The following is a 72089-nucleotide window of genomic DNA, read 5'->3' as shown; positions in this document are numbered from 1 at the left end:
CTTTCCTGAGAGACCCAGGTAGAGCATGCCAATTACAGAAGTGAAGGTTATTGGCAAACCATTGGAATGCAAACGGACCTCTTGTTAGTAAATTTGGAGAAAGAATTACCCTGGCTGAATGGGCTTTCAAGCCCATAGGAACACAATGACAATGACCTATAGCTTTCTGATACTAAACTAATATTCAAACACTGTACATGGACAGTTCTATGGCTCCAACTGCATATGTAGCTGAGAATGGCCTGTTTGGACATCAATGGGCAGAGAAGCAATTAGGCCTACCAAAGCTGGACCCCCAGTGTAGGGGAATGTCAGGGGATGCTGGGAAAGGGAGTAGTTGGTGAGGGGGAACACATTTATAGAGGAACTGGTGGGGGAAGGGATAGGAGTCTTATGACTGGAAAACTGGGAAAGTGAATAATATTTGAAATTAAACAAAAATATCCAATTTTTATAACAGGAAAAAATAATAGTTTAACAAGCTGAAGAGCCAAAGTGACGAATCTCAATCCCACATGAGAGGGAGAAGAAATAAACCCCAGGAGAGAAGAATGAGGGACCTGGGTGAGAAAGGAGACAGTAAGGGAAAGAGGAGAACATGGTCAGGTATGGATGGGGAGTAGGACTGAAGCCTTGAGTGCCAGCAGAATGAATGGAAAAAGGCAACTTCAGGAACTAAAAGGTTGGGGGTGGGTGGTATCTCTAGAATATTCCAGAGACCTGAGACGTAACAGACTATCAGGACTCAGTGAAATGTCCAGGAGTGGTGAGAGGGAACTTGTAGAGACTAACTCCATGAGGAAGAGAGAGCATCAAGTGAGGGATAAGATTGCCATCCACAAATCAAAACTCTGACCCATATTTCTTCCTCTCTGAAAGAACTTCAGGGACAAAACCAGAGAAGAGCATGAATAAAAGAAATTCCAGTGACCGGCCATATCTGAGAAGCAGATTAAGTAGAGGCCCCTAAGGCCTGACACTATTACTCATGCTTTGCAATATTCCTACAACATACCTGTCATGACTGCCTTCTGAAAGACCCAACAAGCAGCTGAAAGAGTCACATGCAGACAATTGCACTCAGCCATTGAACAGAAGCTGCTAAGCCCTGTGGTCAAACTAGGGAAAAACTGGACGAAGCTGAGTAGGGGAGCAGCCCTGTAGAAGGACCAGCAGTGTTAACTAACCTGGACCTCAGTGATTTTTCAGACACTGAGACACCAATGCGGCATCATGCACCAGCTAATATGAAGCCCCTAAAACTGGGGTGCTGGTTCTGGACACAACAAGAGAACATGCACTTAACTGTCAAGAGACTTGAGACCCCAGGGAGTGGAGAGGTCTGGTAGAATGGGGGTGGAGTGGAAGATAGCTTCATGTGAAAGGAAGAATAGGAAGAACACTTCCGGAAGGGAAAGCAGAGCTTGTAGAAGACCTCATGCAGGGAAGTGCGTCATGCAATTGTAAACAAAAAATGTAAAAGACCTGAACTTTTATATAGAGTGAAAGTTGTTGAAAAATATTTACAAGTGATTCTGAGTGGACTACATAAATATGTTTATTTACAAATCCATGGTAAATACTAGAAAAATGGCAACAAATAGTAATAGGGCAGAAAAGGAAATAAAGTTAAAGTTGGTACAGGTTTCAATATTGATGTTGTTAATTTCAACATGCTGAAGGTTAGTGGATGAATAATTTGATGAATGACTCATATATACTAACAAAATTTCTTTTTTTTTATGGTTCTTTTTTTTTTCGGAGCTGGGGACCGAACCCAGGACCATGCGCTTCCTAGGCAAGCGCTCTACCACTGAGCTAAATCCCCAACCCCCAAAATTTCTTGACTCTATAGTGAAATTCACGAAGGGAGAAAACTATATTATTTAATATTTCTTTTTAAGTACATTTATTTAATTAAATAAAATTCAATAAGGAACTGAAGATAACCCTTTTCATCTCTGACATATCCAACCTCTAAACGGGGGTATAGTGGATGAAACTTCATATAGCATTTGCCTCCTCCAGGTATTATTAATTTAAAATAATAACATAGCAGTGTATCATATTTGTGGGCCTTTCTTATTAATGCCCATTATCTCCTCAGAAGGATATCCATTAAAAGCAATCTAACACAACTTTGTTTCCTTTAAATATTAAAAATCTTGAATATTGTGCTTGCTTATCATTTTAACAGCATAAAACACCATATGTAATTACTTCGTTTTTACATATCAATATCAATCACTTTACTTTTCTGATTTTGATACATACCAAGCATAACAAAGAGCAGACTTTATGCTCTTCAGCAATCCTTACATTTCTCCCATAGTCCACTACATGTGGGCCATATTACAATCAATTAATTTAATATTCTTTGTAAATGACAATGGCATGCAAATGTAGATTTTGATATTTCATACAATAAAAAAATCAAAGATCCAATGAATAAATAGTTACAGAATTTACTTTTATAGGAAGACAGTAGGTAAATAATACCTTATAATATCGACCCTAATTAACATTGAGTCAGTGCTGGAATATGTGTAATAATGTTTGTAATAAGAATAAGTACTTTTCTGTATCTTTTAAATAGCAATTGGATACAGTCAATAAAGAAGTGTCAGATAAATGTAGAAATAATTAAAAAACTTTTTAAAATTATTCTGAAATTTATTTCTAGAATATCCGAGTTCAACTCTCAGGCTCCATATAACTAGCTAATATAGTGCTAAACACTTGTATTCCATGTGCATACACAATACTAATCTCCATAGGAAATAAATGTGTTAAAATCACAAAAGCTATATTTATTTAAGAGTAAGATTTTTGACGTTTAAGATTACACCTTTTTTCCCATTTTTATTAAATTGGGTATTTACTATATACATTTCAAATTTTATTCCTTTTCTGTGGTTCCAGGCCATCAGCCTTATCCTCTCCCCCTCCCCTTCTATAATGTGGTTGTACTCTCCACATCCATTCCCTTCTTTAAATCACCCATCTGTACTTTCCCCTACATGAAGGGTCCAACCTTAATAGGACCAAGGGCTTCACAATGGTGCCCCAAAAGGACTACATATGCAGTTGGAGCCCCGGATCAGATCATGTATAGTCTTTGGGTTGTGGTTTAGTACCTGGAATATCTGGTTAGCTGGCAGTTTTTTTTTCTTTGAGGTTGCAAGTCCCTTAGCTCCTTCAGTCCTTCCTTTAATTCCTCCAAAGGGGGTCTTATGCTTAGTTCAGTGATTTGCTGCTGACATTCATTTCTGTGTTTCAAATGCTCTGCTTGTGTCTCTAAGGAGAGATCTATAAACATTACCTGCCAGCATGCACTTCTTAGCTTCATCAACCTTATCAAGTTTTGACATATATATATATATATATATATATATATATATATATATATATATATATATATCCAGCACATGTCCAGCAGACTCTGAGTGGCCATTCCTTCAATCTCCTAAAACAATGCTGCCCTACACCTATTATGGATATTTTAGTTACCCTTTTAAGGAAGGAGTGAATCATCTCCATTTTGGACCTCTTTGAGTTTCATTTGGTCTGTGCATTGTATGCCAGGTAATTTGAGGATTGGGAGTAATATCGACCTATCAATGAGTTCATGCCTTGTGTGTTTTTCTGTGATTGGGAAACCTCACTCAGGATGATATTTTCTAGGTCCATCCATTTGACAATGAATTACATGCACTCATTGTTTTTAATAGCTGAGTAGTAGTGCTTTCTGAAAATATATGTCATTTTCTGTATCTATTCCTCTGGTGAAGGTCATCTGGGTTCTTTCCACCTTCTGAATATTATGAATAAGACTGATATGAACATAGTGTAACATGATTGTTTGTTATATGTTGGAGCATTTTTGGGTATATGCCCAGGGGAGTTATAGCTTGGTCCTCAGGCAGTGCAATGTCCAATTGTTGAGGAAACTCAGGACAGATTTACAGAGAGGTTGTACCAGTTTGCAATCCCAACAACAATGGAGGAATGTTCCTCTTTCTCCACATCCTCTCCTGCATCTGCTATCATCTGAGTTTTTATCTTAGCCATTCTAACTAATGTAAGGTGGAATCTCAGCGTTGTTTTGATTTGCATTTACCTGATGACTAAGTATGTTGAACATAACAGAAAGCATTTTAAGAAATGATGCTACCCTAGCTGTTGTTCTGTATATAGCTGAGTTCCAATTGATCCATTTCTATCTCTTTCTTAAAAGTTTAAGTCCAAGTGCATCAAAGAAATCTATATAAAACCATATATGCAGAAACCAACAGAAGGCAAAGTGTCAGAAAGTGCCTAAAACACATTTGCACAGGAGAAAAAATTCAGAAAAAATACCAATGGTTCAAGCTCTAAGATCAGCAGTCAATATATGAAATCTCATCAATCTGAGCATTTTCTTTAAAGCAAAGTACACTGCCAATAGGACAAAACAGAAATCTACATATTTGGAAAAGACTTTAAACAACCCTATATCTGGTAGTGTGGCATAATAAAAATGTAGAAATAATTCAGAAAGGTAAACTCCCACACAACCAAGTAACCCAACTCTTAAAATGGGTTAGAGAGATAACCTAGTATTCTCAACTGAGGTATCTCAGTAGCTGAGAAACACATCATAAAATGTTCAACATCCTTAGTTATCAGAAAAATGCAAAGAGAAATGAACTTGAGAGTCTACATTACACCAGTGTGACTAAGACAAAAACTAATGCAGTAGCAGAGTAGGCTAGGATGTAGAGAAAGTGGAACACTCCTCCACTTCTGGTGGGATTGGTATCTATACAGCCACTTTGGATGTCAGTGTGAAGGTTCTGAGAATATTGCAAATAGCATTGCATGAAAACCCGGCCTTACCACTCACTTCAATGCAAATACTCAAACATGATCCACATATAACAGTGACATGGGGTTGAACATGTTCAGGACAGCCTTACTTTTTTTAGTCAAATACTGGAAAAAATCGTGATATATGTCAAATCAATTGAGGAATAAATACAGAAGGTGTGCTATATTTAAAGAATGAAATACTACTTGGGTATTAAAAATGAGGAAACCAAGAAATTTTAAGCAAAGGGATGGACCTGGAAATTAGTGAAGTAACAGAGATCGAAAAGGACATAACATGGGATGTACTTAGTAAGAAGTAGACGTTAGCCCCAAAGATCAGTATACCCAATACACAAATCATTTATCACATGGAGGGCAAAATGTTAGAAGACCAAACTGTGGATTCTTGCAACCCACTAAGAAGTGAGAACAAAATGGTAATGGAAGACAGAGGGATGGAGGGACCTTGCTAGAAGTAGAGAAGGATGGACAAAATAGGTGGAGTAGAAACAATATAAAGAGAAAAGAGAGAAGTCTGGAGGAAAATTGGAATAAATAACAATAAGCTTCAGTGGTGGGTGGTGAACTTGGGTATTGCCAGGAAAGTCACAGATGCCAGGGATGCAAGAGGGTCCCATAAATGTATTGGGATGATGGTAGTTGAAATAATAAGCAGCAAAGAGATAGAACCACAAGAGTCTGCCTCCGGTCGCTAGACATGCCCACCTGTGAAGACCAGGTGATGCCCACACAGTTCAAAATCTTTAACCTATAAATGTTCAAAGTCCAAAAAAAATTGCAAAGACAAAAAAAAGAGGCAGAGACTGAAGGAAAGGCAATCCAGAGACCAACCAACCAGAAAAACAATTTCATCCACAGACTCCAAATCCTCAGACTATTCCTGATATCAAGATGTGCTTGCAGATAAGACTCTAATATGTCTGTCCTCTGAGGGGCTCTGCCATCAACTGACAGTGACAGATTCACATACAGATAACCATTTGACAGAAACTGAGAGCCAGAAAAGAATGGTTAGGGGATTGTCTGAAGGATCTGAAGGGGATTGGAGCCCAATATGAGGAACAACACTATCAATTATGTTTACCATTCAGAGGTTCAGGAAATTTACCACAGACAAGTGCATACTTGGGTCAGTCCATGGCTTCTACTACATAGATCATAGAGTGTATGGAGAAGACAACTGCCTCATCTCCCATATCTGGGAAGGGAGTCAATTGGTCCTGTGGTGACGTCATATCCCAGAGAATGGGGGATGGTAGAAGACTAAATTGGAAGTGGGCAATTAGATGGGGGAGTAGCATCTTAAAAACAGAGAGGATCAGAATGGCTTGGGTGATTCAATAAAGAAAGACAAATTGGGGAAATGACATTTGAAATGTAAACAAATGAATAGTTTATTGTACACATACAGTGTTTATAATATAATACATATATGTTTCCAACAGAGACATTCACATCTCACTCCTTAAGGACTGTACAGTCATTATCTGTACTACAGGTTTACTGAAAGCTGAAATCCATAATTTTTGAGATGTACTTATTATTGAAAATTTACATAAATAAAACCAATCAATATTTTATTCTCTGTCCCTGTACCTATAATAAATTGTTATTAACCTTGATAAAAATGTAAAAAAAAAGTATTTCTACTCAATTTGGTTTCCATTCTCTGACTCAAATTTCTCGCACTTTTAGTTGTACATCTCTATATTCCCTCCATTGTCGTCCTCTTCTCTCTCTTCACATTTGATATTCGTGTTCCTTACAGTGTCCCTCAGCAATACATAAGTACACTGGTACTTCCCAAAATGAGGACAGCAGGCACTAAACTGATCACACAGATACAGAGTCTTCTGAATTAACATTATGGTTCAAGTGAATAAGTATCCCATTTTCCCTTTTTGATCTGGGTTAAGTCATCAATGATGACTTTCACAAGATCCAGTCACTGTCCGGAAAATTACATGCTTTCCTCTTCCAGTCTGTCAATGCACTATATTTTCCTTATGCATTCATAAGTTAAAGAACAACTTGAATATTTCCAAATTATCAAGTGTCTCTATACTAGAATAAATCAACATTTAGATATATGTCCTCGAGGTATATCTTTAGGTGTATCCATTTCTACATTCATGAAGAAACATCATACTGATTTCTAAAGTTGCTTTAGAAGTTTGCATTCCTCCGGATAATATTTAAATTTTTCTTTGTCTATTAACAGTCCACATACCATAGCATCAGATTATTTTAAGTTTCTCCATGCAGTGTTTTCTCTCCATCCTGGCTTAGAATTGGGTGGGGATACTTAGATCAATCTGTGTAGCCCTACAGAATTCTTCTTGATATATTATCTTCTATTGATGGTGTCATATCTACAACCCTTGATACACAGCCTTTGATACACCTTCCTTCACCTGTGTAAAAGAAAATATTTACAGCAGACGGATTCTGTAATGTTTTGGATACTACATGAATCCCGTAACTGAAATAAGTCTATGCATGCTTATTCAGGCCCAAATATATCCATGGGGAGACGTGCCGACTAAAAATGTCAGCTACTACTCAGATGTCCTCTATGTATACCGTCTAAGGTTATGACAGTCACTACAGTTCAGTTGTGGAACTGAAGAATACTCAGTCGTTTTCCAAATTAAAAAAAAAATAAAACAAACCAAATCAAAACAAAACAAAACAAAACAAATTACTAAGACAAGTATTGAGATAATGCTTTTATCTATGTAGAACATTAATTTCAGCCTCACATACAAATGTGTGAAGTGAATTAATTTTAACTCAGTACTGCAGAACAAATAATATAATTTTGGGTATGGTCTCTCTGGATTAGAGTATGATATCAATACAATCTTCCATGACAGATTTCCAAGCACATATGAACATTTGAGGACTCCAGGAGAGTAACTCTTGATCAACAAAATAACCTTCATGTTATTTGTGACACTGTCCGGGACCACTTCTTGCTATGTATCAGAGATCTGACTCATTTTTAAGTCGTTTTTCTATCTCATGCTAATTTTTACGCAGCATGATCAGAGGGTGGTTGTAATTTTCCTCCCTGGTGAATTCACAGCTACAAGAAAGTATGAGAAGGCCTAGACATTCTAGAATGTAGAATGTTGTTTTCTGTGTCTTTCCTTGACTCCCTCCATTCTCACAAGGTTCATATCAGTGAAGAAACTGCACACAGAATGTGAAAAACACTTGCTGGGCCACAGGATAGACAAAATCAACAATACTTTCCTTTCTTGGGATTAGACATAGTGGACAGGAGATACATTGAGTTTAGTCAATGAAATGCTCCCCCTGTATACCTATTGGACAAACGTTTACCCACCTGGATTGACTTGTTAACCATACGTACTTACCCTACTTACCCAGTTCTCAGGAGACTTTATTCTCAGGAAGGGATAAGGTGGTGGACCAACATCTTATGCTTACTCATTATTTTGCAGTTACTCCAAGATAAACAGATTCCTCCAAAAGAGCTCCCATTTCCATAGGTTACCTGACTTCAGGTCTGAAGTTATGAGCCCAGTAAACAAGAAAATCTCCATAACCAAGTCAAAGAAAATCTTTTCTTTCTTTAGTGCTGGGGGGGATGGGCAGCTCTGATGGTGTCTTCCTTATTGTAGGTTCTTCTTGAGACAGGATAGGGGGAAGAGCATGGGAGGAGGGTAAGTTTTGATCTATTTAGAGTTGCAGTATAATAATAATATTAATCATCATCATCATCATCATCATCACCATCACCATCATCATCATCAATAACATCAGCATCATCAATAAAATCACCATCACCATCAAAAGTAATTTAGACTGGTAAGATGATTCAGCATTTAAGAGAACTGACTGCTTTTCCATAGGTCAGAGTTTAATTTCCAGCAAAAACATCATGGCATACAACAATGTATAACGGCATCTGATGCCCACTTCTGTTGTGTCTGAAAGTTACAGAATAATCAAAAATCAAATAATAAAAATCTTTAAAAAGAAATAAATAAAAGTTTACTTATCTAAGTTTAAGTACTGTGCTTCTTTAGCTGACCAGCTTTTTGTATTCCACTGAGGACAGAAAATGTGTTCCATGTCTATTAAAATCCATGATGAGAGCTCACACATTACTTGCCATATTCCTAGGCTGTTATTCAAAACACAGCTTCTGCTTTTATGAGAAATTAAATAGCTTCTTATCACACTCCTATCCTTTCTTCATGTCCTGGCTCTGAGAGCCACATAATAAAATTAGTTTGTACATGAGGACATTACAGTTGAATTTTCCTGTTGTGTGAGAAAACTGAGGTTAACACAGAGGTGTCAGGACTGTATACAAAGAAGTGGGCATAATGACTAACTTAAATCCAAATGCTGTTCGTGCAATTGTTCAGTATACATGGGAGTTTTCCAACTCACAGTTCATCTTTTGGATCTCAATAGTCAGTTTCTCCATCTTCTTAATCTGTTGTACTTGCTCATTGATGGTGGAAGTTTGGAATGATAGCTTTCCTGCAGATCGTGTAGATAAATACAGGGAACATGCACAGCAAAGGCCCACACAAAGGATAGAATATGCTGAATCCCCCAATGAAGCCTGATGAAAGAGGAAATCTACAGACACTTGAAGCGCTGAATGAGGAGGAAAGCTCTCTTCAAGCTGGCCTACTAGCTATTTTCTTTCTCCCAACCATGATCGATAGACATATGACTCACTCCTTTCTGTAGTCCCCCTGGCACCTAACAACAAAATCAGTCCAAGACATGAAGAAATTGAGGACATTTTAAGTTCTTATCTGATGAGATGCAGGTAAGTCCTGGAGTCCATAGTGATTAGAACCACCAAGACTTAATCATGCATGTTAAAGAAAAAGAGTCAGAGACCTTGATGCATGTCCAGAGAAGTAGCCCTTGTCATAATATTCCAAAGGCATGTCCAGAAATCCTCTGAAGATAAAATTCAATACTGTACCCTGAGAGTCAAAGCTTTTATCCCTGTAGATCTTATTGGTATTCTTCCTCATTTAGAATGAAATTAAGGAAGTCATAGTAGACCAGCTGCATGATTGACAATTCCTGGCTCTCTGCCAAAAATTCATCAAGTATTCCTGACTCTGTGTCTCTTCTTTAGGAATCCAGAGACTTCAGGTCATAAGTCCTACTCCTAGAAGGCCTGAGGCAAGAAAACCTCCTCTAGGAAGCTCCTAAGAACCAGTCCACTGCTCTCCCTCTCCCTTTCCCACCAGATAATTTATGTGTTCAGTTCTATAACAAGAAAGTATCTTAATTTATTCTTCCTCTCTCTTTTGCCTCTCCATGATCTCTGTTTTCTCTGTAAATAGCTTGATCATACTGAAAAACATTTTTGTGGGTAAACCAATAAGTACTTACTAAATGCCAGAAGGGCAGTTTCTGTTTCCATTACACTAGAGACATCACAGAGACTATCGTGGAATTTCCAGCATACATTAGAGTATCCAGATGAGAGTCCCCTTCAACAGCACAAAACTACCCATTAACTAGATCTTATCGAAATAAACAAGCCAAGTTGCCCTTTCAAAGATTTTTGCCTGAGACACAAGGGAAGACTTTCTATCACTGTCCCTTCTTACCCAGAGATATCACTGATCTATTGTATTTTTTACCACATTCATGCATGAAGAGAGAAGACTCAATTTTCAAACATAGCCGACAAATTTTTGCCCTCACCTTCGGTAGCACACTCAAAATGACAAAGAAGAAAGTAAACTGAAAACATAGTTCAGACTGCTTGTCAGTGATTCGATGATTCAACACAGTTAATCCAACTCAGGGGACATCTTCTGTAGCTCAATGAGTAATTTATCCAAATTCTTCATCTACTCCTCCTGCTAAGTAATATTGGTAGTTTGTGTTGATGGCTTCCCAGTAGGCCATGTACATAGATAAATACAATTAAGCAAAGACTTGGAGAAGATCCACAGACTACAACAGATTGGATAGGGGGTAAAAAATACAGAAAACATACATTCTGTTAAAACTTCCTTCAGAGCCTCGAAAACTACTTATTTTAGCCATGAGGCTGGTTTTGATGACATCAGTGGTACACAGTTTTGGCTACAGGTGCATTGATTAAGACAGGTGTAATTTGAGTCATCAAAAGCAAACACTCAGAGAAAACATGATGGGTCAATCTTGGAATGAGCAATTAAGTTGTCAAACTGAAGTACAGAGAGGTATCATGGGGAAGAAACAGACAGAGATAAAGGCAGAAAGACAGAAAGAAAGACAGAAAGACACACGCAAAAAAAAAAACACACACACACTCACACACACAAAACAAAGCAGGAATCATTGGGAAAAAGATGTTGTATGTAGATCATTGGTATGGAGTTTCAGCCAGGGAAGAAAAGTCAAATTCTTCATTTGGGTGCCACATGTGACAACTTCTGTACTCCTGAAAGGCAGTCACTACTACATTTATGTACAACATCCATTAGGAAAACACAGACAGGGAAGGGTAAAGTAAGGGAGGAGACTAGGTATTATTACAGGATGCATGTTTATTAAAACCCCATGTTACCTTTCTCCTGATGCTGGCCGTTCCTGTAAAGAGAAGACAGTCCATGGTCAGCCTGGCATGCATTTCTTGGATCTCTGACAATATTCCTTCCATACATGATCCTTGGCCCCTAGGCTTGTTGTGAGTTGTTGAATATTCTACTTCTTCTCAGTTGTTAAAGTTCTAGTCTAGTAGATTTGGACATAAATTCTATTTTCAATTGTTGTTCTCCAGTGGACAGCAAGTACAGAACACACTGGGGTTTATGAGAGAAGCAAGTGCATAAAATGACATGAAATATGTTATCATTAGTAAAGACTGTTGTAGGAAAGCTGAAAAATAGGACAGAGAGGCAGACAGAGAAAGAGAGATGAGACAAAGAGACAAAGACACATACATACAGAGAGAGAGAGAGAGAGAGAGAGAGAGAGAGAGAGAGAGAGAGAGAATACTATGCCTTTTGTATAAGAAGCCAGAAAATAATTTGTCAATCTAGAAAACAAAGTATAAATGACTGCCTGTAAATCCCAGTAACTAAGAAAGAAACCTGGAGCCAGTTCTGCTATTGAGATCATACAAAATTGGTCTATACCAATGTGAGACACTAGACTTCCTTGAGCAAATCCTTAGCTTGGAAAATGTAGTTATGGTGGTCCAAAAAAAAAAACACAGATTTGTCCCCTCCGTCCCCTCTCATTACTCTGATCTCCTATATCACAAGAGGATGAATGGTCTTCCACTTATCCTGAAAAGTAGCTCAAAATGAATAGCAGCTATTTTCAACGGTCCATCATCTGAGCCTACCCTTGGCTTGTGGATGGTACTCAGGAAGTGAACTGACAGATTACACTTTGCCAAGCTGGGTGTCAAAGTTCAAACATGAGACCTCATTCTGTGATTGTCAACCCTTCGATGTTTCCATTGGTAGAGCAGTGTCACAATGGCCTGATACTCTCTTGTCACTCCTTTCATATGATTCATGTGACCAATTGATAGTCTGCTACAGGTTATTCACAGATCAACAGGATGCACCTTTGCTTCAGAGCCTTCATGTCTGGCCAAAGAAGCCAAGAGAAATATGTAACAGTTAACAGTGATAATGTAGCCATGCCAGGGCATTTCCTCCAAGTTTTACTTTCAAGTGTATTATTTTATTGTAGATTATGCTACTATTTCTAGAAGGTCATGTTTGGGAGAATATTTGGATGCTTCCTCATCCACAGTTTCTAAATTTCTTACATAGACTACTTTCAGTGACAAGATTTCTGTAAACTTGCATAAAAATTAACAATATAAGTAGACAAACACACACACACACACACACACACACGGTGTACGGATATTAGAGAAGAGTTTATTGAAGAAAAGGTTGGTCAGTTGGTTTACAATATAAAATGTGAAGGGTTTCACTAAAATCTATTACCCTAAAATGAAGAGTTAGAAAATGGGAAATAATTGTGTGTCATGCTGCTCCCACAACTTGGCCACATGAACAATGAAGTATGATACAATAGATCTCCATGATCAAAGCAAAAGATCAGGAACGTACAAAGTCAATTGAATGTGAATACAGCTCATCTCTCTGATCCTGAATGGAAGACTTCAGGTGTTTCCCACACCTCTCCTGCATAGTATTTCATTGCAGTCCAATGCTAGCACACTGAAGGATATTCAAGAACATTCCTGAGAGGTGATATTTTTAATTAGCTTCATATAGAGATGAAGCAAGAGTGTCAGCATTCCCAGAGTTCTGTTGTGCAGGGGGTGCTGATTTCCTCTGGATCCCTTAGCAATGCTTCAGAAATCCAAGAGGTTAGCCTTCTCAGGGCTATTCACAGCTGCACATGGTATATCTTGGCTTCACAACACCATAGCCTGTAGTTAAAGAAGTCAGGATGAAAACTGCAATCTCCCCCAGCCTACATTTCTTTGACTGATGCCCACAATCACAGATAAGTCTCTCTAGACTCACTACTATAGATAGGGATGCTTGTAGGGAGTATAACATGGTTGTTTAGTTTTCCCAATTACTGTCAGGAAGTCAGGAAGGAGCCACTCCGTGTTCTAGTTTACTAACTGACAGTTCTTCACTGTAGTAGGAAACTGCCTTCCAAAGGACACTGTTAGGACAAAACAGCAAGGAACAGATTTGGAAAAGGTCTATACCAATCCTCCATCTGATGGAGGGCTATTACCAATATATACAAAGAACTCATAAGTTAGACTTCTGAGAGACAAATAACCCTATTAAAATTATGTTCCAGAATTAAACAAAGATTTCTCAACCGAGGAAAATCAAATATCTGAGAAGCATCTAAAGAAATGTTCAAAGTACTTAGTCATCAAGGAAATGTAAATGAAAACAACCCTGAGATTCCATCTCACACATGTAAGAATGTCTGAAGTAAAAAACTCAGGAGACAGCAGATATTGATAAAGTTGTCAAGAGGAGGAATGATCTTTCTTCATTGGTGGGATTACAAATTGATTCAACCATTCTGGAAATGAGTCTGGAGATTCCTCAAAAAATTGGAAATTTCACTACCTGAGGACCCAGATATACCTATGCTGGGCATATAACCAAAGGATGCTCCAACAAACAAAAAAGACACGTTCAACTATGTTCATAGCAGCCTTATTCATGATACCAGGAGCTAGAAGGAACCCTAACTGCACAAATCATAGGAATGGATACAGAAAATATAGTATTTCTACACAATGGTGTACTATTCAGCTATTAAAAGCAAAGATTTCAAGAAATTCATAGACAAATGGATTGAAATAGAAAATGTAATACTAACTGAGGTAACAACCACAGAAACACACACATGGTATGAAATCACCAAAAATAGATATTGCCGCAAAAGCTCAAATTACCGAAGATGCAGACTACAGACCACTGGAAGCCCAAGAAGGACTCCCAAAATGTGCTTGCTTCACTCTTTTTTAAAAGGGGGAACAAAAATATCTATGAAATTAGAGGAGAAACTGAAGGATCCCATTCTGAGCATTACATCCTCATGGAAAATATACATTTTATATATATATATATATATATATATATGCATATATATATGCATATATATATGTATATATATATATGTATATATATATATGTATATATATTATAATAAATATTATATATATATATACATATCACGAAAACCAGATAAGATTGAAGAAGCTAAGAAGTGCATGCTGCAAGTAACCAGATATAGATCTTTCTTGAGAGACACAGTTGGAATCTGTCAAATACAGAAGTGAATGCTTGTGGCACAGAAGTGAATTGAAAACGGACATATTCTTGGTATAGTTTGAGAAAGGATTACAAGAGCTGAAGGAGATTTCAACCCTATAAGAACAACAATGCAATTGAACAAGAGCTTTCTGACACTAGACCAATATTCAAAGACTGTACATGGACAGACCTATGGCTCCAACTGCATATATAGCAGAGGATGGCCTTGTTGGGAACCAATGGAAGGAGAATTTCCTGGTCCAACCTAGGTTTAACTCTCAGTTCAAGGGAATATCAAGGTGCACTAAGCGATGTAATAGAAGAAGGGAAGGGGCACTAGTTAGGTCTCTTATGGACAGGGACCTGGGAAAAAAATAAAAGTTGAAATGCAAATATAGAAATATCCAATTAAAAAAATAATAAAATTTGCTAAAAATTAAAAAAAAGAAAGAAAATTAAGAAAAGAAATCTGTCAGCTAATTACACATATTGACTCAGAAATCTAAAGGCTCACTGTCAGGGAATGGTAATCAGAGTAATACGAGTGGAAAGACTAAGATGATGAAGTCTCAACTAGAAGCACTTCTCTCTCCCAGATGTCAGTGTCAGACACAAATTGCACAATAGATATCCAAAGCGTGGAGATGTTTACACTGAGATGAGGACACAATACTTGCCTTTGGCTTCTTCCTTAGCACCTTTTTCTTCAGGGCAAAAATAATAAAAACCAAGAGCTCTCAGGTAAACAACTGTGCCCATTCCAAACCGTGCTTTTTGGAATGAAGAAATTAATGATTTAAAGTCTCTGAATTTCAGGAACCATTAAAATGAGGAAAGTGCAGATGCTTCGAAAAGTATGACACCTCCCAATTCCCGTATGTGGAAGGCTCAGATAAAGGCTGTCACCTCAGTGGAACCACTCAACCTCTACCCAGGAATAACTGAGTATTACCAAGAACCATGTATTTCTTCCTTTTTTATATGAAGATAGAAGGCCAGCTTCCGGTTCCCCATCTCTGATATCTTCATCCTCTTTGTTCTCCCTCCCAAATAGCTGTTTACCTTGAATAGAAGGGTAATTGTAAACCCTAGAGGTACTGAAGGAATATACGAGGTGCAGTTGAAGACATGACAACACTTGTGACATCACAGAAGAAGCTAGGGCTCTCTAGGACGCAAGAGATTTTTCAGGGAGGGCCTAATGATGATGTCATTGAGAACTGCCATGGCCTACCTGCTGAAAAGGTTTCCTTACATTGACCAGATTCAAGGGTGCCTTTTACAGGAGTGTCTCCTGTGACACAGAGGAAACCTTTATGTACTACATCTTTCTACAGCTAGAGACCTCATTTGCTTCATTAGTGGTTACATGTTCTGAATGGAGAAATTTAGTCAGGGGCTTGGCATGGGTAGAAATGTTCTAGGAATGTGGTGTGGAGGAAATTCTTCTGGATAATAATTTTATTCAGTGAACCATTCCTGTAACATATGATTCAATTTCTTAGGTTTTCTCTTTTTCCCAAAGTCTAGTGTTTTCACTACAGACCTTTAATTGAGTGAATATTTTTTTTACATTTTCTTATTGTACATTCCTTTATATGGGACTTTGTATTCCTGAATGTGTATTCAAAAATTTCTGTTTTCCAATTCAAGTTTTTGCAATGATTTTGGCAACAAAGAGGGCTCAGCTATAGAGTGAATATGACAGTGTAAATATTGTGGACCTCCTCCAAATTAAAAACTCCCTAATCCTTATTTTATCCAACAATTACCAGACATCAGTAAAGCAAAGAACAACATGGATTACATAGTGTGGTTGTGTAATTCCATTAGATATCAGTTCTCTAATATCTACCTTCATGTGTTCACATGGCCACACTTGAGGGTTTTAGATGTTTTACCATAACTCATTCTTCAGGCCAAACATAAAATATAGGAGGAGGGTCAGGGAGAGGAATGGCTTGAGGTCCAGGGAAACCTCAACATCAATAGTTTCATCAGAAAAGGAGGAAGTCTATTTGGCACTGTCATTTGTGGATTCTACATTCTTGACCTAGTTGCTCAGAATGCATGTTAAAATTCCTCATTACCTCCAAGCTTTAGGAGACACCAAATGTGTATATATTCCACCAATATTTGTGTGTATGCTACCAAAACTAGGTATGATTGATGAAGGTAAGAAGTGCATCCTGCCCGGAACTTTATACAGATCTTCCCTGAGAGACACAGCTAGAGCATGTCAAATACAGCAGTGAGTGATAGTGGCAAACCAGTGACCTTTAAATGCACCTTTTGTTAGTAAATTTTGAGAAAGGATTACAGGAGCTGTGTAAGTTAGGGGTCTGAGGGTACCTGGTAGAGAAATGGGGACAAGCAACGTGAAGAAGGACACCAAGACAAGAGTCTGAACCACACGTCAATTTTATTTTTCACCATAGCTGAATTTATACTGTAACAGGGGTAACAGAGGGAGGGGGAAATAAGAAACACTTATGTAGGACAAGGACAAAATATTCATGTGGTCAGAAAATCGGGCAATGTTGACAGGATGTCAGAAAGTTCACAGAATTGTCATATTATTAGTCATCAGGACAACTTTATCATATTATTATTTTTCTTAACCACCAGATTTGTAATAGGCTCCTGCACCTGGCTGGGGATTTTGCATGAACCCAGTCATACTTAATTCTAACCATAATAATAACATCAACAACGTAGGTCTTCAATGACATCACTCCCAACATCTCCCCCTTCCTATAGTCAAGAGAATATGTGTCAAATGGCCATGCTTATCCTGGAATGAACCCCTCCAGAACTTTGTCGGTCTTAGGTTGGAGTGATATTTGTCACATGGCCAAGAGACTCTTTTAGCCAGGGTCCGTCATGGGATAAGGCAGCAAGTAATGGCGCCCACCAGTCACATGTCTTTGGCCCTTTATTCATGAATATATCACTCTCTTACCAGTCATTGACTGTCCAGCTTAGCACACAGGAGTGACAATTTCTTGATTTTTCAGCAAAGGCATCAGGACAGTAGGCAGAAAAGAATGTTGGCCTCATTTGACTGAAGGACAAAAATATTCTTACCTGGGGTGGGAGGAGATGTGTAGGTGAGCTTGTCCCTCATCAAAGCATCTTCCATAGCTAGCCTATGATAATATACCTGAATAGAGAACTGCCACTTAATCATATCTATTGACTCAGAAATCTAAAGGGTAATAGTCAGGTGAATAATAGTCAGAGCAGCACAAGAGTATATATGTGCAGCGCAAAACAAGGTAAGATTGAAGAAGTTAAGAAGTAGTGCATGCTGCCAGGAACCAGATATAGATTTTTTCCTGGCAGGCAAAACTAGAGCATGTCAAATAGCGAAGTGAATGCTAGTGCCAAACCAGTGAACTGAAAATGGACCTTTTGTTGGTAGATTTTGAGAAAGGATTACAAGAGCTAATTGTGCTTTCAATCACATAAGAACAACAAAGTCAATGAACCAGAGCGTTCTGGAACTAAAACAATAATCAAAAACTGTTTGTGGACAGACCTCTGGCTCCAAATGCATATGTAGCATAGGATGGTCTTGCACAAATGGAAGGAGAAGCCCTTAGTCCTCCCTAGGTTTGACTGATAGTTCAAGGAAATGTCAAGGGACAGTAAGGGGTATTAGAGGAGAAGGGGAGTGGGACTAGTTAGAGATCTTTTGGACAGAAAAGTGGGAAAGGAAATAACATTTGAAATGTAAATATAGAAATAAGCAATTAAAAATACAATTAAGTTTTTAAAATAATAAAAAAATAAAAGAAATAAAAGAAAAGAGAACTTCTAGCAAATCACATCTATGGTCTAAGAAATGTAAAGATTCACTGTCAGGGAATAGTAGTCAGAGTAATACTAGTCAAAAGATTGAGATGATGAGGTCTCAACTAGAAGCACTTCTCTCTCCCAGATATCAGTGTCAGACACAAACTTCACTATATGTATCCAAATAATGGAGGAGTTTACTCTGAACTGAGGACACAATACTTGTCTTTCTTTTCTTCCTTAGGAGGGTTTTTTTCTGGACAAAAAGAGTAAAAGCCATGAGCTGTCAGGAAAACAAATGTGCCAAGATGAAAATCTGTCCTTTGGAATAAAGAAAGTAATGATATAAACTCTCTGACTTTCAGGAACCATAACAAGCAGGGAAGTCCAGATTCTACTGAGAGGCTCCAATCTCTTTATTCCCTATGTGGAAGGCTCAGATCAAGGCTATCACTTCAATGATGCCACTCAATGCCTACCCATGTTTCACTGAGCTTTCACATATACCACATCTTCCTTCATTTCTTCATACAAGACAGTAGGCCAGCTTCCTTCGCCCATCTCTGATCTCTTCATGCTCTTTTTTTCTCCCTCTCAACTGGCTGTTTACTCTGAATTACAGGCGAATTAGTAAACCCTAGAGGTACTGAAGGGATATCTGAGAGGCATTTGCAGTCACAAGAACACTTGTGACATCACAGAAGAAGCAAGGGCTCTCCAGGATACAAGAGATTTTTCAGGGAGGGCCTAATGATGACGTCACTGAGAACTGCCATAGCCTACCTGCTGAACAGATTTCCTTACATTGACCAGATTTGGAGGTGCACTTTCCTGGAGAATCTCCTGTGACACAGTGGAAACCTTTACATTTTACATCTCTCTATTCTAGGGAATTCTCTCTGCTTCATTAGTGATTACGGCTCTGAATGGAGAAAGTTCCTCAGGGGCATGGCAAGGGTAGAAAAGATATAGGAGCAAGGAGTGAAGGAGATTCTTCTGGAGATTAATTTTATTCCCAGGTCCAATCCTGTGACATTCAATTCTATTCCCTAGGTTTCCTCAGTTTTCCATGTGCCAGTATTTTACCTACAGACCTTAAAATGAGTGAATATTTTTTACATTTTTTGATTGTACATTCATTGACAGTGGACATTATATACATTCCTGCATGTGTACTCAAAATTTCATATTTCCAATTTCTTTTTTTTTGCAATGAATTCGGAAAAAAAACTTGGCTCTATTGAGTCAATACAACAGTGGAGATATTGTGTACATAAGTCAAGTGATCAACTCCCAAATCCTTATTTTATCGAAAAATTACCAGACATCAATAAAACAAAGGACCTCATGGACTATAAATTCAGTTCTCTATTCATATTTGATATCTGTAATACACTATCTACCTTCCTGTGTTCCCATGGCCAGCCTTGAAGGTATTAAATATTTTACCATGATTCTTTCTTAAAGCTAAATATAAGGAACAGGAGGATGGGCAGGGTTAGGAAAGCTTGAGGAACAGTGAAACCTCAACTTCAAGTACAGGAGGGAGTCTATTTAACATTGTCCTTTGTAAATTCTACATTCTTGAACTAGTTGCACAGAATCCACGTTAACATTCCACCTAAACAAACACCTGTAGGCACCAAAAGTGTGTGTGTATATATATATATATATATATATATATATATATATATATATATATATATATATATATATATACATACAGCTGCCAATAATAGGTAAGATTGATGAAGCTAAGAAGTGCATTCTGCCAGAAAATGGATATAGATATTATTTGAGAGACACAGCTAGAGCATGTCAAATACAAAAGTGTATGCTAGTGGCAAACCAGTGAACTGAAAATGGACCTCATGTTGGTAGATTTTGAGAAAGGCTAACAAGAGCTGAAGGTACTTTCAACCCCATAAGAACAGCAATGTTAATGAACCAAAATTTTCTGGTATGAGACTAATATTGAAAGACTGAACGTGAACAGACCTATGTCTCCAACTGCATATGTAGCAGAGAATGGCCTTGTTGGGCACCAATGGAAGAAGAAACCCTTGGTCCTCCCTTGGTTTGATTCAGAGTTATTGAAAATTTGAAGGGACAATAAGAGGGTTATAGAAGAAGTGGATAGGGACCGGTTAGGGATCATATGGGAGGAAACTCTTAAAGGAAAAAATATTATAATTTTAAATAGAGAAATACATATTTAGAAAAACAAATAAAATTTGTAGAAAATTAAAAAAAAAGAAATATAAGAAATGAAAACAGCCAGCTAATCACAGCTATTGACACAGAATCTAATGGGTCACTGTCAGGGATTGGTAGTCACAGATATAATATTGGAAAGACTGAGATGGTGAAGTCTCAATTAGAAGCACTTCTCTCTCCCAGATATCAGTGTCAGACTCAAACTTCACTATAGATATAGAAATCATGGAGGAGTTTACTCTGAGCTAGGGATACAATACTTGTCCTTCCCTTCTTCCTTAGGTCCTTTTACTTTTGGTCAAAAATAACATAACCCATGAGCTCTCAGGAAGAAAATTGTGCCCTTCCCATCACTTGGATTTTGGGATAAAGATATTGATGATAGAAACTCTCTGACTTCCAGGAACCATAACAAGGAGGGAAGTCCAGATGCTTCTGAGAGGTTCCCAGCTCCTGATTCCCATATGTGGAAGGCTCAGTTCAAGGCTATCTCTTCAGCGAACCAACTCAACCCTTTCAAAGGTCTCACAAAGGTTTCCCATGGACAACGTATTTCTTCCTTTTTTTATACCAAGACAGAAGTCCAGGTTACTTGTCCCCATTTCTTATCTCTTCATCTTCATTTTTCTCCCTCCCAAATGACTGTTTACTCTGAATTACACATCAATTAGTATACTCTAGAGGGACTGAAGTAATATCTGAGAGACAGATGATGTCACAGCAACAATTGTGACATCACAGAAGAAGCAAGGGCTCTGCAAGATAGAGATTTTTTTTAGGAAGGGCCTATTTATGATGTCACTGAGTACTGCAATGGCTTACCTGCTAAACAGCTTTCCTTACATTGAAGAGTATTGAGGGTGCCCTTTCCAGGATGTCTCCTGTGACACAGTGGAAACCTTTACGTGCTACATCTCTCTAAAGCTAGGGACTTCTCTTTGCTTCATTATTGGTTACATGCTCTGAATTGAGAAAATTATTCAGGGGCTTGACATGTGTCGAAATGATCTCAGAACGTGAAGTCGAGGAGATTCTTCTGGATCATTATCCTATTACCAGGTCTGTTCCTGTGACTTACAGTTCAATTTCCTACCTTTCCTATGTTTCCCAAAAGCCAGGATTTTCCTTCAGACCTTTACTTGAATGACTATTGTATTACATTTTCTAATTGTACGTTACTTGATAGGGGAATATATATATATATATATATATATATATATATATATACACACACATATATATATATATATATATATATATATATATATATATATATATATATATATATATTCCTGAATGTGCATTCAAAAATTCTGTTTTCCATTTCAATTTTTGCAATGATTTTGGTAACAAAGGGGGCACAGCTATGTAGTGAACAGAACAGTGAAAATATTGTGTGCTTACTTCAAATGATGAACTCTGAAATGCATATTTCATCCAAAAATTACGAGACATCTGTAAAGCAAGAGACAACATGGACTATAGAATGCAGTTCTATATTCCCATTTGATATTAGTTCTATAATATCTACCTTCCTATGTTCCTAGGGCCAGAGTTGAGGGTTTTGGATGTTTTACCATGATTCTTTCTTCTGGCCAAACATAAGAGTCAGGAAGATGGGCAGGGAGAGGAATGTCTTGAAATCAAGGGAAACCTCAACTTCAATAGTTTAATAAGTACAGGATGGAGTCTATTTGGCTTTGTCATTTCTGGATTTTAAATTCTTGGCCTAGTTGCACAGAATCCATGTTACAATTCCACCTAGCCTCATACCTGTTGGAGCCACCAAAAGTATATAGTATATATATATATATATATATATATATATATATATATATATATATATATATATATATATATACTATATACTATATATATATACTATATACTATATACTATATATATATATATATTCAGCCACCAAAACTAGATAAGATTGATGAAGCTAAGAAGTCCCTGATGCCAGGAACTGGATATAGATCTTTCCTGAGAGAAACAGCTAGAGTATATCAAATACAGAAATGAAAGCTACTGTCAAACCAGTAAACTTGAAAAGGGTCTCTTGTTGGTAGATTTTGAGATAGGATTACAAGTGCTGGAGGGACTTTCAACCCCATAAGAAAAACAAAGCCAATGAACCAGAGATTTCTGGTACTAAACTCATATTCAAAGAATGTGCAAGGAGAGAACTGTGGCTCAAACAGGATATGTAGCAGAGGATGGCTTTGGTGGGCACGAATGGAAAGAGAATTCCTTGGTTTTTCCTTTTTTGACACCCTGTTCAAGGGAATGTCAAAGGTATGCAAGGGGTTTATAGAAGAAGGGGAGGGGGACCTGTTAGGGAACTTTTGTACAGGAAATTGAGAAAGGAAAAATATTTGAAATGTTATTATAGAAATATCCAATCACAAAAGTAATAATATTTGGTAAAAAGCAAAAAAAAAAAGGAAAAAAAGAAACTGCCAGCTAATCACACCTATTGACTCTGAAGTCTAGAGAGTCACTGTCAGGGAATGGTAGTCAGAGTAATACTAGTGAAAGACAGAGATGATGAAGACTGAACTAGAAGCACTTCTCTCTCCCAGATATCAGTGTCATACACAAACTGCACTACAGGGATCATAATCCTGGAGGAGTTTACTCTGAGCTAAGGACAAAATACTTGTCCATCCCTTCTTCCTTAGGATGTTTTTCTTCTTGACAAAAAGAATAATGGCCATGGGCTCTCAGGAAACAACTGTGCCATTCCCAAAACATGGCTTTTGGAATAAAGAAATGAATGATATAAACTCTCTGACTTTCAGGAACCATAAGATCAGGGAAGTCCAGATGCTTCTAAGATGCTTCCATCTCCGGATTCCCATATGTGGAAGGCTCAGATCAAGGCTGTCTCTTCAGGGAACCCACTAAACCCCTACCCAGTGCTAACTGATCTCTGCAATGGACCACATATTTCTTCCTTTTTTATACCAATAGAGAGGGGCAGCTTCTTTCTCCCCATCTCTGATCTCCTCATCCTCTTTGTTCTCCCTCCCAAATGGCTGTTTACTCTTAATTAAAGGCCAATTAGTAAGCCCTAGAGGTACTGAAAGAATATCTGAGAGGCATTTGCTGTCACAGCAACACTTGTGACATTACAGAAGGAGCTAGGGCTCTCCAGGATAAAAGAGATTTTTCAGGGAGGGCCTAATGATAATGTCACTGAGAACTGCCATGGCCTACCTGCTGAACAGCTTTCCTTACTCTGACCAGTTTAGAGTGCCTTTTCCAGGAGACTCTCTTGTGACACAGGGTAAACCTTTATGTACTCCATCTCTCTAAGTCTAGAGACTTCTTTTGTCCTCATCAATGGTTACATGTTCTGAATGGAGAAAGTTAGTCTGGGGCTTGGCATGGGTAGAAATGATTTAGAAACAAAAGTTTAAGAGATTCTTCTAGATAATATTTTTATTCCCAGGTTCATTCATGTGACTTACAGTTTAATATTCTATGTTTTCTCTTTTTCCCAACAGGCAGTATTTTCCATATAGACCACTAATTTATTGAATATTGTATTACACAATTGTGATTATGTTCTAGTTTTCTTCTCTTGCTTAGTGATGAAAAAAGTGATACCCAATACTGTATTAGAACAAATATTACAAAGTACACATAAAGAAAACAAATTACTCCCAAGGCCAACGCAACTTCATAAGCAAGCAATTTGAATTTACAGAGAAATAAATGGTTAAGTATTGTATTATTTATCTTTATAATTACTCTTATAAGAATCTTTAAAAAAACAGAAATCTAAACATCTGTATAAATATGTCATATCTGCTTTAAAAGATCAGAATGCACATCTGTGATATTGGGATGTAATGTGAATAAATAAATAAATGTATTTTAAAGACACAGATGTCCCATCTATGGACAACATATTTTGTGAAAGCCCAATTCTATTTTTTCGGTACCCACGTGAAGACTCTGGAGTGCCTATGTCCTTAGATGTCATAATCCTTTTCATTCTATTCTTCCATCAGAGTCCCAAGCTCTATCTAGAGTTTGGCTAGTTGATGTCTGCTTCTGTCTGAGTCAGCAGTTTAGTGGAGTATCTCAGAGGGAAGTCAACCTAGATTCCTTTCTCCAAGCATAACAGAGTTTCATTAATAGTGTCAGGGATCGGTGCTCATCAATGGGGTGAGTCTTAATCTGCACTAATCATTGGTCAATCATTCCACACTCTCTGCTCTATTCACGGAAATTCATTTCTTGTGGTCACAATAAATTTTGTGTCAAAAGTTGGTGTCTCTATCATTCCATTTGGTTTGCTCTCTGGCTACAGGAGATGGCTTCTTCAGGTCCATATCAGTGAGGCTGTGAGTCTCAGCTAAGGAAACACTCATTGATTCATGGGCATCTCTTACCCCATCTCTCTGCCTCTTTCTGGATATGACCTCTACCTCCACACCTATATCCATCTAGGCTGCTGTATCTGGCTTCTGTAGCAGATGATGTGAACACAGAGACTAGATATGCAAGGTGAGGAGATACCCGTGGGGTCCACTCCTGATCAGAGGAGAAAGGGCTAGGAGAAAAACTGTGAGAAGGGTGAACTGGAGGGGGGGGAGTGTGCAGTAGGTAAAGTGAATAAATAAACAAATAACTATGAAAATAACTAGGTAACCTTGAAGGTAAGAAGCAGGTGTGTGTGTGTGTGTGTGTGTGTGTGTGTGTGTAAGTAAGTAAGTAAGTAAACTAAGTAAAGAGCAGTTTTGCATGTGTCTGTGTTTGTGAGTGTGTGTGTGTCTGTGTGTGTATGTGTGTGTGTCTGTGTGTTTGTACATGTGTGTTTGTACATGTGTGTGTGTACATGTGTGTGTATGCGTGTCTGTGTTTGTTTATCTGAAACTATGATATTGAAGTTGAGAATCAACCAGCTGAAATTCTTTTCCACTGCCTTATTAGAAATCAAAAAGGGGAGGAAAGACGACTCATGTTCCAAAATCATAGGACCTGGGTGCCCAGAACTGAAGTATGGACTGACCAAATAGTACACAAAGCAGAGGATAACAATTCACTGTCCTGAAAACTACTTACCAGTTCCTGTCCAATGCAATGAATTTACATGTACTGAGGAATATGGAATTGTAGCATAATGAGCTGAGATCATTTACAAACAATTTCTGGAAGATTTTCAAAGAGCTAAGAATGGATATAGGGAATTTTCAAGGCCCCTGAGAGATTAGTATGTGGTTTAAACTCTGACCAGATGAAAACGTTTAAGTACTGGACTAATCTACTAAAGTAATTTAGTAGCAAGCATGCTTTACAATTGTTTGCAATTAAGCATGGTGGTGAATAAAGGGAACACCGTAAGGAGGGGGGGGAGCGGGATGTTTGCCCGGAAACCGGGAAAGGGAATAACACTCGAAATGTATATAAGAAATACTCAAGTTAATTAAAAAAAAAAAAAACAAAGTTATGTTACTTAAAATTTGAAGACAGCAAGAAAGAGCATAGTGGATTTGTTTTCTTTCTTTCACAGAATTTGCACCTTTTTGAAAGAGCACTTTAGGACTCTTAATTACCTATTTATTATCAGACCTTTCTTCTGACCCAGAGTTCTTCTCTGTGCTGCCTTGACTTCTTGGTTCATTAAGCTATAGAAGATGGGGTTCAGCATGAATATCACAGTAGTATGGAAGATGACCAAGAATTTATCAACTACTTGTGGGTGGTTACATTTGGGTCTCAAGTAGTTTTGTCCCAACCCTACAAGGCTACCTATTCCCCAGGAAAAAATTGCCAAACGGGAACATACCTCACTGCTCATTTGTGTTGAATAGTGAAGTAGGGCCATACAGTGGTCAAAGGCCATGGCTGCCAAGGCAGCACTCAGTTATACCTAAAAGTGTGAAGAAAAACATTTGTTTGGCACATCCCTCCTGAGCGATTCCTCAGATCTCACTTACAAGGCTCTCCATATCTTGGGTATGACAGAGCCAGTGTAACCAATTTCCAGGATACATAAGTTTGCCAGAAAGAAGTACATGGGGGTGTGTCGAGTTGGATTTGTGTAGATAGCAAATGCTATGAGAGCAGAATGAGGGTTAACAGGATGAAGCATTCTCCAGGAACCTCAAAGTTCTTGGCAATTGCAAACCATTCGAAAGACAAGCCCTTTTCCTGCCACAAAGAGCAATTGACACAATTGACACTCATCTCCTGGAAGACAGAGCAGTAAGCAATTAGAAGAATACTTGCAGAAAAGAAATATTGATTTTTTAATACTTTTAGACACTCACTTACATTGGAGTCAAAGTCTTTCTCTGTACTCACAAAAATCAAAGCCTAGATGTGATTTATTCTCACAGATTTTCATATCTCATACTTTCTTTCTTAACACCAGGGTGTTTTCCAAAGTGTGCTAAGCATTGAGCAAAGTGTCCAAATATTTACATAGATGGTGCATACTTGTAGTCTTGGCACTAATGAAGTTCAGGCTGAAGGTTTACCATGGGTCTGAGTTCAGATTCACATGCTGTGTAAACAATCATTCAAATTAAGGAAAAGAAAAAGTTGACTGTATCTCAATTTTTTACCCATTCTAATCATTAATTAGTTAAAAATGTTAGGCAGAAAAATAGATCAGCCTACTTATTTCTATGCTTTCGTGTTGCCACAGGTATAGTCTCCAACCACCCACTGTGTGTGTGTGTTGGACCCCAATTATTCTCTGTTGCTATTATGAATATTCAAACCCACACGATAAAGGTATAATTTCCTCAAGATCCATTATTTTTGAAAGTAATGTAAAATCAAATAATCATTTGATTAAAAAATGTTTATTGGTTTACATACATAAATTTAAAGCCAAGGAACATCTAGATGTCTGCACAATAATGACATGGTCAGAGACACATCTGAGCCATGAAAGAGAAGAAGGATCAACCAAACATGACCATAACCCTTCATTCTGAACTGCCTTCAATATGGCAGTTGTTATCTGTAACTTAATAGTTTGTCTCTTCATAGAACATGTTTTCTTAATGAAAGTATCACTGCGTAGGCATTAAATTTCTGTTTTCTTAATATTGTTCATGATATTCTATCAATCAGACTATTGATTTAAATTTAAAAAAAAAAGAGAAAAAAGAGGTGTTGTCTTGATATGTATTCCTGGGTAACCTGAAATTCCTTATTTCTGTCCCTCAGTCTCTTGAATGTGAGTATTCAAAAAGCAAGACATGGTGCCCGACTTGATAGAAATTTCTTCCTATCCTTTTATCTCAACATCTTAGAATTCCACCAAATTGCCTGTATTTCCGTACACATAGTATCTATACAGTTCATTCCTCTTTGTTCACTTTTGCATATGGCAGCTGCTGTGTGCTTGCTTGGTAACTTACATGGAAACATGTTCAATTCCAGCACAGCCTTGTCTGTTTTCAGATACCACTCTTTCTTCTTTCTACAGTTACATCTTTCTTCTTTCTACAGTTACATTCTGTTTTTCACAGTGTATCTTTTAATGTAGCTGTTAGCACTGTGGTGGCGACTATTTTCATCTCGTTCACATTGTAGCCTTATATGGAGACTGAGTATGTACTGCAACATTCTTATCATTATGTTTACCACCATACCAATCCATGAGTTCTCATGTAATGAGAAGCTCCAGTGTTTAGCTTATTTTGGCTCCTTTGGGATTCTGCCTGTCCCTTCCCATTATATCTTCTGAAGTTCAATCTCATGTCTCTCAAGTATTGGAGATGTGGCAAACTCATTTTTCTCCCAGTCTGAAATCTTTTCCCTTCAAATGACATAACCTTTATTGTTTTGTAGGGTGTATATGTCTTTGCTGAAGTTTGGGTTTTCTTGCCAAAAAATACTTTTTCCTGATAAAGGTAGAATAGGAGATACCACAAGCCTATTAGGTTTTCTCTCTATTCACTGGATATAATGGAATTTCAGAGATATGTGAGTAGATCGGTTGCATGGTTGATCCACAAATCAAATGTGAGTTTCAGTATTTCCAAATTACAAATACACATGTTACCTATGTTTACAAATACCATATAAGACACACACACACACACACACACACACGTACACACACACATGCACACACACTCACATGTATGCCACATACAAATATGTTCCTATATATTCATGCAGAAACACAGACACAGAGAAACAGAATACAAAAAGAGCACATGGAGATTGTACATGAATTAAAATGTTAGTATAAACAACAATGCAGGGTAACAGTATTTGTTTACATCCATTTTACCATTTGGTCACTTAAAGACAAGGCTGAGAAAACAATGTATTCCCAATGAGTTTGATTGTGTTTGAAATAAGTAAATTTCCCAAATCACTTATGTTGATCTGGTGTTGAATGTTTCTCAGCTACATGGGTCATGAGAATGTGTGCATGTCTACTCACACACATATCAGATTTAACTTTGTGTACACTCTGTTTTGGGGAATTTCTCATCATCGTACATAATTTTCATTTCTATTCACTAATTCATCACAAGATTAATTTTTATGGGGATAATAAAAAAACACAGCTCCCCAACAACAACAACAACAAAATCAAAGCAATACATAGTTTTCCATGGGGGCAGGAGACACAATCAGTTATACTAGCTTATTAGATCTATTAGATTAGATCTGCATCCATTCATGCAAAATTTATAAAAATCTAAGTGTAGAGAACATGAGACAGACTTAAAGCTCTGACAATTATGTAGCAGGAGGTCTGTTGTACATACTTGACATTTCAGTGGACTCTGCTCTTTAGAAAAATTGCTGGAATGCAGAGGATTCTATTGGGATGCATTTCACACTTATTTTGATGTACTGTAAATATTTCTCAATATTAAATTAAAACAAACAAAAACAAGTAAACAACCTTCCTACAGCTAACACAGAAAATGAATACTTTTTTAAATTTGAAATATTTATAAAGAAACTTCCTTTTCATTAGTAGTTTCTGTATTTGTAAAGGAAGCTCTTTAGGTAGAGAGTGTGGCCTTTCCACTTACAGTTAAATTTCCAGAAAATCAACTCAAGAACCAGAATGTTATATTTACATTTAAATTTGTGCAATAAAAATGATTCGCGAGAAATCCGGAGGCTGCAGGACAGATTGACACATCTGCGCACCTCAGCCCAGATCCCTGATGCAAGGAGATATTGAACAGTGCTTCTGGACACTGGGATATAGGAACAGTCAGCCACCGGTACACACAATTCTGGTCTGCAATGAGGACTTCGCTGAATGGCAAAACTGTTCCCTGTACCCAAATCCCATAGGTGAGAGAGCTGCCTACACACATGAGAACAGACCACCAAAGAAAACCCAATGCCTAGGGGCAAGCGTAGAAACCTAAGAAACAAAACCAATACTACTTGTCATCAGCAGAGCCCAGTTATCCCACCAAAGAAAACACTGGATATTTAAACTCACCAGAAAAGCACGATTTAGATTTCAAATCACATTTATTGATAGTGATGGAGAGATACCAAAAGAAATCTATTAGAAAAATGTAGGAAAACAAAAGTGAAAAAGTAGAAGCCCTTTGAGAGGAAACACAAACATCCATGAAAGAATTACAGGAAACATGACCAAATAGGTGGACGACTTGAAAATAGAAATAGAAATAATAAAGAAAGCAAAAGTTTACAAAGATGGAAATAGAAAAACAAAGGAAGAAACAAGGATCCGGAGATACAAGAATCTCCAACAGAATGTAAGAGATAGAAGAGGAATCTCAAGGCAGGACCTTCCATAGAAATCATTGATTCAACTGATGAAGATAATGTAAAAACAAAAAGTTCTTGGCCCAAAACATAAAGGAAATCCAGGAAAAAAATGAAAAGTTTAAACCTGAGGTTAATAGGTATAGAAGAAAAAGATGACTCCCAACTTAATAGGCCGGTAAATATCTTCAACAAAATTAAAAAAGAAAACTTCCCTGACTTATAGAAAGTGATGCCCATAAACAAACAAGAAGCACACAGAATTCCAAATAGATTTGAGGAGAAAGAAATTCCTCCCATCACATAATCGTCAAAACACCAAATGTGCAAAACAAAGAAAGAATATTAAAAGTAGTAAGGGAAAAAGGTACAAGTGACATATATAGTCAGACCTATAAGAATTACACCAGATTTCTCACCAGAGACTATGAAAGTGAGAATATCCTGGACAGATGTCAAAAAGACCCTAAGAGAGCAAAATTGCCAGACCAGGTTATTGTATCCAGTAAAACGTTCAAGTAACATACACAGAGAAACCAAGATATTCCATGACAAAACCAAATTTATGAAATCTCTTACAGCAAATCCAGGCCTACAAAAGAAAATACATGGAAAACTCCAACACAAGGAGAGAAAATACATCATACCGAAAACAAGAATATAATGTCCTTGCAATGAAATGAAAAGAGAGACAAAGAAACATAATTCTACCTCTAATTAGAAAAATGAATATCTCTTTACATCAATGGACTCAATTCCCCAATGAAAAGGCACAGACTCACAGAATGGATACATAAAGAGTATCGAGCATTTTGCTGTAGCAGGAAACACACCTCAGAGACGAAGACGGACACTACCTCAGAGTACATGGCTGGAAAACAAATTCCAAGAAAATTGCCTGAAGAAGCAAGCTGAAGTTGGATATAATATCAAATAAAATTGAATTTCAAATAAAAGTCTTTAACAAAAGATAAGGAAGGAAATGGCTTTCTAAGGAGGATAAGGAGGATGATGACTTCATAGCCATCATAGGATATATCCACCAAGATGAACTCTCAAACCTATGTATCTATACTCCAAATGAAAGGGCACCTGCATTCATAAAAACGTTACTAAAGTACAAAGCATACATTGCACTTCACATAATAGATAACAGTAGGAGATTTCAACACCCCACTCTCATCACTGGAGAGATCATGGAAACAGAATTTGGACAGAGATGTAGAGAAAGTAACAGAAGTTATGAACCAAATTTATTTAACAGATATTTATAGAACATTCCATCCTAAAAATAAAAGGATATACATTATTTTCAGAACCTCAATGAACCTTCTCCAAAATTAACCATGTAATTGGTCACTAAACAGGTCTCAATATATACAGGAAGATAGAAATTATCCCATGCATTCTATAAGATCACCACACACTAAGACTGGTCTTGGACAAAAACAATAATGACAGAAAGCTCATGTATACATGGAAATTGAACCATGCTCTACTCTATGACAACTTGGTCAAGGAAGAAAAAAGACAGAAATTAAAGAGTTCTTAGAACTTAATGAAAATGAAGATACAACATTCCCAAACATATGTGACACAATGAAAGCAGTATTAGAGGAAAACTTATAGCTCGGAATGCTTGGTAGAAGAAACAGTAGAGAGCATATATCAGCAGCTTGACAGCACACTTAAAGCTCTAGAACAAAAAGAAATAAGTAAACCCAAGAGGTGTAGAAGGCAGGAAATAATCAAACTCAGAGCTGAAATGAACCAAGTAGAAACAAAAAACTTTACAAATAATCAACAACACCAGAAGCTGTTTCTATGAGAAAAACAACAAGATATATAAACCCTTAGCCAGACTAACCCGTGGTCACAGAGACTGTATCCACAGTAACAAAATGAGAAATGAAAGGGAGACATAATAACAGAATTTGAAGAAATTGCAAAAATCATGAGACTCCAGTATAAAAGCCTATATTCGAGAAAATTGGAAAATATGGAGGCAATGGACAATTTGGTAAACAGATACCAGGTACCAATGTTAAAACAGGAAAAAATAAACCATCTAAACAACCCCATTAATCCTAAAGTAATAAAAGCAGTTATTAAAGGTCTCCCAAACAAAAAGATCCCAGTTCCAGTTGGGTTCCGTACAGCATTTTATTAAGCCTTCATAGAAGACCTCATAAAAATACTATCCAAACTAATCCACAAAATTAAAACAGTGCACTATCATATAGCTTCTATGTAGCCACAATTAGTCTTATACCTAAACCACACAAAGACCAAAGAAAGAAAGAGAACTTCAGATCAACTTCCATTATGAATATTTATGCAAAAATACTCAATAAAATACTTGTAAACCAAATCTAAAAAAAAACATCAAAATATTCATCCGTCATGATCAGGGATGCAGCAACGTTTTAATATACAGAAAACCATCAATGTGATCCAACATGTAAACAAACTCAAAGATAAGGACATATGGTCATTTCATTAGATGCTAAGAAAGCATTTGACAAAATTCAACAGCAATTCAGGATAAAAGTCGTGGAAAGATCAGGAATTGAAGGTCCATGTCTAAACATAGTGAAAGTAATATACAGAAAACCTCTAGCTAAGATCAATCTAAATGGAGAGAAACTTGAAGCAATCTCACTAAAATCAAGGACTATACAAGGCTGCCCACTCTGTCCCTACTTATTCAACAGTTCTTCATGTCATAGCCAGAGCAATCAGAAAGCAAATGGAAGACAAAGGGATGCAAATTGGAAGGGAAGAAATCAAAATATCACTATTTGCACATGATATGATTGTGTAATTAAGTGATCCCAAAAGTTCCAACAGATAACTTTTTTACCTGATAAACAACTTCAGAAAAATGTCAGGGTATAAAATGAACTCAAAACACCAGGAGCCTTCCTCTCCTCAATGTATCCATAGACAGGCTGAGAAATAAAATAGTGATTTCACACACTTCACAATAGTCCCAAATAATATAAAGTATCTTGGTGTGAGTTTAACCAAAAAAGTGAATGATCTGTATGCAAGAAGTTCAAGTATCTGAAGAAAGAATTTGAAGACGGTCTCAGAAGATAGAAAGAGCTTCCATGCTCATGGATTGACAGTAGTAATATAGTAAAGGTGACCATTTTGCCAAAACCAAACTACACATTCAATGCAATCTCCATCAAAAATCCAACTCAATTCTTTAATAGAGATAGAAAGAGTGATGTGAAAATTCATTTGGATTAAGAAAAAGCCAGGATAGTGAAACTATCTTCAGCAATAAAAGAACTTCTGGGGGAATCATCAACCCAGAATTCAATCAGTATTACAGAGCAACAGTGAAAAAAAAAACTGCATAGTGTTGGTACAGAGACAGACAGATCAAGAAGTGGAATAGAACTGAAGACTCAGAAATGAACCTAAACACCTATCAGTTGATCTTTGGTAAAGGAGATAAAATCATCCAAAGGAAGAAACACATCATTTTTCAAAAATAGGGCTTGTTCTACTGGAAGCCAGCATGTAGAAGAAGTGAAAATATCCCATTCTTATGACCATGTACAAAGTGTAAGTCCAACAAGAGAGAGAGGGGGGAGAGAGAGGGGGGGGGAGAGAAGGGGGAGAGAGAGAGAGAGAGAGAGAGAGAGAGAGAGAGAGAGAGAAGGAGAGAGAGAGAAGGAGAGAGAGATTGAGAGAGAGAGAGAAGGAGGAGGAGGAGGTGGAGGATGCGGAGAAGAAGAAGAAGAAGAAGAAGAAGAAGAAGAAGAAGAAGAAGAAGAAGAAGAAGAAGAAGAAGAAGAAGAAGAAGAAGAAGAAGAAGAAGAAGAAGAGATTGAAAAGGAACGAAAACTAAACTTTTTTTTTATTAACTTGAGTATTTCTTATATACATTTCGAGTGTTATTCCCTTTCCCGGTTTCCGGGCAAACATCCCCCTCCCCCCTCCCCTTCCTTATGGGCAAAAACTAAACTTTAATTCTTCCCCATTCCCTGTCTTCCTCAGCTGTTGTGTAGGTAGTCATGTTAGTGAGACATTATGAGTGTAATTTCTGGTGTTATTTGAGAAACCATCTCATTGTAAACTTTAGTCTTTTAAAATCTTCTCGCACCCTCTTCTGTAATGTATCTCAGCCTTGAATCAAGTGACATTTTGTAGATAGAGCCATTGAGACTGGATTTGAAATTGCTATCCTGCAGTTTGAATGGCTGGGATTTTTACTGTGATCTTTGTTGCAGAGACTGTAATTAATTCTGTATATAAGGACACATGGCTTTGATTGTTGTTAGGTAAGATACTTGCTTAAGTAACTAAGGGGCTTTACATTCTCCCAAATAACCACACCTTCAAAAGCCTTCTACACATGGGTAACTTACCAGTACCATCCATGTTCATTGAAGAGAACTTAAGCAAAATTAGAGAGTTGTTGGCTATCACCAAGCTATTTATGCCACTGCCCTGCCATCGTGGATATTCTGCCATGTTATCATTGTGTTTTCCAGGCATGATGTGAACAATCAGTAAAAACTGACAAGAGTGATGATTGTAATTACAGGTTATACTAGAAATTCGACCTGTGCCTGCCATATCTTCCTGTATTAGAACATTGAGTTTCTGATAGGCAGGAGAATGTAAAAGTTAAATTTAGTCTTAACTAAATAAGGAAATTAAAATTTTCCTGCTCTAGCATGTTTAATTAATTGAAGCAAAATAAAATCTATTTACTTGATGTTGGGGAAATATCATTTAACAATATAATCCTTAATCCTTTTAAGTGATTTTTAGTCACAGATATTTATTAGCTGTCATACTGTGTAAAATTGGCATCAGGATTGTGATGATGAAATATTGTTTTATGCAAATGCATAATAATAATGAAGAAAATTATGTACCAAGCTTCATGCTTAGGTAACTAATTGCATGTATTCAATTGTATCTAAGATAATTTCATATTATCTAGGTATCAAATGCATAATAATTATGATTAAAATAGTAATGAGATATCAAAATAAACATACTAGAGTTACCAAGTGGACATGGAAAATAAATTCCTTTAGAATAATCAAAAATATTTATTAAAAGCCAAATGATGAAAACATTGTATATATAAAAGCAGCCTGGAGCTCTATGTCACCTTAAAGTGTTAGAGTGTGTACCAGTGAGGTGGTTTAGCAGATAAAATATCATGGCATGAGTAACCAAGAACCTAAATTTGATACCTACTCATATATGTTTGGAAGACTTCTATATTCACTACATGACCAGAACACATAAAAGCTTACACAGAATATTAATAATGAGACTAATGAGAACAATAATACTAAGAAAAAGAAAAAAAAACTCTAGGAATATTTTAAAGAAATAATGTATTGGCCTTAAAATAGAAAATTCAACACATTTTCTTAGTACTTTAAATACTCAAAAAAAAGTAAAAGTCTCTTACTTCATTCTATATGAAAGCAAAAACACATCAGATGGATTATGTAAAGAAAGAGAGAACTGCAAACTGTAAAATTAATATAGTCATTGCAGAGGAAAGAAACAGACACTAACCCAAGGTTATGTAAGTAAACATTTGAAGGATTTAGTGCATAATTTTAACATATTTAATTGAACACATCTTACGATGATAAAGAAAAGAAAGCTGGAAAAAATAATGCCTGAATATAGTCATAGCACTTAAAATGTGGCAAGCTGTCTTAAGTTCAATGATACCCTGAAATACATCAGAAAACTATAAATAGATTGATTTTATTATGGAGTAAGTACTGTAGTATTAGCTTAGTGGTTAAGAGCACTTACTGTTCTTAAGAGCAAACAGGTTCAGTTTCCAACACCCATGAAGCCACTTGCAACCATCTGTATAAGCAGCTCCTGGTCTCCCCAGGTACCTGTGTTCGTGTGCACAAATCTATACATAGACATTCACACATAACAGATCATTAAAATAAAATGATTCATAAATATATTTTCTGCAAAAATTATAAAGAGTAAGCCTTCTACATATGCAATCACAATTGATGCAATGTAATAAGAAAGGAGAAAATTCGCACATAGTATGAAGACTAAATTAAGGATTAATGCTTACACAGTTCAGTAAGCATAAAACGCTAAACTTCATGATTGAATTCCAATGTAAATGATAAAAAGAATCTAGCATTTGAATCTATAAGTGAACCTATTTATATATTATTTTACTTATTTACATTCTTTCCATTGTACACTCTCCTGGTCCCCTCCCACAATTCCTTATCCCATTCCACCTCTTCCTTCCCTGACTCCAAGAGGATGATCCCCATATCCTGCCAGACACCATAATCCCTGTGGACTCAAGTCTCTCAAGGATTAGGCCAGACCAGTCAGTCCTCGGCTATACATGTGTCAGGGCATCAGACCAACTAGTGTATGCTGCCTGGTTGGTGGCTCAGTGTCTGGGAGATCTCAGAGGTCTGGCTTATTTGAGACTGCTGGTCTTCCTATAGAGGTTGCCCTCTGCTACAACTTCGCCAATCCTTCCCCTATTCAATAAATGACAGAAGTCAGAGACTGATACCATTTTAAAATATATGTCTCATTTAATTTTGAATGGTATAATATGGGTTCTTTCACATAAAATTGATGACTATATGTATTTATTATAATCTCTGAGATGGAAATTGGCAGTATTTATACAAATATTACATTACTTAACAGCCTTGACATCATTCCAACAACGTGTTTTGTAATTTATACAAAATATAATGTAAAAAATCACCACTGAGTACAGTGCCTGAGTCAGTGTCCATGCTGATTTTCTGTAGCTAACTTTAGTTAATGAAAATGAAATTAATATGGAAGCCATCATGAGGTTATTATTTAAACAAATGAGTATACTGCCATTTATTAAATGCATGATGTTCCATGAAGAAATTTCCCATGTACATGTATCAAGATATATTGTTAAATGAAAAACACATGACAGAATATAGCATTATGTAATCAAACTTCATAAACAGAAGATTTACACATATTCTATAATTTTGTCAATGTAGAGTAAACCTGCTACAAGAGCATGGGAGGCAGTAGACAGAACACTGGCAGTTCTAGGTCAATTTGAGCTACACACTGAGACCCAATTTTAAAAACAAATAGAGCAGATTTGAAAGAATGTCTGCCAAACCGTTCTTAGTGGTTACATTTGGAAGTTTTAAGAAAGCAAGTTATTCTTTGACAATTCCATACATGCATAACATATTTTTGGAAGCCCTCTACACTCTAAGTCTAATATCTTTCCCAAAAAACATACCCTCTTAATACCAAATCCCAATAGCACGTGCATGTCTTTTATCATTTTTGCTTCATGACCCCCTGGATATAACCTGAGCCTCTTCTGTGAACATGTGCTTGAAGCTATACATATAACAACTGGGAAGACACCCGTAGCTACATCATTTTCTATTCTCCAGCACTGCGCTTAGTTCCTTTGTATAGTCAGGATCAATTTTGTATAGAGTCTGTTCAGATAGATGTAACTATTGTGAGTTCCTGAGTGACACAAATGTATCATGCTCAGAGGACAGCATCTCACAGATCTCCTTACATATTAATTAGCACTTGAAAGAAGCCAAGCCCTACATCTCACCTAACCTCTAAACTGGAAGTTATCTCCCATGGGTTATCATTTGAAAATGAAAACTGAGTTTTCTCCAAGGCAATCTCACTGTGTAACCAAAGTAGTTTTAAGGGTAGACTGCATATAAAGCACTAAGGGAACGCAATATTATCTTTGGAAGATCCTTGTTAGGACTTTTTCTTCAGAATATATTTTTCCTTTTGTTATTTATTTATCTATTAATTTTTGCTCTGTATGTTTTGTGTGTATATTTTTTCCTGGTTTTATGTTTCCATGGACTTCCTGAGTGTGTGAATTGAAGTCTGGGTCTCTGTATCTGTATCTGATTTTTGTAGCATGCATTGGCTCTTTTCTATCTGCTTGTTTTGTTCTACTCCAGTTCATTAACTTTCATTTTACTTTTAACTCTTAGATGACTGTTTTCTAATGAGAGTCAGAAGAATGTAGATACAGAAGACTAGAGAGGGATAGAAGAATGGGTTAATAGAGGGAAGGGAAATCATAATTCAAATATATTGCATGAGAAAGTCTAATTTTAAGAAAAGAATTTTAGAAACATAATTTCTAGGGCCTGTCTGCCCCTTTTCTCAAAGTCCTAACTAGCTTCATATTAAAAGTTAATGAAAATATTTTAAACCCTTTGAAAAGCACAGAAAATGATTTGTTTACAGCCAAACTGGAACTGCCACTATGGGATTGAAGCTTCTGTAGAGTTGCAATAATCCAGTAGGAGAGTCTTTAAATGATTTCAAAGACATCAATCCACTGAGGTTCAGTGGGAGTTTCACATGATGGATGTTACAAGTTTTGAATGGGAAGATATACATTTTCGGTACTTCAGTTTTCATGAAACTCTTGAAGATCAAATTAAAAATTGTATGGAATACAATCATGGCATAGGTATGTTCCTTTGAAATTTTCAAAATTAAACCAAGTAATACTAATATATCATTATAAATCAGAACATATTGTATCCTAAGCGCATATCAACATGACATTTATGAAATAGAAGTAAATGCGTATTAGTGGATAAAAGCTGTTTCTGGAGAGGCAGTATTCTGTTTCTTGGACAATTTCACTTCGTTGGTAGATGGGTTAAATCAAAGTCTGATAATGAAGGCTTTCTGTAAAAGACCATTCTCTCACTAAGGGACTCCCAAACCCTTTTGTGTAGGGCACTAGCATTTCAATCAATCATCTGAAGTAACTTTTGCAATATCTTTAAAACATGAAAATGACTGTACAGGACTTAGTATTCATTAATATCTCTTCTTCAAGCACAATACTTCTCATTTCATTCTTTGGTGTATCAAAATTCCAAATTCAATTTCATGTAAATTAAATGATGAAGGTGATGATGATGTTGATGATGATGATGGTGGTGGTGGTGGTGGTGGTGGTGGTGGTGGTGGTGGTGGTGGTGGCGCTGGTGAAGATGATGAAGAAGAGGTCAAAAATGATCTTTTAGGACAGAGAACAAAGCCCATACCATTTTCAGTGTTTTTCCTTTCTTTAGTGTGTCTAGGATCGACAGGGAGAAATAATCTATTTTCAGTGCTATGTTGGGAAGGAGAGGTTTAAGCTCATCAAAAGTCGATAAACACCAAAAGAGAAAGCAAATTTTGTCATGAGAAATTTATTTCTATTCTCAAAAGAAACCCTTATCATAACCATTGCAATGAATCAATATAATTTTGTGAGGCAGCAAATTGTCTTTCAGAGTTTAGCTAATTAATATAAAGTGATCATGTACTGAGTGCAATCCCTGGCTGTCAGGACCAAAGCCCATGGATTTTAGATCTTGTTGTCCTAGGATTTTAAAAATGAATGATATAATTGATGGCAATGTGCAACCTAAAAGTCTTACTGTACAAGTCACAGAGACACCATAATATATGCTGAGTATCAGGTTAGAACTTTTATATTCATAAGTATTTGGAGTTTCAAAGAGTAAAATGGTTGAGGTTAAGAACAGGGCATTTTTCGGTTTGCATGTCAATCTCTAGTGTGAAGTTTGGTTTTGGTGGATCATTACACAGTGTTTCATTTTATTTTATTTGAACAGGTGATATAAGTTAACTGTACAGATTAATGAGTCTCAGTTTGATATTTCCATAATGCAGACAGCATGCACTGAACTAATGTAACTACATTTTTTCACTGAATATTCTGCAACTTACAAAAAGTTAGGATACTCTATTATATTTTTGGGAAAAAATGACTTCCACAGGCTATAAAAATCCTTATTTTATTTTCAGAACTTTTTCTCTTATTTTAGGATTTCTATTTATTCTTCACACATGTATACAATGTATCTTGATCACCCCGATCCTTAACTTGGTTCTACTCTCTCTGGATATATTCCCTTTCCAGCTTCATGTTCTTTATGTTTTCCTGTTTTATTTTCTTTATAATCCATTGGTTCACTGAGTACTGCCTGCTTGGATCTTCCCTAACCCTTTGTCTTAATTATGTACTGAACTTTTTCATATGACTATAGATGCAGTGAGTCCATAGGTCCAATAATTGTATCATGTCTAGATGTCACAATTTCATCGTATCGCTCCTCAAATTCTGCCTTCTCCTTTTCTGCAATGTTTCCCCAGACTTATGCTCAGCTTTCTTCTTCTCACTTTCTTAGGACTTATACCAGTTACACAGATCTACAGTAATTGCTGCACTGTAAACCTGTACATTTCTCTGACCACAGCTCATAAAAGAAGTAATGTATGGAAAAAACAATAAGAATTTGAAGGCAGTTTGACAACATGGCTATTTAGCAAAACAGGAACAGTAGGATCGTCTCTCTGGCCATGTGAACCGTGGGAAAAATGTGACCATGTTTAAAACATGACATCTGACTTTCCTTCTATAGAAGAGGCTTCAAAGTCAAACAAAGAGCAGTTGGCCATTTTCATAAGATTTAGATAATTGTCTTCATACTTCTGAATTTTCACCTGGCACAATGATAACTAGTTTCATCAATATCTATGCCAATGATGTAATTTTGCTCTTTTGTTGGTTAAATAAAGGTCTAGTGCCAATATACTTTATTTTTCCAATTTTGTAACATGGTGTTTTGAACAGTGAGAAGGTAAAGACATTCGTGGTGTTATCAATGGAGTAGACAGGTTCCTTCAGGAAGATATTCCATCAGTGGTACTATTGGATCACAAGTAATCTATGTTTTCAGTTTTACATTAATTTCTTTAGTAGCTATTTTAAATTTTAGACCCAGGATTCTTTGTTCCAGCAACACTATACAAACACTGCCATTGGTATTTGTACTTCACCAACAATTTGTGGGTTTAGTATTCTTTATGTATTTTTGATGATTACTGTGCCACTATTTTAAGCATTTATTCAAATATATAGCATATTTAATTGCATTATTTTATTTCTGAAGAATAAGGTATTTGTGTCTTACAGATATGATCCATATGTCAGATAAAGATCCAGTAAAGTTTTATTTTCTCCATTTTTATTAACTTGGTATCTTTGAATGACATTCCATTGTGTAGATGTACCGTATATCCTGTATCCATTCCTCTGTTGAAGAGCATTTGGGTTCTTTCCAGCTTCTGGCTATTATAAATAAGGCTGCTATGAACATAGTAGAGCATGTGTCTTTGTTATATGTCGGGGCATCTTTTGGGTATATGCCCAAGAGAGGTGTAGCTGGGTCTTCAGATAACTCAATGTCCAATTTTCAGAGGAAACTTCCAGAATTGTTGTTCCAGTCTCCAATCCCACCAACAGTGGAGGGGTGTTCATCTTTTTACACATCCTCGCCAGCATTTGCTGTCACCTGAATTTTTGATCTTAGCCATTCTGACTGTGTGAGGTGAAATCTCAGGGTTGTTTAGATTTGCATTTCCCTTGATTTGACTAAAGATGTTGAACATTTCTCTAGGTATTTCTCTGCCATTCGATATTCTTCAGCTGTCTATTCTTTGTTTTGCTCTGAACCCCATTTTTCAATAGGGTTATTTGTCTCATACAGTCTAACTTCATGCTTTCTTTTTATATTTTGGATGTAAGTAGTCTATCTGTTAGGATTGGTAAAGATCTTTTTCCAATCTATTCGTTGCCATTTTGTCCTAACAGCAGTGTCCTCTGCCTTACAGAAGCTTTGCAGTTTTATGAGATCACATTTGTTGGCTCTTGATCTTAGAGCATGAGTCATTGGTGTTAAGGAAATTGTTAAGGAAATTTTCTCCAGTGCCCATGTGTTCGAGACGCTTCCCCTCTTTTTCTTCTATTAGTTTGAGTGTATCTGTGATGAACTGGATGTCCTTGATCCAGGTGGACTTAAGCTTTCTACAGTGCAGTAACACTGGATCGATCTGCATTCTTCTACATGCTATCTTTTTTTTTTCTATTGATCGTTTTGGCTCCTTTCTCACAAATTAAGTGACCATGGGTGTATGGGTTGATTTTTGGGTCTTCAATTTTATTCCACTCGTTTATTTGCGTGCCTGTCTCAAAGAGATACAGTTTTTATAAGTGTTGCTCTGTAATACTGCTTGAGTTCAGGGATAGTGATTCCCAGGGAAGTAATTTTATTTTTGAGGACAGTTTTAGCTATTCTGTGTTTTTTGTTATTCCAGATGAATTTATGAATTTTTCTGTCTAATTCTATGAAGAATTGGATTGCAATTTTGATGGGGATTGGAAAGAATATGTAGGTTGCTTTTGGTATAATGGTCATTTTTACTGTATTAGTCCTGCCAGTCCATGGACATGGGACATCTTTCCATCTTCTGAAATATGCTTCAGTTGGTTCAGAGATTTGAGGTTCTGCTCATATGCTCATATCTTTTACTTGCTTGGATAAAGACACCCCGAGATATTTTATATTATTTGGGGGTATTGTGAAGGGTGTCATATCCCTGGTTTCTTTCTCCGCTTGTTTAGCTTTTGTGCAGTTATTTTTATACCCAGCTACTTTGCTGAAATTGTTTATCAGGCTTAGTAATTCTCTTGTGGAACTTTTGAGGTCACTAAGTATACTATCATATCAACTACAAACAGTGCTATTTTGACTTCTTCTTTTCCGATCTATATCCCTTTGACCCCCATCAGTGTCTACTTGCTCTGGCTAAGATGTCTAGAACTATATTGAATAAGTTGTGAGAGACTGGGCAGCCTGGTGTAGTCCCTGATTTAAGTGTGATTACTTTAGGTTTCTCTCCACTTTGTTTAATGTTAGCTACGGATTTGCTGTATATGTTTAGCTGTGGGTCTTAAATTCCTGTGCTTTCCAGGACTTTTATCATGAGGGGTGTTGAATTTTGTCAAATGCATTCTCAGCATCTAATGAAAGGATCAATGGGTTTTTATCTTTGAGTGTGATTATATAATAGATTACGTTAATGATTTCCACATACAACACCATCCCTGCATGCTTGGGGTAAAACTGACTTGATCATGAGGGATGATTGATTTGATGTGTTCTTTTACTTTTTTTTGCAAGTCTTTTATCCAGTATTTTTGCATCGATATTCATAAGGGAATTTGGACTGAAGTTCTTTTTTTTTTTTTTTTGTTGGGTCTTTGTGTGGCTTAGGTATTAGAGTAATTGTGGCTTCATAAAAGGAATTCGGTAGTGCTCCATCTGTTTCAATTTGGTGGAATAGTTTGGACAGTATTGCTATGAAAATTTCTACGAATTCTGGATAGATTTTTGCACAAAACCCATCTGATACTTGACTCTTTTTGGTAGGGAGGTTTTTAGTGTTTGGTTTTAATTCTTTATCAGTTATTGTTTTTTTAAACGATTTTTCTGTTCCTTATTTAGCTTTGGTACCTGGTATTTCTCTAGAATATTGCCATTTTTCTCCAAATTTTCAAGTTTTGTTGAATATAGGATTCTGTAGGATGATCTGATGACTTTTTTAATTTTCTCTGATTCTTCTGTTATGTCGCCCTTTTCAATTCTTTTTTTTTTTTTTTGTTAATTTGGACACACTCTGTCTGCCCTCTTATTAGTTGGGCTATGAGTTTATGTATCCTGTTGATTTTCTCAAAGAACCAGCTTTTGGTTCTGTTCATTCTTTGAGTAGTCTATTTTGTTCTACTTGGTTGATTTCAGCCCAAGTTTGATTATTTCCTTCCTTCTATTACTCCTGGGTGTGTTTGCTTCTTTTTATTCTAGAGATTTAGGTGTGCTCTCAAGCTGGTGACATATGCTCTCTCCTGTTTCTTTATGTAGACACTCACAGCTATGAGTTTTCCTTTTAGCACAGTTTTCATTTTATCTCAATAGTTCGGGTATATCGTACCTTCATTTTCATTACATTCTAAGAAGTCTTTAGTTTCTTTCTTCATTTCTTCCTTGACAAAGTTATCCTTGAGTAGAGGATTGTACAACTTCCATGTATATGTGAGTTTTCTTTCCTAATTGTTATTGAAGAAGAGCCTTAGCCCATGGTGGTCTGATAGGGTGCATTGGATTATGTCTATCTTTCTGTATCCTTTGAGGCCTGATTTCTGACTGATTATATGATCAATTTTGGAGAAAGTGCCATGAAGTGGTGAGAAGAAGTTGTATCCTTTTGTTTTATGATAAAATAATGTAAAATATCTGTTAAGTCCATTTGGTTTATAACTTTTGTTAGTCTGTATATGTCTCTGTTTAATTTCTGTTTCTGTGATCTGTCTAGTGATGGAAGTAGTGAGTTTAAATCTCCTGGATTATTATTTGTGGTGCAATATGTTCTTTGAGGTTTAGTAAGGTTTCTTTCATGTATTTGGAGCATAGATATTTATAATTTCGAGTTCATCTTGCTGGATTTTTCTTTGATGACTATGAGGTGTCCTTCCTTAAGCTTTTTGATGTCTTTTGGTTGAAAGTCGATTCTATATGATATTAGAATGGGTACTCATGCTTGCTTCTTCAGACCATTTGCTTGGAATTTATTTTTCCTGCCTTTTACGCTGAGGTAGTGTCTGTCTTTGTCTCTGAAGTGTGCTTCCTGTAGTGCAAAATGCTGGGTCCTCATTGGGTATCCAGTTTGTCAATCTGTGTCCTTTTCGTGGGGAATTGAGTCCATTAAAGTTGAGGAGATATTAATGAATAGTGATGGACACTTTCTCTTATTTTCATAAATGGAGGTTACTTTATGTTTGAGTGATTCTCTATGATTTCTTGTGAAATTTAATTCTTGCTTTATCTATGAATTTATTTGCCTCTTTGTGTTGGGGCTTGCCAGTGAGTGTCCTTTGTATTACTGGATATGTAGAAAAATATTGTGTAAATTTGATTTTGTCATTGAATATCTTGGTTTCTTCATCTATGTTAATTGAAAGTATTGCTGGATGCAGTAGCCTGGGCTGTCGTTTGTGTTCTCTTAGTGTCTTTATGACATCTGTCCAGGATCTTCTGGCTATCATAGTCTCTGGTGAGAATTCTGGTGTAATTCTGATAGATTTGCCTTTATATGTTATTTAATCTTCCCCTTACTGCTTTTAATATTTTTATTTGTTTTGGGCATTTGGTGTTTTGACTATTATGGGATGGGAGGATATCATTTTCTGGTACAATCTATTTGGAGTTCTTTAGGCTTTGTGTATGTTTGTGGGCATCTCTTTCTTTAGATTAGGGAAGTTTTCGTCCTTAATTTTGTTGAAGATATTACTGTCCGTTGACGTTGGCAGTCTTCACTCTTTTCTGTACCTGTTATCCTTAGGTTTGATCTTCTCATTGTGTCCTGGATTTCCTGTATGTTTTGGGCTAGGGCCTTTTTATGTTTTACATTATCTTTTATAGTTGTTTCAATGTTTTCTATGGAAACTTCTGCTCATTAGATTATGTCTTCTATCTCTTTTATCCTGTTGGTGATTCTCACATCTATGACTCTTGGTCTCTTTCCTAGGGTTTCCAAATCTAGGGTTGGCTTCCTTTGTGATTTCTTTAATGTTTCTATTTCCATTTTTAACTCCTGGATGGTTTTATTCATTTCCTTTTACTTTTTTTTTTTCAAGTAGTTCTTTAAGTTACCTTTGTGTTCCCTCTTTATGGGATTCTACCTGTTTACTTCTGTATTTTCTGTTATGCTGTATTTTCTTAAGGGAGTTATTTATGACCTTCTTAACATCCTCCATCGTCATAATAAAATGTGAACTTAAATCTAGATCTTGTTTTTCTGGTGTCTTTGGTTATCCAGTGTTTGCTCTGGTGGGAGATTTGGGCTCTGATGAGCCCAAGTTGTCTTGATTTCTGTTGTTTGAGTTCCTGTTCTTGCCTCTAGTCATCAGGTTGTCTCTGGAGTTAGCTTGTCTTGCTCTTTCTGACAGTGGCTTAACCGTCCTGTAGGCTCATGTGTCAGGACTGCTGTAGACCAGTTTTACTTTTTTTTCCCCAGTCATGGAACAGAGTATTCTGCTCTCATGCGTCCAGTTGCTCATTTCTACTGGCTTTCATCTCTCCGTTTGGGCAGGAGCCAGAAGGAACTTCCTATACTTCTCCTATGTCCTTCTGGGTGGGGAGATGACACAGAAGGCACAAGGTGTTTTCCTCTTTAGTCAAGAATCTGGGCAGAGAATAGTGTCCTCTGTTTTCCCAGGAGTGTCGCTTCTCTGATGGTCAGGTTCACCCAACCTCAGGATTTGTGAGCAGGATGCTGTTTGACCAGTACACTCTGGAACATGGTGCTCCTGCAGTTTTACTCCTCCTATATTTTTGGGTCCAGAGGCACTATGCAGTTTTTTCTTGGGCCAGAGATGAGAGTATGGGTGGGCAGACATGGCAGTCTCTGTGCCTTGTACGCTCAGTTTTCCCACACTCCTGGGTGATCATCTCTCTCTCCCACAGTCTAGGAGCAGGGAGCTCTGGGATGGGATAAGCAAGGTTCAGGAGCCTGTTAGGAACTGGAAGGGCCTGGTCCTGGAGAAGTTGTGACTTTGCTTGTCCTGAGTACCCCAGTCAGGTCACTTAGAGCAAAAAAACTTGAATTGACCTTTGGCCTGAGGACTGAAGTTGCTTCTCGGGCTGACTTTCAGCTCTCTATGAGAGCCTCGACGAGAAATGTCTTTCCCCAACTGCACCTAGGTCCCTATTCACAGGATGCCCAGATTGAGCTAGGTGTTTTTTTTTTTTTTTTAAGTCAGAATGTGAGCAGAGTTCTCAGGGGTTTCTGCCTCTCAAACAGACTAAGTCTTCCCCACCCCACATAAGAATTGGTAGTAGGATGCTGTTTGGACCAGTTCAGACCCAGGTGCAGTTTGGACTACAGGGCTCCTGCAGCTTAACTGCTCCTATATTCATGTGTCCAGAGGCACTATGCAGTTTTTTCTTGGCCTAGGGATGTGGGCACAGGTGGGCAGAAGTGTCAGTCTCTCCTTCCCTGAGGTCTCAGTATTGCCCACTCTACTCTGTCCCACGGTGTTTCAAAAGGAGTTTCAAATGTTTATTCCCTATCCTACAGGTCTCCAGTCTTTCCATTTCTCCTCCAAATGTGTTGCAGAAGACCTCTCTGTTCAAGGGGAGGTAAAACAGGCCCCATCATACAAAGAGGGCTTTAAACTTCTTCTCTTAAAGGTAATCTCAGTGATTTCTCATATTCCACAAATGGATTAAGTCCTGCCCCCTCTCAACACAAGACTTTAATACCTTCACCTTCTGCCAAAGCAGGGCAGAGAGCTATGTCCAATCACAAAGACAGTCAAATGTGTCCCCCATCTGCACCAAAGTGTGATATGCAATCTGCATTGGGTAAAATGAGTTTGAAACCTGACTCTGCTGACAAAAGGCATTTCAGAACTTCCCTATTAAACCTAGAGGACCTTACACGTCCTCCACTATTAAAAATGTTCTTAAATCATCACTTATGTTACAAGGGGCCAAAATACAGTCACAAAGCCCCAAGTGAACCTCACAACACACATACCAGCCCTAGCAGAGACAAAATTTTCTGCATGTACACCTTTAGATCAAGTACAATTGCCAGCTTCAGAAGGGGCTCTTGAGAGTTCCATACCCAAGGAAGATGTGGTAGAAAATTCTGAGTCCACCCAAGGGACTCCTGTGCATTCTGTACATAAAAATATCATTAGCGTACTCTACATCTCCCCCAGTACTTCTACTGTCACTATACAGAAAATTATTCAAATATCCTCTACCACCGAAAAGGACCCTCTTGACTTGTCATCAGGCCCAAAACGACCCAAGTTTATCGCAATACACAGTCAATGAGAGATGAACAGTCCATATTTATACGATGTAAAGAGAAGATAAAACATCCCCTACATCCTCAGAGAACTCTAGGTCATTCTGTCCTGAAAGGAGAGGCTCCAAAATTTTCCACATATACATCAGAGATGCTAGAATTTCCCAAAACTGAGCAGGACTCTCTGAATAGTACTCTATCTCATAAAGAGACTGTAGGACAAGAAACATCCACAAAAGGATATCTATCCACAGCCAAATCTTTAGAAATGGTTTGCGGATGTGACACAAGTAAAAAACATGTTCTAGGACATTTTCCATCTTAGAGAAGGTTATGGATCCAACCATATGTTAATGAGGAGTGGGGGAACATGATATGCAAACACCAGTGTCTGTACCATCCTTGACATTGAGGAAAGGGATTCCTCGTTTTAATTTGTGCAAAAGAATGCATATGACCTCTGCAAAATTCACAGGGGGCTATTTGAAAATCCGTATATCCTCAAGATCAGGCCATCTTCCCCAAATACAGAAGATGCTACACACTCTTCCAAATATGCACAAAGGTTTTCCAGTCCTTCTTTATACCCACAAGCGGTCCCATAACATCTGCAAAATACATCAAAGACTTTGGATTTTTACCTTATATTCTGAAGGGGCCTTGGATCCTGTTTTGCCTATCAAGCAGGCTATGGAACCTGACACTTCTACACAAAAGTCTGTTTCCACTTCTCCAGCAGAAGAAAATTTTTTGGAACTTCCTCAATTACAAAACAATATCTAGAAACATCCTTATCTGCTCATGAGGCTCTCAGCCCTCTCACATATGTCCATGATGCTCTAGGAGAGGTCACATCTTCTGAGGTAGCTCTAATACCTGCCCCCCATTCTGATGTCACAGTCAGGATTTCAAAACATATACATGGTACATTAAGACCTTCCTCATCTGAGAAGGAAGTCGTAGGATCTACTGCATCTGAACAGCATGCTTTACAACTATCCCCATCTCCCCAAGTAGATTTCAAATGTCCACTCTGGGGAGAAATAGTCGACATTCTCCCTCTACCAAAATGGACGACAGGCATCCAGTTTCTAGAAACAAAGGTTTAAGTTTTGACCCTTCTGATGGACTTGAGAAATTTCTCCTCGAAGGAAGAGAGTTTCAACCTTACCCCTTCTGCCAAAAAGTATCCTTTGCCATCTTCTGCTGACAAAGAGACACCAAAAGCTACAATTCTTCCACAGGTGAGTCCCACACATTCTCCATCTGTCCAAAGGGCCTTGAAATTTTCCATAAATGATGAAGGAATTGTGGAAAGTTGCCAATCCTTACAAGAGAATGCTGGATATACCATATTGTCCCAAGATGCTCAAGTACCCCCTCCTTCTACCAAAAAGGCATGTTCACCGTCTACCCTAGGATTTCAGGGAATTTCTTCACCCCTCTCTAGAGCTCCAGAAAGTGTTCTCCCATCCTCAAAGTAATTTGTCATTGTGAAAATTAGACTCCAAAATAAAAAACAACATTTTATATTTTGAAAGGTCTGATGGAAAGTCCACATCGAAAAAAAAATCATTTAGACCTTTTGCCATTAGCCCAACTATATCAGAAAAATATCATGTCTTCTAAAGCATCAAAAAATCAATCTGGTTCTAGCACTCTTCCTGGGAAACATTTACCATCAGCCATAGTATCCCCAGGACCATCAAAATCTAAAAAGGGGTATCTAGAATATTTACCATCTGTCAAAGGTCTTTAGGATGTTCATCAACTTCTCCATGAGCTTGGTTAACCCACAGAACGAAAGTACTAAAGCCATCTTCCGAGGGTGTTTTCCCAAGAACCACATAGTTTTTTCTTTTCTTTTATGCCAAGACTTAAGGCCAGCTCATCATATCTCTATTCTCTTGACCTCTTTCTTCTCCCTCCCAAATGGCTGTTAACTCTGAATTAGATACCGATTAGTAAACCCTAGAGGTACTGAAGGAATATCCGAGAGGCAGTTGCTGTCAGGACAACACTAGAAACATCACAGAACCAGTTAGGGCTCTCCAGGATACAAGAATATTTCTGGCAGGACCTAATGATGATGTCACTGAGAACTTCCATGGCCTACCTGCTAAACAGCTTTCCTTACATTGACCAATTTCGAGGGTGTCCTTTCCATGAGTGTCTCCTGTGACACAGTGGAAACCTTTACATACTACTTCTCTCCACTGCTAAGTACTTCTATTGTTTCATTTGTGGTTACATTCTCTGAATGGAGAAAGTTAGTTAGGGGCTTGGCATTGGAAGAAAAGATCTAGGAACATGGAGTGGAAGAGATTCTTCTGGATAATAATTTTATTCCCAGGTCCAAACCTGTGACATACACTTGAATTTCCTAGGTTTTCTCTGTATCTCCAAGGCAAGTATTTTCCCTACAGACCTTCAATTGAATAAATATTGTATTAATTATTTTGTCTGCATTCCTTGAGAGGGGACGTTATACATATTCCTGAATGTGTACTCAAAAATTCTGTTTTCCAATTCAATTTTTTGCAATGATTTTGTCAACAAAGGGGGCACAGCTATAGAGTGAGTATACCATTGTAAATACTGTGTACCTTCTTCAAATGATAAACTCCCAATCAGTTATTTTATCCAAACATTACAAGACATCATTAAAGCAAAGGAGAGCATGGACTATAGAATCCAATGCATGGAGGAGCTTACTCTTTGCTGAGAACACAATACTTGCCTTACCTTTCTTCTTTAGGACCTTTTCCTTCTTGGCAAAAGGATAAAAGCTAAGAGCTCCTTGGAAAAAATAGAGTGCCCTACCAAAACCTGACATTTGTGATAAAGAAATGAAATACAAAAACTATCTGACTCCCAAGAAAAATAACAAGCAGGAAAGTCCAAATGCTCCTGATTCCCATATGTGGAAAGCTAAGATAAAGGCTATCTCTTTAGTCAACCTACTCAACCCCTACACAAGACTCAAGGAGCTTTCCCATTGACCACATATTTCTTCTTTTTTTTATACCAAGACATAAGGCCAGCTTCCTACTCCCCGTATCTGATCACTTCATCCTCTGTGTTCTTCCTCCCAAATGGCTGTTTACCCTGCAATAGAGGCCAATAAGTAAACCCTAGAGGTACTGAAGGAATATCTGAGAGGCAGTTGCAGTCATGACAACACTTGTGACATCACAGAAGAAGCTTGGGCTCTCCAGGATACAAGAGATTTTTCAGGGAGGACTAATGATGATGTCACTGAGAATTGCCATAGCCTACCTACTAAACAGCTTCCCTTACATTGACCAGATTTGAGGGTGACATTTCCAGGAGTTTCTCCTGTGATACAGTGGAAACCTTTACATACTATATCTCTCTAAAGGTAGAGACTTCTCTTTGCTTCATTAGTGGTTACATGCTCTGAATGGACAAAGTTAGTCAGGTGCTTAGCATGGCTAGAAAAGATTTAGGAACATAGAGTGGAGAAGACTCTCCCAGATAATATTTCATTCCCAGGTTCATTCCTGTGACTTACAGTTCAATATCCCAGGTTTTCTCTATTTCCCAAAGGCTAGTATTTTGCCTACAGACCTTAATTGAATGAATATTGTATTTCACTTTCTCATTGTACATTCCTTGATAAGAGACTTTATTAATATTCCTGTATGTGTACTCAAAAATTCTGTTTCTAATTCCATTTTCATCAAAGCAAAGGAAAAAATGACTATAGAATTCACTTATTTAGTCCTTTTTGGAATCAGTACTACACTATCTATCGTCCTGTGTCCCCTTCAATAGACTTGAGGGTCGGATGTTTTACCAAGATTGTCTCTGAAGCCCAAACATAAGATACCGGAAGATGGGTAGAAAGAAGAATGGCTTGAGGACCAGTATAACCTCAATTTCAATAGGTTCATAAGACAAGAGGGATTCTATTTGGCATTGTCATTTCTGTACTTTATATTCTTGAACTAGTTGTGCAGAATCAATGTTACAATTCCACCTAACCACATAGCTGTAGGAGCCATCAAAAGTATATATATATATATATATATATATATATATATATATATATATATATATATATATATATATATATCTGCCACCAAAACTAGATAAGATTGATGTAGCTAAAAAGTAAATTCTGCAAGCAACCAGACATAGATATTTCCTGAGAGACATAGGTAGATCATGTCAACTGCCTAAAAAACACAAAGACCCAAAAAAGAAAGAGAACATCAGACCAATTCCCTTTATGAATATTGACACAAAAATACTCAATATAATTCTTATGATCCGAATCTAAAAAACAATCATCCATCATGATCAGGGATACAGGGATGTTTTAATATACAGAAAACCATCAATGTTATCCAACATCTAAACAAACACAAATATAAGGACACATGGTCATTTCATTAGATGCTGAGAAAGCATTTGACAAAATTCAACAACATTTCAGTGTAGGGAGCGTTGAGGTAAAACATAAATGGTGCCGACATCCAGTCCTGTCTGGTAGTAAATGATTTATTGCACATGCACAGCCTTTTCCCCTTGCCAGGGTGGCTGTAGGATAATGAGGTGATCCGGGGCCCTCCTGTGGTGATCAAAGATACTGCACATGAGCGGTTTTTCCACCTGCATCAGTTCGAAGGGATGGTAATAAGGTAATGAGGAATTCATGTGCCGCCAATCCCTGAAGGAAAATTAGCAGGTGTGATAGTGGGATGATTCATGATCGACCAATCACTGAAGGACAATTAGCATAACCACAGCCTGTTGTGTATATAAGGCAAGTGCTTTTGGCAATCAAGGTCCCTGTATCAACAAAGAGGTGGTCCTGCCATAAAGGCTGTAGAGAAGAATGCGACCTTGTTGTGTCTCCATGCCAGACGAGGTGGGCGTGAAACTTCAGAATAAAGAAAGATCAGGAATTGAAGGCCGATTTCTAAACATAGTAAAAGAAATGTACATCAAGCTTCTAGCAAATACCAAACTAAATGGAGAGCAACTTGAAGCAATCTCACTAAAATCAGGACTAGACAAGGCTGTCCACTCTCTCCCTACTTATTCAAAACAGGACTCCATGTCATAGCCAGAGAAAACAGACAACAAACGGAGGTCAAAGGGATACAAATTGGAAGGGAAGATATCAAAATATCACTATTTGCAGATGATAGGATAGTATACACTTAAGTGACCCAAAAGTTCCACCATGGAACTTCTTAACGTGATGAATAACTTCAGCAAAATGTCAGGATATAAAATTAACTCAAACATACCAGGAGCAATCCTCTCCTCCATGGATAAACAGGCTGAGAAAGAAAATAATGAACCCACACACTTCACAAGAGTCCCAAATAATATAAAATATCTTGGTGTGAGATTAACCAAGCAGGTGAATGATATGTATGACAAGAAGTTCAAGTATCTGAAGAAAGAAATTGAGGAAGATCTCAGAAGATGGAAACAGCTTCCATGCTCATGGATTGACAGGATTAATATAACAAAGATGACCATTTTGCCAAAAGCAATGTACACATTCAATGCAATCTCCATCAAAATTCCTACTCACTGCTTTAATAGAGGTGGAAAGAGCAATTTGGAAATTCATTTGGAATACTTAAGAAGTTAGACTCTAGAAAGCAAAAGAATTTTTAAAAACATATGTTCTAGGGACTTTCTGCCCCCTTTTCTCAAAGTCCTAACTAATATCATATCAAAAGTTAATGAAAATATTTTAAACCCTTTCCAAGGCACAGAAACTTATTTGTTTAGAGCCAATACGGTACAATCGGGGTGACTTTCAGCTCTTTATGAGAGGCACAACCAGAAACGTCCAGCCCCTACTACTCCTATATCCATATGCACAGGAGGCACAGATGGAGCTATGTGTTTTTTTTTTTTCTTAAGTCAGGAATGTGAGCAGAGTTCTCAGGGGTTTCCGTCCCTCTGATTGTCTCAGACTGACCCACCCCACACGAGATTTGGGTATAGGATGCTGTTTGGACCAGTTCAGATCCAGGTGCAGTTTGGACTGCAGGTCTCCTGCAGCTTAAATGCTCCTATATATATATGTGTGTGTGTCCAGAGGCACTATGCAGTTTCCTCTTGGGCTAGGGATGTGGGAACAGGTGGGCGGAGGTGGCAGTCTCTCCTTCCCTGAGTTCTCAGTATTGCCCACTCTTCTGTCCCACAGAGTTTCCAAAGGAGTTTCAAATTTTCATTCCCAAACCTACCTGTCTCCATCTTTCCAATTCTCCACCAGATGTGTTGGAGAAGACGCCTCTGGTCAAGGGGAGGTACAACAGGCCCCACCAAACAAAGAGGTCTGCAAATCTTCTTCTCTTAAAGGTAATCTCAGTGATTTCCATATTCCACAAATGGATTAAGTCCTGCCCCCTCTCAACATGAGACTTTAATACCTTCGCCAACTGCCAAATCTTGGCAGAGAGCTATGTCCACTCACAAAGACACTCAAAGATGTCCCACATCTCCCCCCAAGTGCCTTATGCAATCTGCTTCGGGTAAAATGAGTTGCAAACTGATTCTGCTGACAAAAGGGATTTCAGAAATTCCTTATTAAACCAAGTGGAACTTCAAAGTCCTCCACTATTAAAAATGGGCTTAAATCATCACTTATGATCCAACGGGAACAAAATACAGTCACAAATCCCCAAGTGAACCTCATAACACACATAACAGCACAAGCAGAGAAAAAACTTTCTGCTTGTACACCATTAGATCAAGAACGATTGCCAGTTTCAGAAGGGGCACTTCAGAGTCCACACCCACACAAGATGTGTTAGAAAATTCTGAGTCCACCCAAGGAACTCTTGTGCCTTCTGAACATAAAAAATATGACCTAGTACCCTCACTATCTCCACCAGTACTTCCAATGTCCCTTATACAACAGAGAATTATTCAAATATTCTCTACCACCAAAGAGGACCCTCCTGACTTGTCATGAGGCCCAAAAGAGACAAGGTTATCAGAACACACACTCAATGAGCCATCCAGACATCATATTGATACAATGTACAGAGAAGATAAAACATACCCTTCCTCCCCAGGGGACTCTAGGTCATTCTGTCCTGAAAAGAGGGACTCCAAAATTTTCCACACATACATCAGAGATGCTAGAATTTCCCAAAACTGAGCAGGATTCTCTGAGTAGTACTCTATCTCATAAATAGACTGTGGGATAACATCTACAAAAGGAGATCTACCAACAGCCACATATGTAGAAATAGCTTGTAGATGTGACACATGTACAAAAGATGTTCTAGGACATTTTCCATCTGTAGAGAAGGTTATGGATGCAACCATACATGAACGAGGAGTAGGGGAACATGATATGCAAACACCAGTGTCTGTAGCATCCTCGACATCTGAGTAAAGGGATTACTTGGATTCCATTTGTGCAAAAGAATGGATATGACCTCCGCAAACTTCACAGTTGGCTATAGGAACTTCTTAATCTCAAGATCAGCCATCTTCCCCAACTACAGAAGATGTTCCACACCCTTCCAAACATGCACAATGCGGTTCCAGTCCTTCTTTATACCCACAAGCGGGCCCAGAAAATCTGCCAAATACCTCACAGGATATGGATTTTACCTTATCTTCTGAAGGGGCCTTGGACCCTGTTTTGCCTATCAAGCAGGCTACGGAACATGACACTTCAATTCTTCAATACGAAATTCTCTTTCCATTTTTTTAGCAGAAGAAATTTTTCTTGGAACTTCCACAATTACACAACGCTGTCTAGAAACATCCTTATCTGCTCATGAGGCTCTCAGACCTCTCACATATGACCATGTTGCTCTTGGAGAGGTGACATCTTCATAGTCAGCTCTAATACCTTCCCCCCATTCTGACATCACAGTCAGGATTTCCACAAATATACACGATACATTAAGACCTTCCTCATCTGAGAAGGATGTCTTAGGATCTACTGCATCTGAACAGCATGCTTTACAACTATCCCCATCTACCCAAGTAGATTTATTTCACATGTCCACTCTGGGGAGAAATAGTTGACATTCTCCCTCTACCAGAGTGGACCACAGTCACCCAGTTTCTAGAAACAAAGTGTTAAGTTTTGATCATTCTGATGGAGTCTTTAGAAATTTCTCCTCTAAGGAAGCCAGTTTCAACCTTCCCCCTTCGGCCAAAAGGGATCTTGTGCCATCTTCTGCTGCCCAAGAGACACCAAAAGCTACAATTACTCCTCAGGTGAGTCCCACACCTTCTACTTCTGTACAAAGGGACGTGGAATTTTCCAAAAATGACGAAGGTATTGTGGAAATGTGCCAATCCTTACAAGGGCATGCTGGACATTCCATATTGTCCCAAGATGCTCAAGTAACACCTCCTTCAACCGAAAAGGCATGTTCACCATCTGCCCTAGGGTTTCAGGGAATTTCATCACCACTCTCTAGTGCTCCAGAAAGTGTTCTCCATGCTCAAAGTGATTTGTCATTGTGCAAATTAGATTTCAAATATACAAAACTTTTTTTTTATATTTACAAAGGTCTGAGGGAAACTCCACATCGAAAAAAAATCATTTAGAACTTGTTCCATTAGCCCAAGTATATCAGAAAAATTTCATGTCTTCTAAAGCATCTAAACATCAATCTGGCTCTAGCACTCATTCTGGGAAACATTTACAATCAGTCATACAGTCCCCAGGACCATCAAATTTAATAAGGTGTATCTAGAAACTTTACCATCTGCCAAAATGTCTTTAGGATGTTCAGCAACTTCTCCATGAGCTTGGTGAACCCATAGAACAAAATAACTAAAGCTATCTTCCCAGGATGTTTTCCCAAGATCCACATATTTTTTCTTTTTTTTTTTTTTATGCCAAGACAGAAGGCCAGCTTCCTTCTCCCCATCTCTGATATCTTCATCCTCTTTGTTCTTCCTCACAAATGGCTGTTTACTCTGAATAGAAGGCTAATTGGTAAATCCTAGAGGTACTGAAGGAATATCCGAGGTGCAGTTCAAGACATGACAATACTTATGACATCACAGATGATGCTAGGGCTCTCCAGGACACAAGAGTTTTTTCAAGGAGGGACTAATGATGATATCACTGAGAATTGCCATGGACTACATGCTGAACTGCTTTACTAACATTTACTAGATAAAAGGGTGCACTTTACAGAGTGGAAAACTTTACCTACTATATCTCTCTAAAGCGAAGGAATTCTCTTGGCTTCATTATTGATTACATGCTCTGAATGGAGAAAGATAGTTAGGGGCTTGGCATGGGTAGAAAAAATTTAGGAACCTAGCGTGGAGGAGATTAATCTGGATAATACTTTTATTCCCAGATCCATTCCTATGGCCTATAGTTCAATTTTTTCAGAAATATGTTTCCCAAACACTACGATTTTCCCTATACTCCTTTAATGGAATGAATATTACATTATATTTTCTTATTGTACATTCTATGATAGAGGACTGTATAATATTCCTGAATGTGTACTCAAAAATTCTTTTTTCCAATTCCATTTTCTGCAATGATTTTGGCAACAAAGGGGGTCCATCTACAGTGTAAGCATAACAGTGTAAATACTGTGTACATACTTCAAATGACACACTACCAAATCCTTATTTTATTCAAAAATTACCAGACATTAATAAAGGAAAGTACCACATTGACTATATAATTTGTTTCTCTATTCCCACTTGATATTATTTCTGCAATATCTGCCTTCCTGTGTTTCATTGCCATACATGAGGGTTTTGGATATTTTACCATGATTTTTATTAAGGCCAAACATAAGATATAGGAGGCTGTGCAGCGAGTGGAATGACTTGAGGACCAGTGAAACCTCAATATCAGTAGTTTCAAAAGAACAGGATGGGGTCTACTTGGTGTTGCCATTTGTGAATTCTACAGTCTTGACCTAGATGCACAGAATTCATGTTAAAATTCCAGCTAAAATTATAGCTTCAGGAGCCACCAAAAGTACATATATATACATCAGCTTCTGAAACTGCACAAGATTTATGAAGGTAAGAAGTGCATTCTGTCAGATATAAATATTTCCTGAGAGACACAGCTAGATTATACAAATACAGAAGTGAATGCTAGTGGCAAACCAGTAAAGTGGAAATGGACTTCTTGTTTGTAGATTTTGAGGAAAGATTACAAGAGCTGAAGGGGCTTTAACACTATAAGAACAACAATGCCAATGAACCGGAGCTTTCTGATACTAGAACAATATTCAAAGAATGTACATGGACAGAGCTATGGCTTCAACTGCCTATGTGGAAGAGGATGGACTTGGTGAGCACAATGGAAGGAGAAGTCATTGGTCCTCCCTAGGTTTGACTCCAAGTTCAAAGGAATGTCAAGGGGTAGTATGGAGGGTTATAGAAGAGGAGGGGGACCAGTTAGGGATCTTATGGGCAGGAAACTGGGAAAGGAAATAACATTTTAAATGTAAATATAGAAACATCCAGTTAAAAAAAGCAATAATATTTGCTAAAAATGAAAGATATTAAAAAAAAGATAATTGCCAACTAATCATACCTATTGACTTGGAAATCTACAATGATAGTCAGAGTAATACTAGTGGAAAGACTAAGATGATGAAATCTGAACTAGAGCACTTCTCTCTCCCAGATAGACGTATCAGACAGAAACTGCACTATAGGTACCCAAAACATTGAAGAGTTTACTCTGAGCTGAGGACATAATACTTCTCCATCCCATCTTCCTTAGTAACTTTCTCTTTCTGACAAAAAGTATAAAGTCCATGACCTGTCAGGGATACAACTGTGCCATTCAAACCACTTGACTTTTGGAATAAAGAAATGAATGATATAAACTCTCTGACTTCCAGAAAGCAAAAGAACAGGGAAGTTCAGATGCTCCTGAGAGGCTCCTGGCTCCTGATTCCCTTATGTGGAAGGCGAAGTTAAAGGCTATCTCTTCAGAGATATGCCTCAACACCTAACAAGGACACACTAAGCTTTCCCAAGCACCAAATATTTCTTCCTTGTTTTTATACCAAGACAGAAGGCCAGCTTCCTTCTCCCCATCTCATATCCTTCATCCTCTTTTTTCTCACTCCAAAGTTGTCTCTGAATTAGGCCCATTAGTAAACCTTAGAGTTATTGAAGGAAAATCTGAGAGGCAGTTGCAGTAACTACAACAGAAGGAGCTAGGACTCACCAGGTTGTAAGAGAGTTTTCAGGGAGGTCCTAATGATAATGTCACTGAGAACTACTGTGGTCTACATGCTGAACACTTTACCTTACATTGACCAGATTCTAGAGTGTCCTTACCAGGTATATCTCCGGAAACACTGTTGAAACCTGTATGTACTACATCACTCTAAAGTAGAGACTTCTCTCTGCTTAACTAGTCATTACATGCTCTGAATGTAGAAAGTTAGCCAGGAGCTTAGCATGGGTAGAAAAAATTTAGGAACATGGAGTGTATGACATACTTCTAGATAATATTTTTATTCCCAAGTTCATTCCTGTGACATAAAGTTCAATTTTCTGTGTTTTCTTTCTTTCCCGAAGGCAAGTATTTTCTCTACAACCTTAAATTGAATGAATATTGTATTTCAATTTCTTCCTGTAAATGGGTAGTTTTACCAAAAGGTATGGCCAATAGCCTTCTATGTGTCAACATTTGTGGGCAATGCCATTGCCCCAATAAGACAGAAGTTTCCTGCACCCCATTTTACAGATGATATCCTTTTAACTGCAAAGAATGAAGAGATTTTAGATTTAGTATATGGAAATTTATTTAAATTGCTAGAAGGTAGGGGATTTGATTACTGCCCCAGAAAAGGTACGAAAGGGCAATTTTGTAAATTATTTAAGAGCAAACTAAGTCCTTATAACATTATCCCCCAGAAGGTTGAATTGAGGAAAGATAATCTTAAGACTCTTAATGATTTTGATAATTTGAAAAATTACTAGGAGATATTAATTGGGTCAGATGTCATTTAAAATTACCTAATTATGAATTAAAACCATTGTATAACATTTTAAGTACAACAATGCCAATGAACCAGGGCTTTCTCATACTATACCAATATAGAAAGAAAGTACATGGACTGAGGAATGGCTCCAAATGCATATGTGGCAATGGATGGAATTTTTGGGCAACATAGGAAAGAGAAGCCTTTGTCCTCCCTTGTACATCTTTCACTTCAAGGGAATGTCATTCAGGAGAAAGGCTGGTTAGAGAAGAAGGAAATGGGAATGTGTAGGGATCTTAAATGCAGGAAACAGGGAAAGGAAATAATATTGGAAATTTAAATATAGAAACATCCAGTTTAAAAAAAACAATATAATTTGCTAAAAAATAAAAAAGTAAGATGTAAAAGACAGTAAAAGTTGCCAAGTAATCACACATATTTACTCGTAAATCTGATGTGGTCGAGTAATACTAGTGGAAAGACTGAGATGATGAAATCTCAACTAGAAGCAATTCTGTGTCCGTAATATTAGTGTCAGACAAAAAAATCACTATAGGTGTCCAAAGCATGGTGTTTACTCCGAGATAGCAACACAATATTTGTACTTCCCTTCTTCGTTAGTTCCTGTCTTCTTGAGAAAAACAGTAAAGGTCAGGAGCTCAGGGAATCAATTGTGCTCTTCACAACACTTGGATTTTGTAATAAAGAAATGAATGATATAAACTCTCTGAATTTTAGGAACCATAAGAAGAGGGAAGTTGAGATGCTTCTGAGAGACTCGCAGCTCATGATTCTCATATGTGGAAGGTTCAGATAAAGACTATCTCTTTAGCGATCCCACACAACTCCTATCTTGGACTCACTGAGCTTTCCAAGGACCACATAGATCTTTCTTTTTTTTCATACAAAGACAAAAAGCCAACTTATTCCCCTTCTCATATCTCTTCATCTTCTTTTTTCTCACGGCCAAATAACTGTTTACTCTGAATTAGAGGCCAATTAGTAAACCCTAGAGGTAATGAAGGAACATCTGAAGATCAGTTGCAGTCACAGCAAAACTTGTGACATCACAGAAGAAGTTTTGGCTCTCCAGGATACCAGAGATTTTTCATGAATGAACTAATGATGATGTCTCTAAGACCTGCCATGGCCTATTTGCTAAAGAGCTTTCCTTACATTGACTAGATTTGAGGGTGCCCTTTCCAGGTATGTCTTCTGTGACACAGTGGAAATGTTTACATACTCCATCTCTCTAAAGCTAGTGACTTCTCTTTGCTTCATTAGTGGTTACATGCTCTGAATGGACAAAGTTATTCAGGGTCTTGGCATGGGTCGATGAGATTTAGGAACAGGTGTGTAGAAGATTCTTCTAGATAATATTTTCATTCTCAGGTTCATTCCTGTGGCACACAGTTCAATTTTCTTCGTTTTCTCTGTTCCCCAAAGGCCAGTATTTTCCCTACAGACATTTATTTGAATGCATGTGCATTTCAATTTTTATTGTATATTCCTTGATAGGTGACTTTATTCATATTCCTGAATGTGTACTCAAAAATTCTCTTTTCCACTTCTATTTTCTGCAATGATTTTCGCAACAAAGGCACCCAGCTCTAGAGTGATAATAACAGTGTAAATTGTGTGTATCTACTTCAAGTGGTAAACTCCAAATTCCTATTTCATCCAAAAATTTCCACATATCAGTAACGCATAGGACCACATGGAGTACAGAATTTGGTTCTCAGGTCCCTTTCGATCTCGGTTCTTCAATATCTCTGTTCCAGTGTCTCTGGGTTAGATTTGAGATTTTTGAATGTTTTACCATGAATATTTCTTGAGGCCAAACATAAGATAGAGAAGGATGGGAATTGATAAGAATGGCTTCAGGACCAGGGAAACCCCCACTTCAATAGTTTCATAAAGACAGGAGGGAATCTATTTGCCAATGCAATTTGTGGACTCTACATTCTTGACCTAGTTGCACTGAATCCATTTTAAAATTCCCCCTAACTTCATAACTGTTGGAGCCACCAAAAGTATATACATATATATCATATATATTTCATATGTATAATATATATATATATATATATATATATATATATATATATATATATATATATATATGAAATCAGCCACCAAAACTAGATAAGATTTATGAAGCTAAGAAGTGCATTCTACCAGGAACTGGATATAGATAATTCCTGAGAGACACATTTAGAGCATGTCAAATACAGAAGTGAATGTTAGTGGCAAACCAGTGAACTGAAAACAGACATCTTGTTGGTAGTTTTTGAGACAGTATTACAATAGTTGAAGGTGTTGTTAACTCCAAAAGAACAATATTGTCAATGACCCAGTGCTTTCTTGTACTAGACCAATATTCAAACAATGAACATAGAACTATGGCTCCAAATACATATGTGGCAGAGTATGGGCACCAATGGAAGGAGAAGCCTTGGTCCTACCTAGGTTTGTCTCCCAGTTCAAGGGAATTTCAAGGGGCAGAATTATGGTTAGAGAAGAAGGGATTGTGAACAGGTAGTGATCTTATGGGCAGGAAATTGAGAAAGGACATAATATTTTAAATGTAAATATAGACTCATCCAGTTTAAAAACACTATAATTTGATAAAAATTTAAAAAAGAAAGATTTAAAAGTAAAGAAAACTGCCAACTAATCACACTTATTTACTCAGATCTCTAAATTGGTATTCAGAGTAATACTAGTGGAAAGACAAAGATGATGAAGTCTAAACTAGAAGCACTTCTTTCTCCGAAATATCCGTGTCAGACACAAAATGCACTATAGGTATCCAAAGCTTGGAGGAGTTTACTCTGAGCTAAGTACCCAATACTTGTCTTTACCTCCTTCCTTAAGACCTTTTTCTTCTGGGCAAAAAGAATAAAGGCCATAGCTCTCAGAAAAACAACTGTGCCCTCTCAAAATCTATTCTTTGCAATTAAGAAATGAATGATATAAACCCTTTGACATTCAGGAACCATAAGAACAGGGAATTCCAGATGCTTCTGTGACGCTTCCACCTCTTGATTCTCATATGTGTAAGTCTCAGATCAAGTCTATCTCTTCAGCGATACCACTCCAACCCTTCCAAGTGCTCTCTGAACTTTTCAAAATACCACTTATTTCTTCATTTTTTTCATACAAAGACAGAAGGCCAGGTTCCTTCCTCACATCTCTGATCTCCTCATCCTGTTTGTTCTCACTCCCAAATGGCTGTTTACTCTGAATTAGTGGCAAATTAGCAAACCAGAGAGGTAATGAGGTAATATGTGAGAGTCAGTTCCTGTCAGGACAATAATTGTTACATCACAGAAGAAGCTAGGGCTCTCCTAGTTACAACAGATTTTTCATGGAGGTCCTATTTATGATGTCACTGAGAACTGCCATCTCCTACCTGCTAAACAGCTTTCCTTACATTTACCAGATTCGAGGGTGTCCTTTCCAGGTATGTCTCCTGTGACACAGTGGAAAGCTTTACGTACTCCATCTCTCTTAAGCTAGAGACTTATCTCTGCTTCACTAGTGGTTACATGCTGTGAATGGAGAAGGTTAGTCAGGGGCTTGGCATGGGTCCCTAAGATCTAGGAATATGGAGTGCAGGAGATTCTACTGGATAATAATTTTATTCCCAGTTCCATTCCTCTGGCCTATAATTCAATTTCCTCAGATATCTTTCTTTTCTAATAGCCAGTATTTTCCCTACAGATCTTTAATTGAGTGAATATTTTATTACATTTTCTTAGTGTACATTCCTTGATAGTGGACTTTATATATATTGCTGAATGTGTACTCAAATGTTCTATTATCCTATTCCATTTTTTTGCTCTGATTTTGAAAAAAAGGGGGCCCAGTACTAAAGTGAATATAACAGTGTATATATTCTGTATCTACTTAAATGACAAACTCCCAAATCCTTATTTTATCCAAAAATTACCACACATTAGTAAAGCAAAGGACAACATAGACTATAATGTGGTTCTGCGGTAGCATTAGATAGCAGTTCTCTAATATCTACCTTCCAGTGTTTCCATGGCCAGACTTGAGGGTTTTGGATGTTTTACCATGATTCTTTATTCAGTCCAAACATAAAGTTCATTACATGGACTGGGAGAGGAGTGGCTTGAAGTCAAGTGAATCTTCTACTTCAGTAGGTTCATAAGAATAGAATGGAGTCTATATGGCTTCGTCATTTGTGGATTCTAAATTCTTAACTTAGTTGCGCAGAATACTTGTTAAAAATCCACCAAACACCATAGCTGTACAAGGGACCAATTATATCCTAGTCATTCTGATTGCTGTGCTATGGAAACTCAGGATTTTGTTTTTCATTTCCATTTACCTGATGGCTAAGGATGTTGATATTCCTCAGTTGAGAATTCATTGTTTAGCTCTACACACACAAACACAAACACAAACACACACACACATACACACACTCTCTGTCTCTGTCTGTCTGTCTGTCTGTCTGTCTGTCTCTCTCTCTCTCTCTCTCTCTCTCCGAAATCAAATGTAGATAAGAGTGATGAAGCTAAGGAGTCTATGCTGCCAGTGAACTGAAAATGGACATCTTGTTGGTAGGATTTGAGAAAGGATTAGAAGAGCTAAAGGTACTTTCAACACCATAATAACAACACTGCAAAAAAAAAATCAAAAAAAAAAAAAAAACAGAGATTTCTGGTACTAAACCAATATTCAAAGACTGTACATGGACAGAACTATGGCTCCAACTGCATATGTGACAAAGGATGGTCTTGGGGTCACCAATGGAAGGAGAAGCCATTGGGTTTGACTCCAAGTTCAAGGCAATGTCAGGGAGCAGTAAGGTGGGTTATAGAAGAAGGGGAGCAGAATTGGATAGGGCAATTATGGAAAAGAAACTGGGAAAGGAAATAACATTTGAAATGCAAATGTAGAAATATCCAATTAAAAAAGCAATATAATTTTATAAGAAATTAAAAAAATGAAAAAAAGAAAAGAAATCTGCCAGCTAATCAAACCTATTGAGTCAGAAATCTAAAGAGTCACTGTCAGGGAATGGTATTCAGAGTAATACTAGTGGAAAGACTGAGATGATGATGTCTTAACTAGAAGCTCTTCTCTTTCAGAAATCAGTGTCATAAACAAATTGCACAATAGGAATCCAAAGCACGGAGGCATTTACACTGAGCTGAGGAGATAATACTTGTCTTTCCTTTGTTTCTTTGGACCTTTTCTTCAGGGCAAAAAGAGTAAAAGCCACAAGCTCTGAGAAGAACAACTGTGCCCTTCCCAACAACTGGCATTTGTAATGAATAAATTGATTATATAAACTCTCTTACTTACAAGAACCATATCAAGGAGGGAAGTCCAGATGATTCTGAGAAGATCGCAGCTCATGATTCCAATGTGTGGAAGGCTCAGATCAAGGCTATTTATTCAGAGAACCCACTCATTCCCTACCCAAGACTCACTGAACTTTCCCACGGACAAGATTTGAGGGTGCCTTTCCAATAGTGTCTCCTGTGACATACTGGAAAACTTTACATACTATATATCTGTAAAGCTAGAGACTTCTCTTTGCTTCATTAGTACTTACATGTTCAGAATAGAGAATGTTGGTCAGGGGCTTGGCATGGGTAAAAAAGATCTAGGAACATGGTGTGGAGGAGATTATTTAGGATAATAATTCCACTTCCACGTCCATTCCTGAGACATACAGGTCAAGCTCCTAGTTTGTCTCGGTTTCCCAAAGTCCAATATTTTCCTCCAGACGTTTAATTGAAGGAATTTTGTATTACATTTTCTTAGTGTACATTCTTTGAAAGAGGACTTTATATATATATTCCTGAATGTGTACTCAAAAATATTGCTTTCCAATTTTATTTTTTGCAATGATATTGCAACAAAGTGGGCCCAGCTAAAGTGTGAATATAACAATATAAATATTGTATACCTACTTCTAATGATAATCTCCCAAATCCTTATTTTATACAAAAATTAACAGACATCAATAAAGCAAAGGAGAACATAGACCCTAGAATGCGGTCCTGAATTTCTTTTAGGCTTGAAAAATTTTGCCTAGAAATTTTGTAGTTGTATTTGTGTCTTTATCCCTCCACTGGTGTCCTTCCGGGCTACAGGAGTTGGCCTCTAAATGTTCCATATCACCAATGTAAGTCACAGCTTAGGTAACCCCCATTGATTCGTGGGTACCTCCATTATCCTGGACTCTTTCTCTTCCTGGAGATTTCCCCTACCTCCTCATCTCTAAAAGTTCAAGATTTCCTTTCCTTCTCCTGACTATTGGATCATATCTCCTGTCCCTTCCCACACAGGATCCATTCTCCTCTTCCTTCCATCTCCCATCTAGTTCCTTCCCTCAATCGGCCTCCTAGACAATTTTATGCCCATTCTACATGAGACTCAATCCTATGCACTTGGGGCATTCTTCTTGTGTATCTTCTTTGTATCTATGAGCTTAGTGGAGAATGTCCTGTAGTTTACGGGTAATATTACTTATAATTGAGCAATTTCAAAAACCCTGCTGGATCATATTTTTATAGTAGTATTCAACTTTGAAAATGATAATTTAATATGTGTGAATGTCCGGAGGAACAAATTTAAGTAAAAAGAAACTTAAAACATAGATCAAATCACAGATTTTAAAAGTTGACCTAATAATAAAATTGTCTACTATCATAAAGTTTGATTATATCACAGGCAATTTTTTAAGTGGTACAATAAATTTGGCAGACAAATGATGTTTTTACCAAATAATTATGGATAATTTGACTAAGATCAAATAAGATAAATATATTATTTCCATTTTGATATCACTTGCTGGCATTTTTCCTCAAACATGATGTATATAGAATTAAACATAATGGTATTAGTTTTAAATTTTAATATTTATTTTAACCTAACCTATAAAGTAACAGGTTGTCTTATTTTATTCTTGTTGACATTCAACCTCATCCTTGATTTTTCAGTTCTTTGTTCCTTCCTGTCCTATGTCCCTCACCACTTATACTAGTCTCTCTTCATTATTCTTACATCTACATCCATATCCCACATGTTCAATATCTTCCATAGCACACTGTATAAAACCCAACTTTCTAATGTCTGCGACCTATATCAGTTAAATAAACTCAAGCCATCCACAGCTTCACATATACAAGTATATTAGAAGGAGATTCTATGATCTATATGAGAAAGAACACATGGTATTTGCCTTTCTGAGTCTTTGCTACCTTACTCGGTATATTTTCTAGTTACATTTATTTTCCTGAAACCATGATAGTTTAGTTTTCCTAGGGCTTAATGAAATGCCATTTCGTATATTGTCATATTCTTATGTATCTACATATCAATGAACATTCCTTACTATTCTCAATAAAACAACAATAGATTTTTTGTGAATAATGATGAGAAAGCTCAGATAGAGAAGTCAAGATTAATTACTGACAAACTAAGAAAAAAATTTCAAAGATAAAAATTTGTGGTTATGTTAACTAGATCAGTGTACATTAAGGTTAATAAAGGATGTGGTATTTATAATGTTTTAATAAAAATTAAAATTGTAGAATATTCAATACTTTAGAGAATGCTTATAAAATTGTCCATCACTAAGTGTTACTTACACTAAAAATTTAATATTTTTATAAAATGTTTTGGAGATATATATATATATATGTATATATATATATATATATACATATATATATATATAAATATATATATAACCTTCAAAATAACATTAAGAAGTTACTGTCATAAAATTCAATAACAACACCAAAGACCGGTTATATGAATTAAAAACGGACTAGAAGTTATTGAAAACCTCTCCAATTAAATTCAGAGACTTAGAAAAGAGAGCCTTTTAATAGAAAGGCACATGGCAAACAAGAAACAATAAAATCCTGAAACTATACTAAGATGGTTACTATTCATTCCTATGCGCTAAGGTTCCATCAACAAGCATGGTAGATGAAGAGAAGGTATATGTCAGAAAAATTAATTCATGTTTAACATAGTAACTTTCTTCATAATACCCAAGCAGACACTTCTCTTTTTTGTTGCTTAAAAAGTATGTACAAAGCACGGCTTTTGATTATAACACTAATATTTCAAAACTATCATTAAATATGCAAAATCTTAACACAAAACCCATAGTTTTCATAGCAACCATACAAACTTAAGAAGGAAAAGAAAACATTTTTAAGTACATAGATATGCGTAATGAAGTCCCCACCTTACCAGTAACAGATGGGTCAAACTTATTGTTCTATGTATTACATAGAATACTCTATCCCAGTATATTGTTCCTTAGCATATGTTTTTCCTCATCTTTCTCTGTTACTTATCTTCTGAAAGCAGGTTGTATTTCTCATAAAATTAGTTCAAATCATCCAATCTTCACTCCAACAAAAAGAAGGTGTTGACATTAGAGGAAAACCAATTAAAGGTTCTCATTCTTTATTGTGCAAAATTTTATATATTATTTTGTATGCTTAATATGCTTCTACACCTTAGTGATGACAATTCAATATTGGCCTGAAATCCAACATTCTTAATTCACAATGTAAAAGCCCTTTAGCTAATCACAGAAAAGCCTTCAAAGTGTATTTACATAGGTTTATTTAATAATAATTCAAATTATAGTGTAAGGGGAATAGTGATGTATAACATCTTTTCTTACATTTTTGGTGCCTCACATTATTTTATAGCTAAGAGATTTCATTAGAATCAAGAAAAAATTATTAACAACTTACTAAAATAAAATGAGAATTTTTCTCTGTATAATTCAGAACTTATTCTTGAACATTTTTGTGACACTGTTTCTTTTATATCCCTGGCAGTACCAGAACTCACTCTCCCTCTCACCTTTTCTCTCTTTCTCTCTCTGTAGACCAATCTGGCCTTGAACTTAGAGTTCTGCCTGCTTCTGCTCCCCAGTGCTAAGAATAAAGGCCTGTGCCACCACACCCCGTTCTTGTCTACATCTTTAACATGCTCTTGTCTGATTATATTCCAAATCTTATGAAGTTAGTTCCCTAAAGTACCTAGAAAAACTCCAATACCAAAAATATATTTTGCATATCTAAGTCCCTCTTCCCAAATTCCTGATTGATCTAGTCACCTAGCAAGCTCTCTGAAGGAACTGAAAACAACAAATTTTGCTTTCATAACAGGAATAAAGAAAAGGACTGTTTACTGCACGATCTCTTGATATCACGGAACAATTCTTCCAACACTACAAAGTGAAATCTCATAAAGAAATGGGTACCCGAAGCCACAGTTTCTTACCTTCTATTTGGTTGTGCACACTGTGACCACCATTTCATTTTAACCAGGTTTAACGCAAAGGTATACTCTGCCCCAAGAATCCAATTCTACTATATTGACATATTCAGCCATGTTCAGATAAATTTAATCACCAAGCACACCAAAGTAAGGATTTATAAAATATCCAACAGAAACATGGGAAGAAATGCTACAAATATAAATTCATACAGAATAAATAAACAAAAGGTCATTTACTTTTTGTAACACAACATCTATCCCTTTTCATTGTATTGATTGGTTCTGTGTATATTCAGAAGCCAAGAAAATTGTATTTAAGCCAGGACACAATTTGTGAGTTTTAGTTCTCTCTATTATATAGACTATGAAGACTAACACTTAGATATCAATGCTTAATAGAAAGCAATTTTACATGTTGTGTCATTTAACTATTTCTCGGATTTTTTTGTATAATTGAAAAAGTATAGCTAAATCTTGTTATTTAATATTATTCCCACTCAATTTCAATATCTACTTTAACTCTGAGTAATAAGTCCAAATGGGATCTGATTACATATATTGGCCACATACGTATTTTTCTAAAAATTATAAGGCAAAGTTTTATATGCTAGAATGTACACTTTTGGGAGTACTGGAATTTAGTTCATCCTTTTTCATTACTTTTCTCTGAAAGACTATTTTTTACTAATTTGTTTCAAATTTTTAGAAGTATTGTTGTGTGTGTGTTTGTGTGTGTGAGTGTGCCTGTGTGAGTATACATACATACATATACATGTATATTTTATAATTCAAATATAATAAGACCAGAGAAAGTAGCTTGAGTGATATTGATAATTTATAGACACAGTGAATTTTTGTATATGCGTATATATAACCTTGAAAATATTTTCTGAGTATTTTTTCAAAAGCAATTTTTAAATATGTATACAGATCAAACATGCTAATTGCAGTTTTAGCTTTTTCCACACTAATTTTATCTCATTAGATGTCTAGAAAGAAATATATGGATCCCTGAATCATATATTAACTCCAACTGTAGGTAGAATCAATGATAGATCTTATTTTTCTCACCTTTACTTCATAAATTATATATTTAATATGCTCTATTTATATTAGAAACGTGTGCCACATTATACATATATATATATATGTATTTGTTGATAACTTCCTTCTGTAAACAAACATTAAGAATTAATGATTTATATACATTATTACAAAATCTAAGAACATTCGGTGTGTTCCATAATCAACTACCATAATGCATAAATATTAGAATCATTTCCTGACTGACGCTATTAACAAAAATTACTTGATGTACCATTCCTATAAACTAATTTAGATATTATCCATCTGAGTTTCTTCAAGGAAATGTCTAACTTTTAGTAAAGGGAAATATAGTAAAATTGTTACTGTCTTTGAATCACAAATGATGTCAGTATTTTTTTTTCATTCTATATTTCTTTAAATTGTAAAATACAGTTTTGTTTAAATAAGTCATAACAAAAAGGGACATATTGATTATAGACAGCAAAAGAGAGCAAATGAAATTAATGCCAAACTCTAATATTTGAGCCAATATCAGAAATGGGAAATGATATTTTACTATTAATTTAAGGAGACATAATGTCATTTTTATTTAATAATTTTCCTGAATATTTTATGTATTTTCAGTTCAAATGGTATCTCCTTTCCTCCCTCTCCCATAAACCCCCCTTCCAGCTTCTTTGAAGATGTTCCCATTTCCACCAACTCACTTCAACCTCAATGCCCTGGCATTACCCTACACTGGGGAAACAAGTCTTCACTGGATTAAAGGATTTTAATTCCAATCATGCTGGACAGTGCATTTCTCTGCCACACATGTGGCTGGAATCATTGGTTCCTCAAACTGTACTCACTAGTGGGTTGTTTAATCCCCCTAATTTCTGGTGGGGTCTTGTTGGTTGATATTGTTGTTCTTCCTGGGGTTTTGCAAATCCCTTCAGCTCATTAAGTATTTTCTCTAAAACTTCCATTGAAACCCCCATGTATAATCCAATGGTTAGCTGCAACCATCCTCATTTATATCAGTAGGGATCTGTCAGAGCCTCTCAGGAGACATCCATATCTGATTTCTATCAGCAAGGATTTGTTGGCATCAGCAATGAAGTCTGAATTGGGTGGCGGCATAGTGGATGGATCCCCACGTGGGGCAGTCTCTGGTTGACCCTTTGTTCAGTCCCTGCTTGACTCTTTATCATTGTATTTCCTCCCATGAATATTTTGTTCCTTCTTCTTAGAAACAATGTAGCATCCACATTTTGGTCTTCTTTTAGCTTGGGCTTCATATGACCTGTGGATTCTTTCTTATGAATTCCACACTTTTGGGTTGATACACACTTCCAATTAGTTTATATTATTTGTGTTATTACCTCACACAGAATGATAATTTCTAATTCCATCCTAAGAATTTTATGCAAACATTGTTTTTGATAGCTTAGAATACAGGGTGTAAATATACCACATTTCCTTTATCCATTTCTTTGTTGAGGGACATCTGGGTTCTTTTCAGCTTCTGGCAAATATATGTATATATGTATATATGTATATATGTGTGTGTGTGTGTGTGTGTGTG

The sequence above is a fragment of the Rattus norvegicus genome, chromosome Y, assembly GCF_021556685.1.
Source record: "Rattus norvegicus strain SHRSP/BbbUtx chromosome Y, alternate assembly SHRSP_T2T, whole genome shotgun sequence".
Taxonomy (NCBI): Eukaryota; Metazoa; Chordata; class Mammalia; order Rodentia; family Muridae; genus Rattus; species Rattus norvegicus.
The sequence above is the reverse complement of the archived record's forward strand: the minus strand, read 5'-3'. Positions refer to the sequence as shown.